Genomic DNA, 70,584 nt, shown 5'->3' with positions numbered 1-70,584 from the left:
ACAACACCATGGCTATTGCTGAGGCCTGGGCTCGCCTGGACCACAAGTTTGACCTGATGTATGCCAAGCGTGCCTTTGTCCACTGCTACGTGAGTGAGGGTATGGAGGAAGGAGAGTTTTCTGAGGCCCATGAGGACATGGCTGCCCTTGAGAAAGATTATGAAGTGGTTGGTGTGGATTCTGTTGAAGGAGAGGCTGAGGAAGAAGGAGAGGAATACTAAAATAAAAATGTCACAATGGTGCTGCTTTTATAGGGAAGCTTATTCTGTTTTAAGCATTGAAAAGTTGTGGTCTGTTCAGTTAATTTCTGTGTAGCAGTGTGTACTCTCATATACAATTACTGGCCTGTGCTTTAAAATATCATGCTTGGTTACAGACCCAACCTGTCCATTTCTCTGATGGGTTTGAATAAAGTATTCCCTGTCTTAAATGAGTTCAGACTTGTGTTTTCTATTTGAGTGTCTGAAAATTTGTATGTATTTAACACATTGAGTAGAAAGGATAACTGTTGACTGCAATATACATATATAATTAAGTGACTATTTTAAATTATCTTAGTATATTATAAAACATACATTATAAAATGTATACTTAAATATAATTAAATAATATCCATGCTATTCTTAAATTTTTACTCTATTCCAATAGTCAAAATGCTAGTACTTTTGCCCGGCCAGTGTGGCTCAGTGTTGAGCATCGACCCATGCACCAAGAAGTCGCCGGTTCAATTCCCAGTCAGGGCACATGCCCAGGTTGTGGGCCAAATCCCCAGTGGGGGGTATGCAAGAGGCAGCCAATTGATGTTCTCTCATTGATGTTTCTGTCTCTCTACCTCTCTCTTCCTCTCTAAAATCAATAAAGAAACAGAAAAAAAATTAAAAGAAAAATGCTGCTTTTTAGAATTGATATTTGCTACCCAGCCAGTGGTCTGACTGCTGAGTCTCATATAACTAACAAAATAGTGAGTATTCCAAATGCATCATTAGGACTTACAAGCTTATTTTCTTTTAATAATTTTTATTAAAATAGGTTTTTATTTTTTTTAAAACATGCTTTTATTGAATTTTTAGAGAGAGGGAAGAAGAGAGATAGAAACATCAATTGGCTGCCTCCTGCATATCCCCCACTGGAATTGAGCCCAAAACCCAGGCATGGGCCCTGACTGGGAATAGAACCAGGACCTCTCAGTCCATGGGACAATGCTCAATCCACTGAGCCACACCAGCCAGGCTTATAAGTTTATTTTTATACTTCCTCATCTTGGCATGTGTCTAGTGCCATCATGCTTCCTCTGCCCAGGTTTTCAAAAGGAGTCTGCTCTCTCCAAACAGTTGTCCTCTATGCTTGACCTAGTTTTTTACCTTTTTTCCAAACTTTTCAGCTGAATGTGACAATGTAAAATCTTGATAAATTTATTCACTCTAATGTGTTAATTATATATCTGAATTTTAACTATCCAAACATATTCTTACTTTACTATGGACCAGTTACTTCAAAGAACAAAACTCTAATAGTATAATTATAGGCATCAGCACTACCATGGTAAGAGAAAGAGTTTTGTACAAAAGGTTTCTTCAACAATAGAGTTGACCAAAGGCTAAGGATCCAAGGATAACAAATTGTCTTACACTATCCTGTTACCTTGTTCTGGTAAAATATCCAGTGGTAATGAAATGTGGGGGTTTTTTTTGTTTTGTTTCAGTATCAACAGCCCTTTCCTTTGACATTGCCAACTAAGGGATGTAATAGTAATGTAGTTACTGGAATCTGAGTTTAAGTTAATGGAAATACAGTCATACACCACATAACATTTCAGTGACAGACTGCATATAAGACAGTGGTCCCATACATAATGAGGCTGAAAAATTCCTGTCACCCAGAGATGTAGCCATTGTTAACGCCCTAGCATACCACATTACTCATGTTTGTAGTGATGCTGGTGTAAACCTACTGTACTGCCAACTATAAAAAGTATAGCACACACAATTGTGTACAGTCCACAGTACTTGATAATAAACAACCATGTTACTTACTACTTTATGTATTTACTATACCTTTTTTTTCATCCTCACCTGAGGATTTTTTAAAATTGATTTTAGAGAGAGAGGAAGGGGGGAGAGAGAGAAAAACCAATGTGTGAGAGAAACATGGATCAGTTGCCTTCCTGTACACGCCCCAACTAGGGATTGAACCTGAAATCGAGGTATGTACCCTGACAGGGAATCAAACCCACAATCTTTTGGGGTATGGGATGATGTTCCAACCAACTGAGCCACCTGGCCAGGGATATTTACTATACTTTTTATCCTGATTTTAGAGTACAATCTTTCTACTTAAAAAAAAAATTTTGTAAAACAGTATGTTGTGTTATGCATCATCCTATGACTAAAAGGACTGAACACAACATAAAGCTTCACATGTGTGTTTGCTGCATCTTTTTTTTTTTTTATCCTCACTTGAGGACATTTTTGCATTTATCTTCAGATAGAGTGGGAGGAAGAGAGAGAGAGAAACATCGATGTGAGAGACACATCAACTGGTTGCCACCCACACGACCTCAACCAGAGCCAGGGACAAACTGTAACTGAGGTATGTGCCTTTAGCGGGAACCGAACCTGGGACTCTCTAGTGCGCGGGCTGATCCAAACACTGAGCCAAACCGGTCAGAGTTATTGCATCTTTAAAAAAAAATTTTATTGATTGATTTTTAAAAAGAGAGAGAGAAACATAGATTTGTTGTTCCCTTATTTATGCATTGATTCTTGTATGTGTCCTAACTGGGGATTGAACCTGCAACCTTGGTGTATCAGGATGACATTCTAACCAACTGAGCTACTGGGGTCTCTTGGTTGATTAATTTTCGCTGGTGCTTTACTTAATCTCGTGTTGTGTTTTTTGTTTGTTGTTTTTTTTTTTAAATATATTTTTTTAGAGAGAGGATGGGAGAGAGAAATAAAAACATCAATGTGAGAGAGAAACATCAATCAGCTGCCTCCTGCATAATTGCCACTGAGGATCAAACCCGCAACCCAGGCATGTGCCCTGATCAGGAATCAAACCAGGACCTCTCAGTCCATAGGATGATGCTCAATCAGCTGAGCCATATCGAACTGGCTCTTGTGTTGTCTTCTACAGTAATATGGCTTATAGTCTAGGAGCAATCAGCTACACCATATAGCCTAGGTGAGTAGTAGGCTGTACCATCTGGGTTTGTGTAAGTGCATTCTATGATCCTCACACGTCAACACAATTGCCTATCGAAGCTTTACTCAGAACATATCCCCTTTGAGTGACTGAATGCAAAATAAAAAGCTGAGATCAACTGAAAGCCAATCTAATACTGCTTAGCAGTTTTCGTGTTTTTTTTTTTTTAATCCTCACCTGAGGATATGTTTTTATTGATTTTAGAAAGAGAGGAAGGAAGAAAGAAACATCGATGTGAAAGAGAAACATAGATCAGTTGCCTCCCATACACACCCCAACTGGGTATCGGACCCGAAACCTAGGTGTGTGTCCTGACTGCCAATTGAACCCACAACTTTTTTTAGTGTACAGAATGATGTTCCAACCAATTGAGCTACCTACCCAGCTGGGCTGCTCAGCAGTTTTAACTAGAAGCCAATGCAAATAGATCTGATGGACAAAAAAATAAAAATCCTCATTTAGATATAAAAACAATGTGGAAAGTAGATTAGATGTAAGTTCTTAATGAATATTCCCAGAAACTAGCAAAGTATAAAGGATATGGTAGGTATACAATAATTATTGGTTGAATGAGTCAAGTGTAGGATAAAAGAGATAGAAGTATAAAATCAAAGGAAAGAAAGCTCACCCAGCCAAAGTGGCTCAGTTGGTTGAGCATCATCCTGTGTACCGAAAGGTTGCTGGTTCAATTCCAGGTCAGGGCACATACCTGGGTTGTAGGTTCTGGCACATACAGAAAGCAACTGATTGATATTTCTCTCTCACATCAAAGTTTCTCTCTCTCTCTCCCTCCTCCCATCTCTAAAATCAATAAAAATATTTTTAAAAGGAAAAAAAGCTCTATTATCCTAATTTTAATTGAAAATACTATTATGAATTTGTTACATGTTTTCGATTACAAAAGAAAAAACTCCCACATTTTATAGCTTTGTCCACTGACAAGGCCTAGGACCACTGTAGCAATGAGTATCCCTAGCATTCAGTTGGTAATCTCTAAATACCATTTCCCACTAAAAGGAACCAGAGCATTTTAAGAGAAAAGACTGGTTCTAAGCTTGGAGCAGGAAATATACAAGTTCAGCCTCAAATATTTTCTCATTCCAGAAAGTAAGGAAAATATAAAAAACTACAATCATATCAACAGGAGTCAAGTTGAAGGGGCTCTTGTTGATGGTACAATGTGAGCATTGAAAACCAATAGTGTGACTTCCAGTCAAGATGGCGGCGTATGTAAATACGGTATCGCCTCCTCCCACAACCACATCAAAATTACAACTACAGAACAACCATCATTCAAAACCACCTAAAATCAAGCTGAATGCAAGTCCTACAACTACGAAATTAAAGCAGCAGCCACGTGGTGACTGGTAGGAGGGGCGGAGGTGCAACGGGCTGGTCCCACACCCACGTGTGGCGGAAAAAATCAGGAGGATACCTCAGCGGGGAAGGTCCTCCCTAAGGACTGAGGGATCCCCATCCCACAGCAGACGCCCCGCTCAGGGTTCCAGTGCCAGGAAGATAACTTCTGGCTGGAAAATCCAGTGGGAACTGAGGCTCAGGGAAGCTGACGCTGCTGGAGCCCCAGGCAGCTCCTTAAAGGGCCCGCACACAGACTCATCGGACTCACTCCCTCTAAGTTTGGAGGGGAGGCAGCTTGAGGGGCACCAGAGACATACAGAAAAGAACTGAGCTGTTCGGCACTGGAGCAAGGGCTGGAGAGGGGGCTTTCTCCAGGACAAACGTGCTGTCGTGCTGTCGTGCTGTCAGAGGCCTTTGTTCTTTTGGTGAGCCCTTCCCTGGGGCAGCAGACAGTCACCATATCTGGGACTCCAGCAACCTGGCTCACACTGGTTGCCCCGCCCTGGTGATTCCCTGAGGCCCTGCCCCATCCAACTTTCAGGCCCACCCAAGCTGTTGCCAGTTGCTTTACCATAGGATTGGCCTGTCTTGGATCCTGCTTCAGGTTTTCCTAAATTCTTTCAAACAAGCAGCATCTGGTCTCCGCTAGCCCTATACCTCTCATTAAGTAATACACAGAAACAAACACAGGGAGGCAGCCAAAATGAGGAGACAAAGAAACAGGTCCCAAATGAAAAAACAGAACAAAACCCTAAGAAAAGAACTAAGCGAAATGGAGATAAGCAACCTAACAGATGCTGAGTTCAAAATATTGCTTATAAGGATGCTCAATGAACTTACTGAGAATCTCAGCAAACCTAGTGAAGTCCTCAAGAGCATAAAAAAGGACCAGTCAGAAATGATGAATGCACAGTCAGAAATGAAGGAGGCATTAACTGAAATAAAGAATAATTTATACAGATTCAATAGTAGAGTATGTAAATCCAAGAAGCAAACCATTGATTTAGAATATAAGGAAGCAAAAAACGCCCAATCAGAACAGCAAAAAGAAAAAAGAACCCCAAAAAATGAGGATAGTGTAAGGAGCCTCTGGGACAACTTCAAGCGTGCCAACATTCACATCTTGGGGGTGCCAGAAGGAGAAGAGAGAGAACAAGAAATTGAAAACCTGTTTGAAACAATAATGGCAGAAAACTTTCCTAACTTGGTGAAGGAATCAGACATACAAGTCCAGGAAGCACAGAGAGTCCCAAACAAGATGAACCCTAAGAGGCCCACACCAAGACACATCATCATCAAAATGCAAAAGGTTCAAGACAAAGAGAGAATCTTAAAAGCAGCAAGAGAAAAGCAGTTAGTTACCTACAAGGGAGTTCCCATAAGGCTGTCAGCTGATTTCTCAAAAGAAACTTTGCAGGCCAGAAGGGAGTGGCAAGAAATATTCAGAGTGATGAAAAGCAAGAACCTACAACCAAAATTACTCTATCCTGCAAAGCTGTCATTTAGAATTGATGGCCATATAAAGAGTTTCCCAGACAAGAAAAAGTTAAAGGAGTTCATCACCACCAAACCATTATTATATGAAATGATGAAGGGTCTTTTTGAAGAAAAAGATAAAATATATGAACAAACAAAATGGCAATGAATACATATCTATCGACAATGGAATCTACAAACAAAATGAACAGGCAGAATAGAAACCTTCTCATAGATACAGAGAACATTTTGTTGGTTGCCAGATGGGAGGGGGATTGGGGAAATGAGTGAAAAAGGTGAAGGGATTAAGAAGTACAAATGCATTGCTAGACCGACAAACCTCAAAGGGAAAGGGGTTGGGAGGTAGGAAGAAATAAACCAAAGAACTTATATGCATAACCAGTGGACACAGACAACAGTGTGAAAAAAGGTGGGAGGGGGGTGGGAGTGGGGAGGAGGGGGGTCAATGGGGGAAAAATGAGGAACATCTGTAATACGTTCAACAAAGAAAAAGAAGGAAAAAAAAAAAGATAGGGAAAGCAACAGGAGAGGAAAGTTAGAGAAAAGAGGGCCTTGGAGACAGGTTCAGGGGGTTAGCCTGGGTGGAGCTGCTGCTGCTCACTGCTCCCCTGGTTGCAAGTATGGTGGAGTCTCTTAGAGTTTAGGAGAAAAACAGCAAAGATACAAGGCATGGGTGTGCTCTTGCAGGGTGTGCTGTGGCTCTTTTGTCTTGAGGCTTTTTATCTTTCTTTGGCCTGCTGGAATCCTAGGGGATACCTAAGGGGAGGGTCTTAACAGAATATTCATTAGCTTTTCAGATGTGTCCTTCAATATGTTTATTCATCAAAATGTGCGTATAGAGGGCTCAGGGGCTATTTTTTGGTTAGTTTCTTTTTAAAAAATGTCATCAAGAATTATTTTATGAGAGAGAAGAAGGGAGAGGGAAAGAAAGAGAAACATTGAAACAGTGATCAGTTGCCTCCCACATGCATCCTGACCAGGGATTGAACCTGCAAACTGGGCATGTGCCTTGACCAGGAATTGAACCAGTGCATGGGATGACACTCAACCAACTGAGCCACACTGGCCAAGGCTTAACTATTTTTTTCTTTTCTTTTTTCTTTTGGTTAATCCTTACTGGAGGATATTTTTTTCTACTGATTTTTTTTTTTTTTTTTTTTTTTTTTTAGAGAGAGTGGAAAGGAGGGAAGGGGAGAGAAAGAGAGATTGATGTGAGAGACACATTGATTGTTTGCCTCCCCCACACACCCCAACCTGAACTGGAGATTGAACCTGCAACCATTCAGTGTGGGCCGACACTCTAACCACTGATTCACACTGGCCAGGACTCTGTATTTACATTTCATGAAGAACTGCCATACTGTTTTCCATAGAGGCTACACTGTTTTACACTCCTGCCAACAGTGTACAAGGGTGCCAATTTCTCCATATCCTCAGCAACACTTGTTTTGTTTTGCTTTTTGCTAGTAGTCATTTTAATGTGTGAGGTAGTATCTCGAAGTTTTGATTTACATTCCCCTAATGAGTAGTGATGTCCAGTATCTTTTAATTTAATCCTCACCCAAAACTATTTTTCCAATCTTCAAATAGAATTAGAGGGAGGGAGAGGGGAGGGAGAGAGGAGAGAGAGAGAAACATCAAAGTGAGAGGGACTGGTTGCCTCCTGTACGACCCCAACCAGGGCTAAGGATGAACCACACTGATGAGGTACGTGCCCTTGACCAGAATTGAACCTGCGACCCACTGGTCCATGAGCCAACGCTCTAACTACTGAGCAAAACAGGCCAGGGTAATGTTCAGTATCTTTTAATGTGCTCTTTAAAATGTGCTTATACGGCCCTGGCTGGTTTTGCTCAGCGGTTATAGCGTCGACCCGTGGACCAGAGGGTCCCGAGTTCAGTTCCCGCTAAGGGCATGTACTTTGGTTGCAGTTTGTCCCCGGCCCCAGTTGGGGTCGTGTGGGTAGCAACCAGTCGATGTGTCTCTCTCACATCGATGTTTCTCTTTCTCTTCCTCCCTTTCTCCCTCCCGCTCTGTCTGAAGATAAATGCAAAAATGTCCTCGGGTGAGGAAGGAAGGAAGGGAGGGAGGGAAGGAGGGAGGGAGGGAGGGAGGGAGGGAGGGAGGGAGGGAGGGAGGAAGGAAGGAAGGAAGGAAGGAAGGAAGGAAGGAAGGAAGGAAGGAAGGAAGGAAGGAAGGAAGGAAGGAAGGAAATGTGCTTATTGGCCAAGTGAATAGCTTCTTTGGAAAAATGTCTCTTCTTTGCTCAATTTTTATTATAATTTTTTTAAATCAAAATAAAATTGACATATAACATTATATTAGTTTTAAGTGTGCAACATAATGATTCAATATTTGTACATATTACAAAATGATCACCTCAAGAAGTCTAGTTAACATCCATCACCATACACAGTTACAATTTCTTTTCTCATGATGAGAACTTTTAAGATTTACTTTACTGTCTTAGCAATTTTCAAATATGCAATACAGTATTACTAACTATATAGTCACCATGCTGTAGATTATATCCCCATGACTTATTTATTTTATAACTGAAAATTTGCACCTTTTGACTCCCTTCACTCATTTTGCCCACCCTGACCCCACTCCTGTCTCTGGCAACCACTAAACTACTATCTGTATCTATCATTTGCTTACTTTTTAAAAATTTTGTTTTCCTTTTTTATTTTAGAGAGAGAGAAAGTGAGAGGGGGAGAGAGAGAGAACATTGATTGGCCGCCTCCTGCATGCTCCCCACTGGGGATTTGGCGTCCAACCTGGGCATGTGTCCTGACCAGGAATCGAACTGGTGACCTTTTGGTACATGGGTCGATGCTGAGCATGATCATCACTTGCTGCACTATCATTTGCTTACTTTTAAATTGGGTTGTTGCCCTGGCCAGTTTGGCTTAGCAGTTAAAGCAAGGGCATCTGCCGTGGTTGCGGTTGTATCCCCAGCCCTGGTCAGGGTTGTGTGGGAGGCAACTAATCCATGTGTCTCTCTCACATCGATGTTTTTCTCTCTCTCTCTCTTTCTTTCTCCCTCCCTCCTTCCCTTCCTCCCACTCTATCTGAAGATAAATGGTAAAATATCTTCGGGTGAGGATAAAAAAACAAAACAAAAAAGAAACAACCAATGAATGCATAAACAAGTGGAACAACAAATTGATCTCTGTCTTTCTCAGTCTCTCTATCTCTCTCTTTCTTTCTCCCTCCTTCTCTTCCTCCCTCCCTCCGTTCCACTCTACCTAAACATCAATGGAAAAATATCCCTGGGTGAGGATTAACAACAAAAAAGAGCATATCACTAGCCTGAAAAAAGATAAAAATTTGAAGTACAATCTGAATGTGTATCACTTTTGCATCAACATAAAGTTGAAAAATCTAAGTTAGACTTCCAGTAAACATGGCGGTATAGATAAACATGGTATTCACCTCCTCTCACAACCACATCAAAATTCCAACTTAACGACAGAACAAGCATCATTCAAAACCACCTAAAGTGAAGATGAATGAAAGTCCTACAACTACAAAATTAAAGAAGCCACATCGAGACTGGTAGGAGGGGCAGAGGTGTAAATGGGCTGGTCCCACACTCATGTGTGGCAGATAAAAATCAGGAGAGATACCTTGGCTGTTAAGATCCTTCCTAAGGAGCAAGGAGTCCCCATCCCACACCAGGCCCCCCAGCTCAGGATTCCAGTGCCAGAAAGAGAAGTCCCCATAACTTCTGACTGTAAAATCAGTGGGAATTGAGGCTGAGGGAGGCTGAGACTTATGGAGTCCCAGGCCGTTCCTTTTTTTTTTTCTTAATAAGTTTTTATTGATTTTTTTTTTTAGAAAGGAAGGGAGAGACAGAAACATCGATGTGACAGAGATACATCAATCAGCTGCCTCCTGCACGCTTCCGACTAGGGATTGAGCCTGAAATCCAGGCACGTAACCTGATCGGGAATTGAGCCAGGACCTCTCAGTCCATGGGAGGACACTCAATCCACTGAGCCACACTGGCCGGGGCCCCAGGCATTTCCTCTTAAAGGACCCCGACACGAACTTATTTGGACTCTCCAGAGACATACGGGGAAGAACTGAGTTGTTCGGCATTGGGGCAATAGCTGGAGGGGCAGCTTTCTCCTGGATAGACGTGTTGGTGAAGGCCATTATTTCTTTGGTGAACCCTTCCCTTCCCCCATGGGGCAGGCAGATGGCCACCATATCTAAGATTCCAGAAATCTGGCTCACACTGTTTGTCCTGCCCTGGTGATTCCCTGAGGCCCTGCCCCCACCCAACTTTCAGGCTCACCCAAGCTGTTTCCAGTGGTTTTCCCATAGGACTGGTCTGTCTAGGCTCCTACTTCAGATTTTCCTAAATTCTCTCAAACAAACAGCATCTGGCCTCAGCGAGCCCTATACCTCTCACTAAGTGGCCCCAGGCCTGGCACTAGAAGCAGTTAGCCTTGGTTCACAGGTTGGCTTTGCCTGGGCACCGCCAAGCCCAGCACAAGAAGCAGCCATGGGCAGATTGCATTGTATTTTATGCCTGGTGGCCCCAGGTAGAAGAACACAGAGGCAGTGGCTGACCTTGCCCCAGAGCCAGCACACCCAGTGGACAGCTTCAGAACATGGCGAAGCACCACCACCCAACCACTGCCACAAGTGACAAACTCAAGGAGTGGACTCAGTGGGTATCAGAGCCCTGCTGAAGTAAGTCTTGCTCTGTGTGGTGGGCCCCTGCACAGCTGACCCTCCAAGGGAGTCAGAGGTCAGAGGTCACAGTCAGTCCTTGCAGCTGATCAGCTGTTGATGTGCCAACAGCAATCAAGAGTCAATTACAAGGGTATACAGTCCACACTAGGGGTGTACCTCGAAGGCCCAGTTGGGGTGATCAGGGAGGCTGTGCTCCTGGACCCTACAGGACACCTACAACAAGAGGCCATCCTACAAAGCCTAGGAGACATAGCAACTCTACCCAATACATAAAAGCAAACACAGGGAAGCAGCCAAAATGGGAAGACAAAGAAACATGTCCCAAATGAAGGTACAGAACAAAACTCCAGGAAGCCCTGGACAGTTTTGTTCAGTGGTTAGAGCACTGGCACGTGGACCAATGAGTCCCGGGTTCAATTCTGGTCAAAGGCACATACCTTGGTTGTGCTTCTTCCCTGGCCCTGGTTGGGGTCATGCGGGAGGAAACCAGTCCATGTGTCCCTCTTGGTATCCATTAGCAATTACTTCTCACTCACCCTTCCCCAAGCCCCTAGCAACCACTCATCTACTTTCTGTTTCTCTGGATTTTTCTATTTTGGACATTTCATGTAAATAGAATCATACAATATGTGGCTTCTTTTACTCAAGCATAATGTTTTCAAGGTTTATCCATGTTATAGCATGTGTTGGTACTTCATTTCTTTTTATTGCCAAATAATATTTCATTGTATGGATATACCACATTTTCTTTATCCATTCATCAGTTGGTGGACATTTGGATCATTTCCATTTTTTGGCTATTATGAATAATGCTGTTATGAACATTTATGTACAAGTTTTTGTGGGGCCATATGTTATTTTTCTTGACTATATCTAGAGTGGAATTTCTGGGTCATGTGGTGACTCTACATTTAACATTTTGAGGCACTGTTAAACTGTTTTCCAAAGTGAGTGCACCATATACAATCCCATATGTATGAATATTCCAGTTTTTCCACATCCTCACTTATCCTTGTTATTTTTTGTCTTTTCGTTGTTGTTAATCCTCACCCAAGGATATTTTTCCACTGATTCTTAGAGACAGTGGAAGGGAGGGAGAGAAGGAGGAAGGAAGGGAAGGAGAGAGAGACAGACAGAAATATATAGAGAGAAACATTGATGTGAGAGAGACACATTGATTGGTGGCCATCTGCCGTGCCTTGACTGGGGCCTGGGAATGAACCTGCAACACAGGTACATACCTTTGACCAGGAATGGAAACTGTGACCCTTTGGTGCATGGGCTGACACTGACCACTGAGTCACAACAGCCAGGGCATTTTTTATCTTTTTGATACTGACTGTGAGGTGATATCTATTCTGTGTGTGTGTGTGTGTGTGTGTGTGTGTGTGCGTGCGCGCGCGCGCGTGTGTGTTTAAGAGAGAGGAATAGCCCTGGCTGGTTTGGCTCAGCGGTTAGAGCATCGGCCCGTGGACCAGAGAGTCCCAGATTCGGTTCCCGCTAAGGGCACGTACCTCAGTTGCAGTTTGTCCCCGGCCCTGGTTGGGGTCATGTGGGTGGCGACCAGTCGATGTGTCTCTTTCACATTGATGTTCTCTCTCTCTCTCTTCCCCCCTCTTTCCTTCCCACTCTATCTAAAGATAAAATGCAAAAATGTCCTCGTGTGCAGATAAAAATATATATATATATATACATTTTCTAAATCTGTGCTCCTTTCCTATAGAATATAGTTCATTAGTCCATATACATAAATTCAGATCATGGTAAGTGTCTACTTAAAATCTCATTAATCCTCCTTAGTTTTTACTGGTACTCTATTTTTCATTACTTTTAAAATGCCTTGTCACCAGTTTTCATTTAACCTAAGAAAATTGAGCCTTCTTTTCTTCTTCTTCATATAGAAACTGTAAGTACTCAGATCTCTAGATGTGCACTATCCAATGGTAGCCACTACATGTGACTATTTAAATTTAAATTACCTAAAAATTACAAAAAATAAAATATTCTGTTCCTCAGTCAGACTAGGCACATTTCAATTATTAAATGGTCACAAGTAGATAGAGGTTAGCATATTGGACAGCACTAATCCAGATTTTAGTAGTATTTTCTAAAGTAGTATTATCAAAAGCATTTTATCTCTCCAGATATCTTAACTCTTTATTATTGCAGTAGTCCCCCCTTACTTGTGGGGGATAGCTTCCAAGACCCCAGTGGATGCCTGAAACTACAGATAATACCAAACCCTATATATATTATTTTCCCCCTATATCTATGATCAAGATTAATTTATAAATTAGGCACTAAGAGAGAAACATCGATGTGAGAGAGACACATCAACTAGTTGCCACCCATACAACCCCAACCGGGCTGGGGACAAACTGCAACCAAGGTACGTGCCCTTAGCGGGAACCAAACCCAGGTGTCTTTGGGTCTGCCGGCTGACGCTGTAACCGCTGAGCCAAACCGGCCAGGGCAAGCTACCCAACTCTTAAAAGAAGTGCCTGATGTGGTAGGCTCTCAAAAAATATTTATCTAATAAATTAAAAAAAATAAAGACATTGTTTTCTATATACAATGGACACTTTCCAATCTTCACCCTACTTTACCACTCTGCAGCATTTGACAGTGTAACACTTCTCCTTTTTGAAACTCTGTCTTTCCTTGGATTGTGAAACCCCAAGTTGTCCCTCTCTGACAGTTTCTTCTCAGACTCCTTTTGTAGGCTCCTTTTCTCTACTTTATTTTATTTTTATTTTTTTTATCCTCACTCGAGGACATTTTTCCATTTTCTGTTCAGACCGAGTGGGAGGGAGGGAGAGGAAGAGAGAAAGAGAGAGAAACATTGACGTGAAAGGGACACATCAAGTGGCTGCCACCCACACGACCAACCAGGGCCCTGGACAAACTGCAACCAAGGTACGCGCCCTTAGCGGGAACCGAACCCGGGCCTCTCTGGACTGCAGGCCAATGCTCTAACTGCTGAGCCAAATCGGCCAGGGCCTTTTTCTCTACTTTAAATTCAATCATTCTTCAGATTCTTTACCAAGGCCAGGTACTCTACTAAGGCCATCATTCTAAACTCTCATCATTCCCCCTCAGTAGTCTTATTTATCCTTATGGTTTAATTATCACCTTAAATCTCAAGGACTCTCAAATCCATATCTTTCTCCTCTCTCCAGATCTGCATATATAATTGACTAATGGACATCTCCAGATATGTACTACAGACACTTAAACTCAAAATGTGTCAAAAGTTAGCCCGGCCTGTGTGGCCCAATGGTTGAGCTTCAATTCATGCACCAAGAGGTCGCTGGTTTGATTCCCGATCAGGGCACATGCCCAGGTTGTGGGCCTAATCCCCAGTGAAGGGGGAGGGGGGCAGGTAGGAGGTGGAAATCAATGTTCTCTCTCATTGATATTTCTATCTCTCTCTCTCTCCCTTCCTCTCTCTCTAAAACATCAATAAAACATATTTAAAAAAGAAAAAGTTATCTTGGCAAAGAAGGGAAGAAGGTGGTTCTTGGTTGGAAGGGCACCCAAGATTGAATTACACAAAAACAGATATGGAGTTTGCATTTTAATTAAGAAAAAAAAATTATTTATTTTTTTAAATCCTCACCCAAGGATATTTTTCCATTTATCTTTAGATAAAGCGGGAGGGAGAGAAATATCAATGTGAGAGATACATCAATTGGTTGCCTCCTGCACAACCCTGAACCCCGACCAGGGCCGGGGACTAAAGCGTAACCAAGGTACGTGCCCTTGGCTGGAATTGAACTCTTTGGTCTGCTGGTGGATGCTCTAACCACTGAGCAAAACTGGCTAGGGCTAATTAAGGAAAACATTTGAACAAGTAAATAAATATATGAACAAGGTATGTCAGATGCTATGAAATAAGGTGATGACAAAAACAGACTACAAAATGGCATATATAAATTTATAACACTGTAATACATAAAAGTAAAAGGCCAAATGTTTGAGAATCATCAATGCTTGGGCCTGGCCAGTTTGATTCAGCAGTTGAGCATCAACCTATGCACCAAAGGTAGCCAGTTCAATTCTCAGCCAGGGCATATGCCCAGGTTGTGGGCCAAATCCCCAGTGGGGGCATGCAGGAGGCAGCCAGTCGATGTTTCCACCCTCTCACAGTAAAATCAATAAAGAAAAAAAAAAAAGAAAGAACTCATCAATGCTTGGTAAGTTGTTGCTATTTGTTATGTCTTTCCTTGTAGAGCTGGTTAAATGAACAAAATATTTTATGAACTTTTGTGTCTAAACTACAATATGAACTATCAACAAATGTTACTGACTACTTAAAACAGTAGCAAATGGTGATGATACTAAGTAACAAAGATGGGAGTGGTTCAAATAGCAACACAGTCTTCCTTACTACATCAAAGACTCGAAGTAAATAGTTATGGGCCCTAAAACAGTCCAACAAAATAAAGACCTATATAATCAGATAAAATGTTAAGACGCTGGATAATCCTGTGATTTTATTCCAACAATTTAACAGCTATTTAGTTTTTAAATACAAAGTGGAGTTTTCCGGCCGAGATCGCGACTGTCTCTGTGTTTTCTCCGGGGCCATTGTGCAGACGTTTGGTCGCTACTAGTGGTGGCCGTCTTGCTTTCTGGTAGAGGCATGCAGATGATGGTCACGGCCTCGGGGATTCAATGAACAGGGCTCTAGGGGGAGGCAGGGGAGCTGAGCCATGAATAGTACAGTAGTAGCAGCTGGACTGACCATTGCTGCCACAGAATTTGCAGGCCGTGATGTTTTGCAAGCCATGAAGTATATGGAGCCTCAAGTAAAACAAGTTTTTCAAAGTCTACCAAAATCTGCCTTCAGTGGTGGCTGTTAATAGAGGTGGGTTTGAAACCAAAATGACAAAATGGGAAGCAGCATTAATACTAGATGTAAGCCCTATTACCAATCAAGGAAAAATAAAAGATGTTCATCGAAGAAATTATGTTTTTACATCATCCAGACAAGGGAGGATCTCCTTATATAGCAGCCAAAATTAGTGAAGCTAAAGATTTACTAGAAGGTCAAGCTAAAAAATGAAGTAAATGTATGCTGAATTTTAAGTTCTTATTAGTTATGTATATGAGTATCACCTTTTATAATAAAATGTTCCAAAGTTACAAATTTTTTTTAAGTGAGCTTTTCTTTTTAATTTTTTTTTCTTTATTGATTTTAGAGAGAGAAAGGGAGAGAGAAAGAGATAGAAACATTGATGAGAGAGAACATAGAGTGGCTGCCTCCTGCGTGCCCTCCACTGGGGATTTGGCCCACAGCGTGGGCATGTGCCCTGACTAGGAATCAAATTGGCAACTTCTTGGTGCATGGGTCGATGCTCAACCACTGAGCCACACTGGACAGGCCCAAAGTTTTTAAAACTTGTAACTTAGCACAAACTAAGTCAAAGCCCTGGTATAACTTTCTTGTTTAGATTTGAGGATTTTAGCCTGGCTGGTGTCTCAGAATTCAAATTTCATACATTAAAAACTTGATTTAAAAAATGCAAACAGCCCTGGCCGGTTTGGCTCAGCGGTTGGAGCGTCGGCCTGCAGACCAGAGAGTCCTAGAATCGGTTCCCGCTAGAGGCAAGTGCGCAAAAAAATGCAAACAAAGTGTATGTATCCATGTATAATATAAACAAATAGTCCGGCCAATGTGGCTCAGTAGTTGAGTATCAACCCATGCAACAAGAGATCACCGGTTCAATTCCCAGTCAGGGCACATGCCCAGGTTGGGTCCGATCCCCAGTGTGAGGCATGCAGGAGGCAGCCAATCGATGTTCTCACTCATCGATGTTTCCATCTCTCTCTCCCCCTCTCTCTAAAATCAATAAAGAAAAAATATTTTAAAATAAATAAATAAAAATAAAAAACAAATAGACCCATGTAAGTTTGATATGGGTAAAAAAGAAAAATATGTCAGCCTTTCCTCTCAAGTACTAAAAAGGTAGCAAAATTAATTAACTTAGCATTATTCAGTATCTTTCTGGCATAAAGATACCAAACTAGGTTATATGTAAAGGTCCCTTTGGCTCTCTTATTTTCTGAAACATGAGGTATCATCAGGAACCTAAAAAAAAGGTCAAATACTTCCTTATTTACAACAGGGGAATTCACAGAAAACAAGGCTAGCAAAGCTAATAGTTTTAGGAAGGTATCTGGGGAGATACGTAGGCCCACAGGAGCAAATCCCTGCAATGAATGGCTCTAAGGTTCTGCAGAGAGCTAAAGAGGGAGGTGCCTGCTTTCAAATGGCTTTCATCCAGAGCAGACAGCAAAATGGAGTTCAGCTAGGTTGTTTCCTAACATTCATACTTCCAGTTAAGACAAGCTAATGACAATCATTCCTCAGAGATACTGTAAGTTTGGTTCTAGACCACTGCAATAAAGCTAGTTGTACTGTAATCTTTTCGCTGGTGGAAAGCCTTGCCTTCAATTTGTAAAAAAATGCAGTATCTGTGAAGCACACAATAAAGCAAAGCACAATAAAACGTATGCCTGTATTTTCCATCTCCTTTTAAGAATTAGTGGGACAAACAAATTTTCAAAGTAAGTATAAGTGAGACAACAGTGTAAATGTTTTATTTGTCTATATGAAGGGTGAGCTTTACCAAATCTGAATCAGGTAATAACTGAATATGAATTATGAATTTTTCTGTCTTATGTTTACCTTTTCTGTTACTAATACACTGTCACTGGCAGGATATTTTGAATAGTGTAGTAATAATAATAAGTTTCTGCTAGAACCATTTAAAAGCCACATTTTAACCCTAATTAACCTCCTTATGCATTTCCAAGGGTTAACAATGGTCTTGGAATATTCTCCTTAAAAGGGGGTGTCTACTCACTATAATCTGTGCCTCCCATCACTAAACTATAACCAACTAATCTATCTTGACACAACAGAACGCAGTTGTCTATTATATAAAGAGTTCTTATATCCTTCCGTGTCAATTTCGTCACTACTCAAGTTTGTCTTCACTTCATTCCAGCTACCAAAGTGTCTTTAAATCTCTCTTTGTAAAAGACCCCCTATGGCTACTCCATAAAGTTGCCGGTTGAGGTCCAAAAATGGGGTCCCTTTAAACAGTTTGGATGTTAAATGCATAGGTACTGCTCTTTGAATGACTGTTTATCTGTGTTTGTTTTGCTTCCAACGTTTGGTACCTTTAAAGAACAAGCCATTCCAGTAAACCAAATAGAACTGTTCTGTTTTCTAAACTTCGTGAACTACGTATTATCAGGGAAGTACAGCATGCACTGCCTTCAAAGGAACTGAGAAAAGAAAAAGACAAAACTCACTGACAAATTGTGGCAACATGAAAATAATCAGCTGAGCTATCCAGACCCGAACTTTCTGCATTTTCATAGTGCTTCCTCTTTAAAATTGTATAGCCTTCTTAAGTCTTAGCGTTCGTCCAAATTAAGGCAAGCTTCCTCTCGCATTGCCAGGATGGTTTGTTTCCGAATCCTGCACTGCCCGCCCTCCGCCCTCCGCCCAGGCCTCGGCAGCCATGCGCCGCAGACTGCAGCACCGGAGCTGGCGGCCCGCAGGCGCGGAGGACCCCGCCCTCCGGGCCCGCGCGGGGAGGGGGCTCCGGGTCCGGAGCCCGCCTCTGCGGCGGCGGAGCCCGGCACCGAGTGGGCGCGCCGGGCCAGGGGAGTGGCCCAAAGCTGTGGCACCGCCTGTGCTCGCCCGCCCCTTCCCGGACGGCTACTTAAGCGACTCCGGCACCTCCCCCGCCTCAGTGCGTTACTTACCTCGACTCTTAGCTTGTCGGGGACAGTAACCGGGACCCGCTGTCTACTCCTGTTGCCTACGCTTGCTAACCTGCAGCTATGGTGAGTGCGCCGCGTGCGGCGCTGCTCTTGCTGGGAAAAATGGGGAAAAACAAGCCGGGGACTGGCGGAGGGCCTTTAACTAGAAAGGGCTGAGGCCAGCACTGTCCATTTGGAGGGCAAAAAATGAGGAGAGCGCCAAAGGTGGCAATAGATCGACTCCGGTTTGTGGAGAAAAGCTGGGGCCCGAAAAGGGAGGTTCCGCCTTTTCTACTTGGACTCCGGAAGGGGATGGCGGTGCGCCTGCTCCCTCCACCGCGGTTAGGGCTCCTATTTAGACCTTGACCCCAGGGCGCGGCACCCCAAGACCCCACAGTCTTTTCCCGCGTGTTCCCATCCCCCTTTTCTTCCTTCTCCTTTAGCTGGCGCGCGCGCGCGCGCGCGCTCTCCCCCCGCCCTCACTTCCTCCTCGGCGCGAAAAGCGGAGGCGGGAAGGAACCCGACACAAAAGCGCACGCGCGACCGTTACCTTGCCGCCAGGGAGCGGCGGGAGACTGCCACTGCAGTGTACGCATGTGCGCTGCGGCGCTGCGGGTCTGTGGCTGAAGGGTGTGTCTCCTCTTAAACTGAATTTTTTGGGTTGGTTTGTTGTCGTTTTTTAAGAAAGCAATGAGATGAATATGCAGGAAGGCTCCTTGTCAGTGTGCTGCACTATGCCAGTATTAGGAAAATTACCGTCCAACAGCCCATCGAGGCCATCTGCCCCTCCGTGGCCTCTCTGCTACGCCTGGAATGCTTGTGGGAACAGGTGGTGGTGAGGGATTTTGAGGGAACGGAAATCCGATCTTAGTCCAGATTTGTGCTTCGGATAATCCCCTGATGTGCCCTGACAGATGTGTAGATGCTGGATTGAGCCCAACGCCTACCGGGTGCTGAGGATGGTTGGCCATGGCTGAGTTTCTGCCAACGTGGCTGCAGCTGTTCTGTTCTTTGACTCTGCAGCTGCGCGGCCCCGCTGCGCGCACACCCTAAATTGCTCATTCATCCTGCACCGCAGAGCCCTGCCCCTCAGGCCAGACATTTCCTCTGCACCGCTCTGGCCACGTGCTTCCTGTACTGGGAGCTGCCCGGAAATCTGGCCACCTAGTCTAAAATGGTATGCTGGGGCCTGAGTGCTGGACCAATGGCCTCCTTCCTATCTTGGTCCTTCAAAAAGAGGAAGCTGTGACTAAGGTCTTTTCTTGGTTTGGAAAGAGGCCTTGCCAATTTAGAGAGGGAAAGGAAATTCAAAAAAAGCAATGTAGATCAAAATATATAGTGGTTGTCCCCTAGAAAAAAAAAAGTTTTACACTAATTTGTTTTAGAAGAGGCCATTTGTAAGATTAAGATTCCATACATATATTGTTTTGCTTCACAGTCCTGATAGGTTAGTTTCATCCTGATTTTTTTCTTCTTTTCCACAGCGTGAGTGCATCTCCATCCATGTTGGCCAGGCTGGTGTCCAGATTGGCAATGCCTGCTGGGAGCTCTACTGCCTGGAACATGGCATCCAGCCCGATGGCCAGATGCCAAGTGACAAGACCATTGGAGGGGGAGATGACTCCTTTAACACCTTCTTCAGTGAGACAGGCGCTGGCAAGCATGTGCCCAGGGCAGTGTTTGTAGACCTAGAACCCACAGTCATTGGTGAGTTGACCTCAGTAACTGAGTAACATCCAAGGGGCTGTCTGGGATAGGAGGTGTGTCCTAGGGTCTTTGTTGAGGCCCTGGTGTTGAGAAGGCCTGTGCAGGTTAGTGATGGGTGGCTGCTTTGGTTCCCTTTTCCAGATGAAGTTCGCACTGGTACCTACCGCCAGCTCTTCCACCCTGAACAGCTGATCACAGGCAAGGAAGATGCTGCCAATAACTATGCCCGTGGGCACTACACCATTGGCAAGGAGATCATTGACCTTGTCCTAGATCGAATTCGGAAACTGGTAAGTACTAGGTTTAAATATGCATTTATGAGAACCATTGTCACCCTAATAAATAACATTTTTTCAAAAGATGATGAAATATACATGAGTTGAAATAATAGTGAATGAAACCATCAAAAAATAATAAAATATTTTAAATGGGTTCAGTGGGGGTGAGAGGGTCCAATGCAAATTTAGTGGAGAGATCAAACTATAGCATTCATTCTTCGGTGTGTGTCAAAATGTAGAAAACACTGCTTGCTGTGCTATTGGAATCCCCTAAGTTAGGGTACTATTTTGCCACTCCTCCTGCTTACATCAATCTGATATGTTCATGATTTAAAGAAATAGAAATTCTAAGACAAATGTATCTTGGCATGAAAGAATTGCATTTTCTTTTTTTTCTTCCTCTACAGGCTGACCAGTGCACAGGTCTTCAGGGCTTCTTGGTTTTCCACAGCTTTGGTGGGGGGACTGGTTCTGGGTTCACCTCCCTGCTGATGGAACGTCTCTCTGTCGATTATGGCAAGAAGTCCAAGCTGGAGTTCTCCATTTACCCAGCCCCCCAGGTTTCCACAGCTGTGGTTGAGCCCTACAACTCCATCCTCACCACCCACACCACCCTGGAGCACTCTGATTGTGCCTTCATGGTTGACAATGAGGCCATCTATGACATTTGCCGTAGAAACCTCGATATTGAGCGCCCAACCTACACTAACCTTAACCGCCTTATTAGCCAGATTGTGTCCTCCATCACTGCTTCCCTCAGGTTTGATGGAGCCCTGAATGTTGACCTGACCGAATTCCAGACCAACCTGGTGCCCTATCCCCGCATCCACTTCCCTCTGGCCACATATGCCCCTGTCATCTCTGCTGAGAAAGCCTACCATGAACAGCTTTCTGTAGCAGAGATCACCAATGCATGCTTTGAGCCAGCCAACCAGATGGTGAAATGTGATCCTCGCCATGGTAAATACATGGCTTGCTGCCTGTTGTACCGTGGTGACGTGGTCCCCAAAGATGTCAATGCTGCCATTGCCACCATCAAGACCAAGCGCAGCATCCAGTTTGTGGACTGGTGCCCCACTGGCTTCAAAGTTGGCATTAATTACCAGCCTCCCACTGTGGTGCCTGGTGGAGACCTGGCCAAAGTACAGCGAGCTGTGTGCATGCTGAGCAATACTACGGCTATTGCTGAGGCCTGGGCTCGCCTGGACCACAAGTTTGACCTGATGTATGCCAAGCGTGCCTTTGTCCACTGGTATGTGGGTGAGGGCATGGAGGAAGGAGAGTTTTCTGAGGCCCGTGAGGACATGGCTGCCCTTGAGAAGGATTATGAGGAGGTTGGTGTGGATTCTGTTGAAGGAGAGGGTGAGGAGGAAGGAGAGGAGTACTAATTATCATTCCTTCCAGCCCTATAACATGTCATACTCAGAACTTCAAGTTCAATAGCTGACAGGCGTTAAAGCTTTCTGGCTAGATTTTCTTTGCTTTTACCTGTGATCATGTCTGTCTTTTTCATGTATACCTATAAGATTTTCCCCTCATGTTTAAAAGTAAAGGCATTGAGAAAGAACGTTTGACTTCTGTCCTTTTTCCAAGTTGATTTCTCAGTACTTGGAGGGTAGGGATGGCAACAGGGTGATAAGAAACCCACTTCTGTTAAGCTACAGGAGGAGGGGCGGGCACACTGTTCTGGAAAAGCACAGCTTGATTCTGATGTACTGAAAGTCATTCTGCTAATCTATTGGGTTATTAATAAGTTAGGAATAACAAGTACAGGCATACTTTGTTTTATTGCACTTCAGATACATTTTGTTTTTACAAATTGAATGCAAGACCCTCCAGTAAAAAGACTACAATTAGGGTGATGCTTTATTGCAATCTGGAACCAAGCCCATAATATCTCTAAGGTATACTTGTAAGTCAACTTGAATCTTCTGCATACATGTTACTTAAAAAGTTATTTACATTTGTGGGAGAGCACTGCTTTACTACAGGGGTTGAAGTGGCAACATTTGTAAATGTTGAAAGCCTATGTTACCAAGTATGTAATTTGGCTGCATCTAGAGATAAGCAAATAGAGGATTTAACCTAGGAGAAAAATGTACGTTTAAAATATAAAAAGCATGGGGACAATTTGCTGAAGATGTTGCTGTCTTAACTGGTTTAAAGGGAAAGAAAAAATCCCAGGTTTTTTCCTAGCCCATAAATACTATATATAGGGTGGGGCAAAAGTAGATTTACAGTTCTTATGGAAAATAATACAAGAGCCCTGGTAGGTTTGACTCAGCGGTTCTGCCTGGAGACAGAGAATCTTGGGTTCGGTTCCCACTAAGGGCAAGTACCTCGGTTGCAGTTTGTCCTTGACCTGGTTGGGGTGTGGATGGCAGCCACTTGTGTCTCTCATGTCGATGTTTCTCCCTCCTGCTCTATCTGAAGATAAATGCAAAAATGTCCTCGGTGAGGAAAAAAAGTACAAGAATAAAGGAATAAGCCTTCGTGTACTCACAACTGTAAAACTACTTTTGTCCCACCCTGTATCTACAAAATCTTTCTTAGCTTCTGAAAGAAACAATCTGATTGGGCATAGACATTTGAGAAAGAAAGCTCTGGTGGGTGGCACTGCAGGGCTTTAAACTGGATTAATAACCAAATGGGAATTAAGGTTTTTGAGTTAATTCACAGATGGAAGACCATCTTGAGAGATGTTTGAAGACCCTCTGAGATGTTATGTTCTTTCTGCAAAACAAGGGACAGGTAGCTAGGCCAGAACCTGGGAAACAGCAAACCAATGCAGAGAAGAACTTGCTTTTCAGGCAAGCGATAGTGCAGAAGGTGCCACAATGCTTTCTCAGAGTTCTGAAGCACAAGGCAGGGACAGAATTAAGAAGCCAGTGTTTCAACTGTCATGTTTTATTTTGGGGTGGGGGACTATTGCCATATATACATATATGAAAATAAAGTATCTGTAGTAAGGCAAATGTTAAGATGACAAGCTTGGGTGGTAGGCACACAGCTGTATGTGATTTATTATCTGTTACTGCATAGCAGCATATTGCCCAAAAGCTTTGTGGCTTAAAACAATATATGTGTATTACCTCATGCAATTTCTAAGTGTCAGTAATATAGGAGCAGCTTGGCTGGATGGTCTGTCTTGGGGTTTCTCGTAGGGTTGCAGTCATCTGATGCTTGACGGGCTGGACAATTCACTTCCCAGGTGTTTCATTCACATGCCTGGCATGTTAGTGCTAGTTGTTGGCTGGTGGCCTTAGTTCACATTCACCTCTCCATAGGACTCCTTGAGTGTCCACAACATGACAGTAGGCTTCTTTTCTTCCAGAGTGAGTGATCCAAGAGAAGGCAAGTTAGAAACCATAATGTCTTCCTATTTTCTACAGTTCTAATTCAAACTTCAGGTTTTTTGTTTTTGTTTTTGTTAATCCTCACCAAAGGATATTTTTTCCACTGATATTTAGAGAGAATGGAAGGAAGGGAGGGAGAGAGGGAGGAAGAGGAGGAGAGAAAGAAACATCAATGTGAGAGAGATGCATTGATTGGTTGCCTTCTGCATAGCTCCAGTTAGGGATCAAACCTGCAACCAAGGTTATGTGCCTTTGACTGGAAATCAAATCTGCAACCCTTCGGTACACGGGCAGACACTCCAGCCACTGAGCCACACTGGCCAGTGTCGAACTTAAGCATTTTGTATTGCCTTTTAAGCTGCCCCTTAGAATGGATACCTACCTACACTCCTGACCCTATCCCCTTTATACCTTAATTATTTGGTTATTGATCCAACTTGCTGATAAAATTCAATATTAACCTCTGTTCCCAATCATATATCAAGATAATGACTAGCCCCATCTAGTAAGCTCAATTGGTTGGAGCATCATCCTGATACACCAAGGTTGTAGGTTCAATCCCAGTCAGGGCACATACAAGAGTCAACCAATGAACGCATAAATAAGGAACAAAAAATATCTCTCTCTTTCTCTCTCTCTCTCTCTTTCTTCCCCCACCTCTCTCCTTTCCTCTCTCTAAAATCAATAAACATTTTTAAAGGTAGTTAAAAAAAAGACGAGGACTAATAGTTGACTAGCAGTAATGAAAACCTTTGGTGACATGAAATACCAAGTGTGTGACATGGCAGGGATAGCTATAATGAAATGCAAAGGCACCCAGGAAATACTACCAAGCATTCTTTTAGGGGAGCACTAGGATCTTATTATCTACATCTCTGCCCCAGTGGCAAGTTCAGTGCCTGGTAATGCTTATGGCCCACAGAATGCTCCAAGGGAAGTAAAAATAATTATTATTTCCCTCTTAGGTCAGATTCTTTATCATTCTATTCAATATAAACATTTAACCCTAGAATTTTGTAAAACGTATTCACCCTCTTTCCAGGCCCAGGTCTCTTTAAGCACCTCCTGAGGTGAATCTCAGGGTGGAGAGGCCTAGGGAATAGCAAGAGACACTTGACCTCTTGTTCTGTCACTAGTCAGGCTCTCAACCTTCTGGCCCTATTCTCCCTGTTGCACTACAGATTTACATCCTGTCTTTCTAAGAAGAGGGCGCAAATAGGGCAATCAAGTCTGAGGGATTTTAAGCTTAGAGATAGATGTATGTCCAAGCTTGAGAGATGAGGAGCAGGCCACCCCATGCCAAGACATGACAGCTCTGCTCAGTGGGACCCCAGAGCCACTGCCAATGAAGAATGAAAGAAAAGAAAGAAATAGATGGCCCGGCCAGTGTGGTTCAGTGGTTGAGCATCAACCCATGTACCAAGAGGTGGCTGATTCGATTCCTGATCAGGGCACATGCCCAGGTTGAGGGCCCAATCCCCAGTGGGGGGCATGCAGGAGGCGGCCAATCGATGTTCTCTTTCATCGATGTTTCTCTCTCTCTCTTCCTCTCTCTCTAAAAATCAATAAAGAAAAATAAAAAACATTAAAAAGAAAGATACGTAAAAGCCTAAGGAGGGCTTACTTCAAGATGGCAATGATAATAATGATAACACTTTCAATTTACTAGCCACCAACTTTTTTGTTTTAATCCTCACCCAAGGTTATGTTTTTATTGATTTTAGAGAGAGAGGAAGGGAGAGAGAGAAACGTCGATGTGAGAAAGAAACACTGATCAGTCGCCTCCAGTTCATACCTGACCAGAGACTGAACCTGCAACCTTTCTGGTGTATGGGTCAATGCTCCAACCAACTGAGCCACCCAGTCAGACTCACCCACTTTTTTTTTTAAACACCAGAATGCTTAAATACCTTTGCAACCAGCATTCTTGGCCTCAGTTTTAAAAACATTTTATTGATTGATTGGTGTTTGAAAGAGAGACAGCACTTTGTTGTTCCACTTATATATGCATTCACTGGTTGATTCCTGTATGTGCCCTGACCAGAGATTGAACCCAAAACCCTGGTGTATTGGGATGATGCTCCAACCAGCTGAGCTACCTGGCCATGGCTTGGCGTTATTCTTTTTGCAGATGACATTTAATTGGGAAGTAAGAAAGGAAGTGATACCACAGCCCAGTTCCTGCCTTGTAGGATCAGGTGCCTTAAATATTGCCTGCCACAAGATCAGAGGCAATAGGTGTCTTTCAGCCCTATGAATGACCAGGACTGTAATTTAGGGACACACTCAGATTAAGAGGTTTGAGGGAGAGAATAAAGAGATGCCATTTTCCCCTCCCAATCCCATCAAATTCCTGGCAAATTCCTGAATGCCCTGCAGATGGCACCACTGACAAGGAGTTCTTGTCCAGAAGTGCTGAGCTCAGATTTGTGAACTCTGCCCTGGCTGTCACCTGGGTGCTGAGCCTAGAAGATATACACCAAACAGGAAGTGACTGACCTGGCATTCCTAGCATTCACATGCTTGTCACTTTTTATTCTGTCCATTCCTGGAGCCAGCTGGACTTCGTGCTAGGCCATTGTGATTCAGGCAGCCACAGGAAACCCCACACCCAAGGAGCTTTTGACCTCAGCTCCTGCCACTATGGTGCTTCCCAGGATGGGATGGGTATAAAAATATGGCCTTAGGGTCAACAAGGGGTAATGAAGGAGTGTGGATATCATCATGTAGATACTGATATTATTGTGTGGTGAGGGCCATGTTTTTCCTCTCCACTACCTGTCCATAAATGAATAAATTCCCTATCCTACCCATCCCTCAACTGACCAACCTGCTGAATGTTACTATGTCCAACTGTGATGAAATCAACCTCATCACCTTAATCCTGCCTAGCACCTTCAAACACTATTCTCTCTACCTATATGTAATACTTTTTCCCACCATAACTGATCCCACCCCCTTTGCCCAGTTAATTAATACTCCTCCTTCGATGATAAAAACCCAAGCGTCAACTCACCAAGGATTTGAAAACTAGCTCAAACTAGATCAGATTTTCTAAGCTTTTGATTTTTTTTTTTTTAATCCTTACCTGAAGATATTTTTCCATTGATTTTCAGATAGAGTGGGAGGGAGGGAGAGAAGGAGAGAGGGAAGCATGATGTGAGAGAGATACATCGATTGGTTGCCTCCTGCACGACTCCAACCAAGGTTGGGGATCAAACCACAACCGAGGTATGTGCCCTTGATCAGAATTAAACCCACAATTCTTTGGTCTGTGGGCCAATGCTCTAACCACTGAGCCAAACTAGCCAGGGCTCTAGTACATCTTTTTATAGAATCTTCTCTCTTTCTCTTAAACTATTTATTGTATTTTGGAATTGTATATTTATTTGGTTAATATATTTCCCCACCAGATTTTAAAAACTCTATGTCTATTATGCTTACCATTGTATCACCAGTACCTAGCTTGGTGCTTACTTAGTATGTGATTGACACTTAATATATATTCTAAGAATTAATTTTGGGCAAGAGCATAGATTTAAACTTTTAATTCTGAAAGACTGCCCCTCCACTACCTCCCCGTTCCCCTACTTTCCCAGTCCCAAAGGTCTAAGATGTCTCAGGAAGACACTACAGGGTAGACAGTGACATCAAATGGAGGCAGATGATAAAATTGCTCCTCTGTTTTAAAGATTCTTCTTAAATAAGAAGAAATCTCTCAGCCTCTCTCTGGCCCAACTCGAATATCTCATGACACTAATATATAGGAACTTCTGCTGGCTCACAATGACCAAATGAATGGGTGCCATGAGACAGGTGTGACCCAGCTGCCAGAACAGGCTGATGTCACCTTAGACATTCCTTCTATACAACAGTATACAAAGCTAGGTAGGTAAGTGTTCCTACCAAACTCTTCACTAACCACCCTACTAAGCAAACTGTTATCCAGTTCCATTCACCTTAAGAAGGATATGGACAGGCAAGATAATTTCCTCCAAGGGGTGAGTGGAGTGTGTAAGTAAAAGGTCCTGGGTATAGCAACTCAGAAAACTGAGGTTATTTAGATTAGCAAAGAGAAACCCAGTGAAGAACTCCTATCCAGAAATGACAGCCAACTCGTTTCTCAAAACACAAAGGGCACAGCAAAGGATGGAGAAGAGCATTGCAGCTCACTTTCTAATATTGATCTAGGACCCACAATGGACCACTATGGCATCCATGTTGGGAAAGGCAGACACGTAAAACTGAAGACTTCTAAGATTCCTCTCCATTCCCAGAGTCTAAGATTTCCAAATTTTCATGTTATCTCAAGACAAATTTTCTTTTTCTTTAAAAAATTTTTTTTCTTTATTTATTTTAGAGAGAGAGAACGTGAGAGGGAGAGAGAGACAGAAACATCAATGAGAGAGAACATTGATTGGCCACCTCCTGCATGCCTGCCACTGGGGATCAGGCCCACAACCTGGGCATGTGCCCTGACTGGGAATAGAACCACAACCTCTTGGTGCATGGGTCGATGCTCAACCACTGAGCCACACCAGCTGGGCCGAGGATATTTTTCTATTTATCATCAGATAGAGTGGGAGGGAGGGAGTGAGGAGGGAGAGAGAGAGAGAGAGAGAGAGAGAGAGAGAGAGATCTATGTGAAAGGCATACAATGACTGGTCACCTCCCACACAACCTGACTAGGGCCAGGGACGAACCGCAACTGAGGTACCAGGGCTGGGGACAAACTGGGGACGTGCCCTTGACCAGAATCAAATTTGCGATTCATTGGTCCATCGGCCAACACTCTAACCACTGAGCCAAACCAACCAGGGCTCTTTCTCTTCTTAAATGAACGTTAATCTCATGTTGGGGGCTGTACTTCATGACCCCATCTAAACCTAATTACCTCCCAAAGGCCCCACCTCGTATTAGTATTACCATCACATTTGGGGTTAGGGTTTTAACATATGAGTGTATGTGTGGGGGGCACAAACATTCAGTTCATAACACAGCCTGTAGTATTCTCACCTTAGAGTTGGATAGTTCTTTCTGAAGACCCAGGAAGTCCTGGGAATAAAACAACCCTAAAGCTACTAGTCTTACTTAGAGTGAGCAGGAATTTTTCCATATTTCTTATGTTTTCTGTGGGAAAATTGGACATGTAAGTAAGCAAAGAGAAAAGGATAATAACCCATAATCTGGATGGAAAGTTTCTGAAATCTTGTATTTAAAAAAGGGTAACTCTGCCCTGGCTGGTTAGAGCATTGGCCTGCAGACCAGGGAGTCCCGGTTCGGTTCCCACTAAGAGCATGTACCTCAGTTGCAGTTATTCCCCAGCCCCCGGTTGGGGTCGTGTGGGTGGCAACAACTCAATGTGTCTCTCTCACATCAATGTTTCTCTCTCTTCCTCCCTTTCTCCTTCCCACTCTGAGGATAAATGCAAAAATGTCCTTGGGTGAGGATTTAAAAAAAAGTTTTAAAAAGGGTAACTTTTCCTAATCCCTTCACCCCTCTCACCTCTGGTAGTGGGTGTCTCTGGGTCTTCTGTCTGCTCCTCTCAAGGTGCTATACAGCAATAAATCAACATTTGAAAGCCAAAAGTGGACTCATAGGAAGCAGCAGAACAGTGAACCTTTTAGATACAGTTGTAGGGCGCCAGGACTCTTCAAGTTTTAGCTTTCTATTACAATGAGTATCTAAGCAGTTTATTAATGAGAGGAATACAGAAGTGGGAAGATATACTGGGGAAAAGGGAAGCCTGAGTCAGATAGGCCAGGTTCAAATCCCAGCTCGACCACTTACTATTGTAGCTTCTTGCATAAATTACTTACTCTCTTTGAACTGATTCCTCATCTATTAAAAAAAAAAGTCTACTACCATATTTTCACACCTCTGAACCATTGTTTATGCTGAAATATCTATCCTAAAACCTCCAGTGTCATCTTTTTCTCACTCAAATTATTCACTCCTACATGTTTCCACAAAATTATTTTTATATAGTTGGTATATCTCTGCAGTCCTTGTAGGTAAAATTGCATTGCTAAGAAGTCTTCTAGATGCTTTCTCTTTGCATTTTGAGGACTTGGCAATTGCCTACAGTGAGTGTGCAATAAATGTTAACTTGAAACCTTAAAAAAGATAAAATTAAAAGTCTACTTTGTAAGGTCCTTGTGACATTGAATAAACTACTCTGTATAAAGTATCTATTAATATCTAGCATTTAGTGAAGACTCAATCTGGATTATTCCTTTCTCTATGTTGCTTAAATATGTTGAAATTTACTCCACAGTCAAGGTGGCCCCTTCACTAAGAAGAATGGGTAACTAATATCCTGGGCAGATCAAATCCATGAACACTGAGTGTTTAGTGTTAGAACTGCACTGGGTTAAGTACTGGGGTTGAAAGGAAAGAGATGAATTAGAAGCCAAATGCAGGGTTCTAGCCATCTAAGAGGAGAGAAAAGGACAAAAGACATAAATGGAGTAGAGTGAAACAGTGCAAAAGATTTAAATAATAGCTCAAGACAACGAATGTTATGAGACAGTATGTATATGCCTAATTGTTCATTTCCCACTGAACTATACAGTTGAATATTGCTTTGAGAATTTAGAAGAGGTGGAAATACTTTAGGAAATGATGGTAGAGAAAGACATTATTTGAATTGAGCCTTGGAAGTAGATTGGATTTGGACAGAGGGAGATTTAGTAAATTTAAAAAGAGGCTGTGTTGTACCTTTTTGCATAGTATTCTAAGTAGTAATTCAGTAAACAGAGAAGCTTCCTCCAATTCTAAACATTGGCATTGGAAAGAAAGCTACTATGCTTCCAGTGGATTTGTAAACAAGGGTTCAAAGACTGTAAGCAAATAAATTAGATTGCTGCTGGGCTCAAAATTCCTTTTTCTTTTTTTTTTTTTTTTTTTTATCCTCACCCGAGGATATTTTTCCATTTTTTTGTACAGATAGAGTGGGAGGGAGAGAGAGAGAGAGAGAAACATCGACGTGAAGGGACACATCGAGCGGCTGCCACCCGCACGACCAACCAGGGCCGGGGACAAACTGCAACCGAAGTACGTGCCCTTAGCGGGAACCGAACCCGGGTCTTCCGGACCGCAGGCCGACGCTCTAACCGCTGAGCCAAACTGGCCAGGGCCAAAATTCCTTTTTCTAGGAAGTCTTCTGTGTTCTGATCTTGAACTTGTCTTATACAATGCAGTTTCAAGTTCCTTTGTTTATAGGTATTTTGCTTTTTAAAGTTCAGTTCAGTTGCCCTGGCCAGATTTGCTCAATGGTTAGAGCGTTAGCCCATGGACCAGAGAGTTCAGTTCCTGCTAAGCGCATGTACCTTTGTTGCAGTTTGTACCCAGCCCCGGTTGGGGTCCTGCGGGTGACAGCCAATGTCTCTCACGTTGATGTTTCTCTCTCTCTCTCTTCCTCCTGCTCTATCTGAAGATAAATGCAAACATGTCCTTGGTGAGGATAAATAAATAAATAAATAAACATTTAAGTAACTAAAACAATGAAAAAAAATAAAGTTCAGTTCAGTTGTACACATCAGTATATTCTGGATGATGCTAAGTCTCTAAGTAGAAATCTAGCCCTGGCCAGTTTGGCTCAGCGGTTAAAGCGTCGGCCTGCGGTTCAGAGAGACCCGGGTTTGGTTCCTGCTAAGGACATGTACCTCGGTTGCAGTTTGTCCCTGGCCCTGGTTGGGTCGTGCGGGTGGCAGCCACTCAATGTGTCCCTTTCATGTCGATGTTTCTCTTTGTCTCTTTTTCCCTCCCACTCTATCTGAACAAGAAATGAAAAAATGTCCTTGGGTGAGGATTAAAAAAAAAAAGTAGAAATCTATGCTGACCAGTTGTAAGAATCAGATGTAACAGTCTGTGCCTCAAGTGATGTTACAGCATTTTGTGGCTTGCAAAGGAGCATTAACACTAGATTTATAGATTTGGAAGCAATCTAAAGGATCTCTAGTTTTGCTAGTGAGATCAAGTATAGCTCAGGATGACAATGCTAGAATTAATACCCAGCTCTTCTGATTATTAGCAATGTTTGGCATCTTTTCTCACTACATTTTTATTTATTTATTTATTTATTTATTTATTTATTTATTTATTTATCTTATTCATTTATTTATTTTTTTAATCCTCACCCGAGGATATTTTTCCATTTTTTGTACAGATAGAGTGGGAGGGAGAGAGAGGAAGGGAGAGAGAGAGAGAAACATCGACGTGAAGGGACACATCGAGTGGCTGCCACCCGCATGACCAACCAGGGCCGGGGACAAACTGCAACCGAAGTACGTGCCCTTAGCGGGAACCAAACCCGGGTCTCTCCGAACCGCAGGCCGACACTCTAACCGCTGAGCCAAACTGGCCAGGGCTTATTTATTTATTTATTTATTTATTTATTTATTTATTTTTGGTATGTGCCCCTAGCGGGAACCGAACCCGGGATTCTCTGGTCTGGGGCCGACATTCCAACCACTGAGCCAAACTGGCCAGGGCTCACTAAAGTTTTAAATATTTGAGTACTACATGTGTCGGGCACCAGGCTAAGACTAAGGAAATAACTGTGTTCAAGATGTGGGGGGATCCCTGGCCAGTTTGGCTCAGCGGTTAGAGCGTCGGCCTGTGGTCCAGAGAGACCAGGGTTCAGTTCCCGCTGAGGGTGCATTCCTCGGTTGCAGTTTGTCCCTGCCCTGGTTGTCGTGCGGGTGGCAGCCACTCGATGAGGCCCTTTCACGTCCATGTTTCTCTCTCTCTCTCTTCCCACCCCCCTCCCCACTCTATCTGAACAAAAAATGGAAAAATGTCCTTGGGTGAGGATAAAAAATAAAAATAAAAATAAGATGTGGGGGGGAAATGGGGTTCTACAGAAAGTAACCTCATAGGGTCATCTGTTCATAAATTCCTAACTAGGCAGGTCATGGTAGGTAGTCATGCCTCAAGCATGTTAACATTTTTTTTTTTTTCCGAGAGAGAGGCAGACAACATTAATTTGTTGTTCCACTTATTTATGCATTCATTGGTTGAGTCTTGTATGTGCCCTGACCAGGGATCGAACCCACAACCTTGGCATGTAGGAATGATGCTCTAATCAACTGAGCTACCTGGCCAGGGCAATAACTTTCGTAATAAATAGTTTATTTTTGCCTTAAGCAAGTCGCATTCATTGTTTTTGTGCATCTAGGTTAGCATACCTTTTTTTTTTTTTTTTTTCCAATTTTGAAAGGACGTTTATTAAAGCTGTGGACAGTGAAACAAGGAAGGGCTTAGGACAGAAGCAACAAGAGCAAGCCTAGGCAGGGCTGCTTTGGCTCTCTGAAAAGTCAGAGAAAAAGAAGCCTTGTAGACAGGTTCAGGGGGTTAGCCCAAGATGAGCTGCCACTCACTGTCCATTGCTCTCCTGATCACAAGTCTCATGGAGTCCCTTTAGCATTTAGGAGATGCATGCCTGCAGGGGAAGAGGGAGAAAGGAAAGGCAAGGGCTTGCACCCCAGAAGAGAGCACACTAAATTAACATACTTTTGAAATAAGTTTAACCATCCTCAAGAAAGCACATAATCTCATTAACTACCTGTAATCCAGTTCCGCTCTATTTCTTTCACCCTCATATAATCTTCCTTATGTTCCCTCCTTAATTTCAAATACATAGAAGAAACTGTGACATTGTTATCAGTTTAGGCTCAAATAAACTCTTACAAAATTTCTCTACATATTTGGATGTTCTTATGTTGACAAATACAAATATAATTTTTATTTTTTATTTTAGGAGCCTAAATGGGGGAGACATACAAAAAAATACAAATGAAGTTAAGGTAATTTGTAATAAATATGACAAACATAGGTTGCTTTAGATAAGATAGTGGGGGTTGAGGGAGACTCCTCTGAGAAGATAACATTTAAACTCAAACCTAAAGAAAATAGGAGCCAGCTAAAAGTGAATTGGGAAGGAGAAGAAGGGGAGAGCTCTTTCAGGCAGAAGAAACAGCAAGTGCAGAGTCCTGAGAAAGGGAAGAGTTTGGCAGAGTCCACCAGAAACTGACCAAAGGCCAAAATGAAATGGTGCCAGTTGAAGCAGTAGAGAAGGGATAGCTCACAGGTCACAAACTCAAATGTACAGCTGGGCTGACAATGTACAGTAAATGGAAAAACTGGTGATAGGAGCTGTGGAAGACTAGCACATCCTCCTCTATCTGTAGAGCCACAGGCCTTTATTGCCCAGCTCTGCCAGATCTTTTATTTAAGACAGATATCTGAATTTTTAAGGTGTCATTTTTCTGATTTTTAAATGTTTGTCCAAACTTGTTAAAAACACTGTGAGCCCAACAAAACACAGCATGTCTAATGTAGCCCAAAGGCCACCATTGTAGGCTTGCTTCAAAGCTGGTGAATTTTCAAGTGCAAATGGATCACTTTTGAATGATTTTGAGCTGAGACAAGATCTGATTTGTGTTTTAATAAGACCATTAAAGTACATAGGCTTGAATTAAGATCTGAGATGTGTTAAACTCCAGGACCACCTCTCCCTGAGAAGCTGTAAGTTCCTCCAGGGTAGGGCCTTGACCCATTCATGTTTGTTCCTATACAACACACTCAATAGACCCAAGCCACCTTCTGTTCTCTCCTTTCCTTGCAGCAGAGCCAAGAACCCAGCCAGCTACAGTCTGTCTCCTCTTTGTAACTAATTGTGTCTACTCTCTCCCGCTGTTGGAGTTCTGTTTACTTCAAGCTTGATTGCTAGAAGGGAAATCAGTTTTCTCATTATCTTGCTATCACCAAAGACAGGTCTATTACGTGTACATACCAATACATGCTTTTTATTTCTCAAGGTTCTATTGCAAATCACTGGAGAAACAGAACAGAGATCAAAATAACTTGGCCCAAGAAGTTACAAAGGTACAGAATTCAATTGTTAGTAACTGAAGGCAATCTAAGGTCTCTAGAATTGGGATCTTATTCTTCAATGGCAGGCTTTGCAAAACTCAACCCTTCTTTTTGAGTTTCTCTGCACTGCTTCCTGCAATTTATATATTATCCTCACCCGAGGGCGCTTTTGCATTCATCTTCAGACCCAGCGAGAGGGAGGAAAGGAGAGAGAGAAACATTGATGTGAGAGAGACACATAGTTTGGCCACCACCCACACAACCCAGGGGACAAACCACAACTGAGGTACTTGCCCTTAGCGGGAACCCAACCCAGGTCTCTCTGGACCGCAGGCAGAAGCTCTAACTGCTGAGCCAAACCAGCCAGGGTTGCTTCTTTCAATTTAGAGGAAAGATTTAACTTCGTTAAGGTGGGACTTTTCAAATAGTCTTTCTACCAAGATCTCAGGAAGGTAACTTGCGTTCCTTAATTATGTGACCTTGGGTACATGACAACCTCTCACCTTTTTCTAATCTCTAAAATGCTAATCATTACATATTCCTCTCAAGGGTTGTGATATGAAAATGAAATCAAGCCCTGGCTGGTTTGGCTCAGCGGTTAGAGCATAGGCCAGAGGGCCAGAGACTCCCGTGTTCGGCTCCCACTAAGGACACGTAGCTCGGTTGCAGTTTGTCTCTGGCCTGGGTTGGGGTTGTGTGGGTGGCAGCCAGTCGCTGTGTCTCTCTCACATTGATGTTTCTCTCTCTCTCTCTTCCTCCCTCTCTCTCTCTCCTCCTCTATCTGAAGATAAATTAAAAAATGTCCTCGGGTGAGGATAAAAAAATAAAATAAAATGAGATCAAGTCTGTAAAGTGAGTGAAACATAGGTTAGCTAATGTTTGATTCAGCCCCACTCAAGAATGTTCCCTTATGGGCATTTTCTCACAAAGTTTCAGAAGAATATTTCTGTAGTTCACTACTTCGCTTTGTTTTTTTGTTTTTGTTTGTTGTTGCTGTTGTTTTTTAGTATTTGCTGTGGCATACACTTGGCCATCCTAAAAGTGACTGAGTGAAAACTGGCCGTGAAGGGGGCCCCACTCCAACATCCTTTCAGAAAATGGGCCTTGGGTTCCTGAGCAGCGGTACCTTTCATAACCGCCATGGGCCTCTCAAACTAAAATTTTAGTAGCTACTAAAATGTAGGAATCCTCTCCTCTCAACCGCGGCAGGTGAGGGAGTCGGTTGGTTAGTTTCAGAAAGAGCAAAGATTGACCTCAAAGATACCGCCTCCTTTCACGGGGAAAGCCTATCAGCGTTCCTTTAACGAGGAGCGGCAGCTCTAGAAGCCAATGAGTTCAGCTCTCTGAAAGGGATTCGCCCATCCCTTATGTCGTCAGTTGGTCGCCAGTAAAATAGAATGAAGACAGACGCTTCCTCGTAGCGAGCCAGGGGGCGGGTGTTTACGTTGAAATTTGACCGAGGCCCGACCTTAAAGGGGAGGGTACAGAGAGGGCGCAGGGACCCTTTAAAGTGAGGCGCGCTTGTGCCTGCACCTTTAAGGGCGGGGCGTCGGGAGGACTGAATCTGGACTTCAGATTACCCCGAGTTTCCGTCGCAGGCTGCGAGGAACGGCTCCTCGGCTGGGTCCGGGTGCTTGGCGGCGGCGGCTTTATCCCCGCTTGTCCTGCCCGGGCCCGGAGACACCCCCGCCCCAGTCATGCTGAGCAAAGTATGGAAGCAGCTGACTACGAAGTGCTATCCGTGCGGGAGCAGCTATTCCACGAGAGGGTCCGCGAATGCATTGTGAGTGCGGGACCCGGGCAGGAAGGTTAGGACCAAAGGGGGTAGAAGCACGGGTGTCGCGGGAGAAGGAGAGGTTCGGGTCAGAGTACGACCACCTGGGCGTAGAGCGCCGTCAGACCCTGCCTGGACCAAGGGCGAACAACGAAGGGCCCCGGCCCGAAACAAGGACCGGTTCCCCAGCTGGTGAACCACTAGGTCGGATCCTCTGGGTAGCTACGCGATAAACAAAGCCGGTCGGTTTCCGTTCCTCTCCTCCACACGCCCTCCCCCGCCCTCCCTTCTGTCCCCCACCTCTACTGTTGTTCTGTGCTTGGGTCCCCCTGTGTCTGAGAGTCTGGCGAGTCTGCTCATCTTAGTCCGAGAGGGATGGATTTGATTAGGGGAGGGCTTATTTGCATTTACCTCCGCAGACCCAACTGATGTTTGTCGAACAGGGACTTTGGTGGGTCTCCCACTTTGGAAGAAGGGACTCTTGCTGGGGTGTATCTACAGGGTAGAGATGGAGAACAGCTAAGGTTCCCCCACCCCCTGACAGATGTTTGTTAGTATCCCTGCAAGTGGATGTTTCTAGCTAGATATTCAAACATGTAAGGATTTCCTCTGTGAGTGGTTCCCCTCAGTGCTCTAGAGGGCACCTGGCTGCCTTTCTTACTCCCTCACTGCCACCTAGAGCATCAGCTGAACCTGCCACAGCAATGGATTCCTCACTGCTGGGGGGTGGGGATGGGGAGCACCCAGAGGTGCTTAGGAAGTCGAATCTTCCTTGGGCCTGCTTTGAACTCTCATCTCTCTCCTTTCTCCTGAGTCTTCTTCCTCAGAAATCCCCAGGGTAGCCCTCTTCCATATACTAAATGGAAAGGAAAATAAAAAGGTTTGAAAAAATAGAAGTGTTAGTGAGTGGGCTCATCATTCATTTTTCTTATGCTGGGTTCTAGTCTGCCCTGGGCAGCCTCAGATTGGAGGAGGGATAAAGTGAGCCATGACTTAACTGAGTCTGTCCTTATCTGTGAGGAATGAAAAGTAGGAAGTGTATCAGTCCATGTGTAGAATGCCAGATCTGCTTTCAGGAAGCTTTCCTTGTACGTCTCTTAGTGGATAGTCCCACATGGTGGGATTGGGCATATTGTTGAGGATCACCTAGGCCTTGAGACAGTGTATGGCCAGAGGTCCACATTCCTAGAGAACCAGGAGGGATGAGACCTTGGAGAAAGAAGCAGCCTCCTAGATGTCTTCCCCCATTTTTTAGTTCCATTAGCTGAGGACACCAGTGCTGGCCAAGGGCAGCCTGAAGGCCTCTGATAGTTCTTCCACCTGGCTCCCATGCCCTGCTCTACAGAGTGACAGTCTCTGCTGGAACTGCGTGGAACTCTGGCCTGACCTTTTGAGCCCTCCCACCTTCCTGGCTATTACGCAAGCCCAGGGCAGAGCACTAGGCTGTAAAATTTCTGTAGTTCCAATCTGAGTGGCTCATTCTCCTCTGCTTTCCTAATGTCAAAAGATACAACTTCGTCCTGGGCCCATGCTCTCCTAGGGTCTCTATGACTTCTTCCTTCCTTGTATGGATAGCTGTATGCAGATTTCCTGTGGGGTTAGCTCATTTGGGGGACTGGAGGACCCACAAGACTGATCCTGCCTTCTTGGACTACTTCAAACACAATAATGTCTCTTCTCAAGACTCCCTGATTAAGGAGTCAAACTGAGCAGTGCCTCTTCCCTTAAGCAATAGCAACTTATTCGGGGTAGGGTAGAGATATATGCATGTGCAGAGTAATCTGGCTAAGTCCTGCCTTAACTGTCAATTGGAGGTCCAGTCACCCAGAGGCATGGGACAGACCCTGAGAGGCCGGCCCTAGAGTTAGGAAGTCACTTGAGGTAGGGACTAGGGATCAACCTTTAAAGGGGCTGCCTTTAAAGGGGCTGATGCTGACTCTAGGAACTTTGTAGATATTAGGCCCCAACTATGTCTTACTTTTAGGGGCAGAGAATTAAGTGAAGCTATGGTTTGGCCCAGAGCAGACCTGATCTTTCATAGTCCCCGAATAAACACAGTAGAAGTTCTGACTTGATCTAGAGACATGATTCCTACTTATTCTCTCCCGGAGCTTGGGTCAAAATGGTAGTGGGTGAGAAGGTGAAAGGGAAGGAGATTGAAGTGCCAGGACAATGCAGACATTCCCTTCTTCCCCTCGAACTTGCTTCCCCCTCCAATAATGTGCTAGGAGTAAACTCCCTCTGGTTCTATGGCCCATTTCAGGTGTGTGTACATGAGCATCTAGTTTTCTCTGCCCATTTACCAACTAGTGTTTGGCTGTTGCTATTTTCTGCAAGGAAAACCTGGACATGGTGCTATTTCCCCAGGTGCATGGGACAGCCCCTGTCTGCTGCTTCTTAGAGACTCCTGAGGCCCTGACTAGAAGGAAGTACCAGGGAGAAAGATGGAACCCCTGGAAGTAGGGAGACTTGTTTGGGAGAAATGACCCCATGTAATTAACAGAGAGGTCACTGGGGCTGTGGAATGTGCTTGGGATTAGAGTTTCTCATCCTAGCTCATGCTCTACCACAGATCTCAGCACTTCTTTTTGCGACACTCTACATCCTCTGCCACATCACCCTGACCCACTTCAAGAAGCCTGCTGAGTTCACCACAGGTACCTGTGATTTCCCTCCCTTCTGCCTGCCCTCTGCCAGTGTTCTGTTGCCATGGGGCCAGCCTCAGGAGAATGGGCCTATGGTGCCTGCTGGGAAAGGAGAGGTGGCTGTTCTGGAGACTTGGCCTCTTCTGCCTCCCTGCTTCCATAGGTAGAGACAGTGTGATGTAGTGGAAAGTCTAGATAGACGTGTCCACAACTGATAAAGCCACTGGGCAAGTCCTGTAACTTTTCTGGCCCCCAGTTTCATTCTCTACAAAATGGGCCTAACAGTCTCAACCCAATCCATTGTTAGTATATGGACCAAATGAGATGGTTAATATAAAAGCCCTCTGTAAACCTCAAGTGGGCAACTGCAAAATGAATGCTATCATGAGCACAAGCTCTGTAACCTCTCCTAGTACTCCCACACCTAGGACCAGAGACCTCCATGACCACTGGAACCCTGAAGACCTGATGATGGTCTTTCTTTCTTTTTTAATCCTCACCTGAGGATTTTTTTTTTCCATTTTTTGTTCAGATAGAGTGGGAGGGGGAGAGAGAGAGAGAGAGAGAGGGAAACATTGATGTGAGAGAGACACATCGAGTGGCTGCCACCCACATGACCCAACCAGGGCCGGGGACAAACTGCAACCGAAGCACATGCTCTTAGTAGGAACCGAACCTGGGTCTCTCTGAACCACAGGCTGATGCTCTAACCACTGAGCAAAACAGGCCAGGGTGATATTTTTCCATTTCTGTTCAGATAGAGTGGGAGGGAGGGAGAGAAACATCGATGCAAGAGAGACACATCGACTGGTTGCCTCCCACATGACCCTAACCAGGGCCAGGGACAAACCGTAACTGCGGTTCATGCCCTTGACTGGACTCAAACCCACAACTCATTGGTCCACGGGTCTATGCTCTAACTGCTGAGCCAAACCAGCCATAGCTGGTGGCCTTTCTCTTTATAGAGAGCCTAAGTGTGCTCAGATTGGAGCTGTCTTTCTTGTAGGCATTTTTGTCTGGGGGGCGGGGGCATACTTGCCCCAGTTCTTAGCCCCAGCCTGTCCATATTATCCTGTCCTAGCCCTAGCCTTTCCTTCCCTCCAGATGGCTTTACATGAGCTCCCACCCAAGAAGACAGCTACTCCTCAGTGTAATCCTCCTGGGGACTTTCTCTGTGAATATCCTCTTCCCCCACTCCCTACTGTACCCAGCCACTGATGTAACCAACTTCACAGACCAGTTGTTTATCATATTTTGAGCTTACAAAGAGGAACCTGTGATGGGACACATCATGGGGAGGGAAGGAAATGAGAGAGTTTCTAGCCTGTACCTTCTCCACCTGGGACCACTGCCACCTTGGCCAGAGAACAGGTTGTGGGGTTCATAGCATAAGCTCTCCCAGAGCCTCCTGTCCAGCTCTGCCTCTGTAGACAGGGGCCCTTCTTTCAGTGGGCGGGGAGGGGAAGGCACATTGCAACACAGATGGTTCCAGAGCTGCTCACTGATGTTCTGCTTTTTCCCCATGCCTCTATCTCATGTAGTGGATGATGAAGATGCCACAGTCAACAAGATTGCGTAAGTGTCGCTGCCTGAGCACCTGGCACCACTAGCCTTTAGAAGCTGAGATCTAGTGAGGTCCTGGAGCTGGTGGAGAGAGTAGGATGTCACAAAGTGAAGAGAGAGTTTCTGCTTCCACACCATTTCTGGCTTCTTCCGGCTTTACCCCACCCTGGGGACGCTTGGAAAAGCTGCTCTTCCTGTCTCCCTGGTTAGTCCAGGAGCTTCTAGGATCCTCACAGCCAGGAACTATCAGCTGGGACCTGAGTCACTGGAAATGGCTTCATCTTGGCTTCACCTCCCAGCAGTCATTAGGAACGGGGCAGGGTAGGATGCAGACTAATGAAAACAACAGAGGATGAGGAAGGTAGAAACTCCAAAGGGGAGGCATGTTTGACTCTAAGGGTGGCCCTTATTCCAGACTGCTGTCATTCACCAGCAAGTATAGAGGAAAATTTTGAGATGACCCAGAGGGGTAAACAGATTATAAGAAGGCAACCCTCCCGCCTCGGTGGACCAAATAAACAAAAATGTCCCTTCTTTTCAACTGATCCAGCTCAGGACACAGACCTTGGCTATGAAGTTGGGTTTTGGCTCCCTTTTCCCCCTTTGTCCTAATGCTTTGTGCAGGGCATACCCGTATGGGGTGACCCTGCTCTTACGTGGGCTGAAGAAGGCAAGCTCAGAAATCCACATCTCTGAGCAGAGAATCCAGGCCTCTTAGGTTGGCATCATACCTGGTGCACCCTACAGGCACGTGTGGGAGGATCACATTCCTAGGGACAGTCTGGGCAAGTGACATGGCAGGTGACCAGGTTCCCATAAATGCCTGAGATGCGCCCATCCCATGTGCCAAGGCTTCCCTGAAGGTAAGGGCTAGGGCTGGGGGGCAGTGGGTAAAGCCCCAGCTGATGGCTCCTCCCTAGGTCTGTCACTACAGTCGGTTCCAGGAGAAAGCACAGGTGCCCGCAGGGACCAGTGGGGCTTCTTGGGCCCAGGGAAGTGAGTGTCTAAGCTAAGTGAGGATACTCCTTCTCTGCTCAGGCTCGAACTCTGTACCTTTACCCTGGCGGTTGCCCTGGGTGCTGTCCTGCTCCTGCCCTTCTCCATCATCAGCAATGAAGTGTTGCTCTCACTGCCTCGGAACTATTACATCCAGTGGCTCAACGGCTCCCTCATCCATGGTGCGTGGCTCCCGGTTGTAGCTTGGGGTGGCAATTGGGAGCAGATACAGCCAGCCTTGGACTCATCAGTCCATCCCCGGCTCCTTGATCACATGATCAGTCCCCAGTGTGTCGGGCCCCCCTTACCACCTCTGCCTTTCTTTTTTTTACTCTAGGCCTCTGGAACCTTGTTTTTCTCTTCTCCAACCTATCCCTCATCTTCCTCATGCCCTTTGCATACTTCTTCACTGAGTCTGAGGGCTTCGCCGGCTCCAGAAAGGTGAGTGAGGGATGTATCAATCAATCTAGGTGGAAAATAGAATTCCACTCAGATGTTTTGACTAAAGAGATTATTTTAAAGATTTTCTGCCTTTTATTTATTTATTTATTTTTAAATCCTCACCCAAGGACATTTTTCCATATTTTTTGTTCAGATAGAGTGAGAAGGAGAGAGAGAGAAACATCGACGTGAAAGGGACACATCGAGTGGTTGCCACCCGCACAACCCAACCAAGGTCCGGGACAAACTGCAACTGAGGTATGTGCCCTTAGTGGGAACCGAACCCTGGTCTCTCTGGACCTCAGCCCGACGCTCTAACTGCTGAGCCAAACCAGCCAGGGCGACTAAAGAAATTTTTTAAAAATATTTTTTTATTTATTTTTTTAGAGAGAGAGGAAGGGAGAGAGAGAGAGATAGAAACAATGTGAGAGAGATACGTCGATCGGCTGCCTCCTGCACACCCTCTACTGGGGATTGAGCCCCAAACCCCGGACATGTGCCCTGACTGGGAATCAAACTGGGATTTCTCAGTCCATGGGACAATGCTCAATCCACTGAGCCACACCGGCTGGGCTCGACTAAGAATATTTTAATGAAGAGACTTTTTTTTTTTTTTTTATCCTCACCGGAGGACATTTTTCCATTTTTTGTTCAGATAGAGTGGGAGGGAAAGAGAGGGAGAGAGAGAGAGAGAAACATCGACGTGAAAGGGACACATCGAGTGGCTGCCACCCGCACAACCCAACCAGGGCCAGGGACAAACTGCAACCGAGGTACGTGCCCTTAGCGGGAACCGAACCTGGGTCTCTCCGGACCGCAGGCCAACGCTCTAACCGCTGAGCCAAACCGGCCAGGGCTGAAGAGACTATTTATAGAGGTATAGTCAGTTGAGACCAACCAGGAGTTTGAGGTGCTAGTAACAGCAGGAAGTCATTACCACCCTAGGCTTGTGGGAGGAGAGGGAAAAAATAGCTTCTGGAACCCAATGATAGTTGAAGCTTGGGAGGTGCAACCACCAGCAGAGGAGCTGCTGGTCCTTTCCATTGGGCAAGCTGAACAGGATACCCAAGGGCAAAGGGCTTGTGTGATGCAGACCTCAGTGGTCAGCCTCCTAGGGCAAGACAAGGATGGGAAAGGAGCGGGGGACAGGGTTTACAAATGAAGAATATTCAGGATAGGGAATAGCCCCAGACTTCAGGGTAGGAAGACAGTGATTTAGCAGAATAAGATGGAAACACTGTCCCCTTTCTTCCAAATCCACTCCTCTGGTTTCCCTGGCCAGGCTGCCATCCCCAATGTTTCCTTCCTTCTCCACACTGCCCTAACATTGGAATTTCTCTCCACCCCCATACCTATTGCCTTCTTCCGTAGGGTGTCCTGGGTCGAGTCTACGAGACGGTGGTAATGTTGATGCTCCTCACTCTGCTGGTGCTGGGCATGGTGTGGGTGGCATCAGCCATTGTGGATAACAACAAGGCCAGCAGGGAGTCACTTTATGGTGAGAGGGCCAGCTTCCTTCCTACCCTCCAGGCTGAGTGGCTCTTCAGTTGGCAGATGTTCCTTTGCCTGGATCAATTTTATCCCTCTGAGGTGGAGAAGGTTGGGATCATCTCAACCGTTAGACTGAAATTTCAAAATGATGAAATTCAGGCCAAATCCAACCTTCAGAAATGTTCCATTGGGCCCATGCAATGATTTAAAAATGTATATACAAGTCAGTTGCTGTATACATGTTAAAGTTTGGAGGTTTTACATTAATATCCAGATCTCTGGCTTTGCTTGACAAGGTTGAGGATCAGGCCACACTAGTCCCTGGTGACTGGGGCCAAATAGTGGTTGTGCCCTTTAGGTAGGGCTTAAGATCACCAGTTTTCTATAGTCCCTGCCATCCCCTCTTCTGCTGACAAGGGCCAGCTTTCCTGATTTGCATTACTTGCCTAACCCCTGTAGGTTTTGTGCTGTCTCTGAGACCTGTCAGTCCCAGTCCCAGTAAGCAAGAAAGAGATGGGCTGACTGTGTCTCTTTTTTTTACCCTTAGACTTCTGGGAGTACTACCTCCCCTACCTCTACTCCTGCATTTCCTTCCTTGGGGTCCTGCTGCTCCTGGGTGAGTGCTCATAGTCTGGGAGAGAATGGGTAAGGTCCTTGGGCCAGAGCCACCAGGGGAGAAGGAGAGGGAATGGAGAGGTGGGTAGGGGAAATGATGGAGGGAAAGGTCTGGCAGGTGACTGGCTTCTGTCTCCACAGTGTGTACTCCGCTAGGTCTTGCCCGCATGTTCTCGGTTACTGGGAAGCTACTGGTCAAGCCCCGGGTATGTAGTGCTCCTTGCCTTTTGATCCTGTGGGGTGAGCTTCCTGACAAGCTGGAGTCAAACAATGAAGCAACCCTGTGGTTGTGTGGTGCACACCTTGCAGAGGGCCACAGCCTTTGTTAGCTCCCATATCCTTCACTCACATCATCTGGAGCTGGTTACTAGACATACAAAGCAGAATACAAGGCAGTTAAGGGGGATTGATAAAGTTGCTGACCACAGGGTTGTAAATGAGGGGTAGGGGAAGGAATGGGACTATAAAGCCCTGGGATGAACAGGGTACTCCTCTGTCCTTTAGGGTTGGGAAGCCACTGACTATTAGTCCTTGCTTTTTTCCTGACCCCAGCTGCTAGAAGACCTGGAGGAGCAGCTGTACTGCTCAGCCTTTGAGGAAGCAGCTTTGACTCGAAGGATTTGCAGTGAGTTGTAATTCTTCTCAGGTAGGATGGTGGGTATGGCTTGAGCAGGGACAGCACCATCTTCTCTGCCCTCAGATCCCACCTCCTGCTGGCTACCTTTGGACATGGAGCTGCTGCACAGACAGGTCCTGGCTTTGCAGACACAGAGGGTCCTGCTGGGTATGTGAGTTGGTAGGAATGGGAATACCTGGCTTTCCCCAAGGAGAGTAGCTCCTTGTTCCAAGCCCTTGCTAATTGCTTCCCATCCCTGCACAGAGAAGCGGCGGAAGGCTTCAGCCTGGCAGCGGAACCTGGGCTATCCCCTGGCCATGCTATGCTTGCTGTTATTGACGGTGGGTCTACCAGCCTTGGTGGAGATGGGGAGGAGTAGGCCCTTGAGTAGTAGGCCTTCTCAGGAAAGAGGGAGGAGATGCAGGGACCTGGTTATCCTCAATAAGAGTAGTTGCCTCTCACTGAGTGCTTTGTGTCCTGCTCTGTGCTGAGCACATCAATCCCCATTTTGTAAATGAAGAAATAGAGAAGTTAAAGAGTTTTCCCAAGGCTACACAGGGCTACCCAGGTTTCCTCTGGGGTGCAAATAAGGGTCGAAATAGCCCAACTTGCCACAACCTGGACTTGGGAATAAGTCTTATCAGTCTGGAGGAAGAGGTCCATTTTTCTATCTGGCTTTTTTTGCAATCCTTCCACCTGGAGAAGATGCATCTTATAATACCTTCAGAGGTGCTCTGTTGCTAGCACAAGCCTTGAGAAGGTCCCATATGGCTACTTGGAAATTGAAAATATTCAACCAAAGTATCTGCTTTTTTATTTATTTACTTAGTTATTTTTGCTAATCCTCACCTGGGGATATTTTTCCATTGATTTTTAGATAGCGTGGGAGGGAGGGAGGGAGGGAGGGAGGGAGGGAGGGAGGGAAGAAGGGGGAGAGAGAGAGAGAGAGAGAGAGAGAGAGAGAGAAACATCGATGTGAGAGACACATCGATTGGCTGCCTCCCGCATGGATTAAACCTGCAACCCAGTCCTGGCTGGTTTGGCTTAGAGGTTAGAGCATCGGCCTGCGGTTCAGAGAGACCCGGGTTCGGTTCCCGCTAAGGGCACGTACCTCGGTTGCAGTTTATCCCCGGCCCTGGTTGGTTGTGCGGGTAGCAGCCTTTCACGTCGATGTTTCTCTCTCTCCCTCCCACTCTCTCTGAACAAAAAGTGGAATAATGTCCTCGGGTAAGGATTAAAATACATTAATTAATTAATTTAAATGAATAAATAAACAAACAAACCTGCGACCCAGTACTGCTCTTGACCGGAAATCAAACCCATGACCCTTTGGCCCATGACACTCTAACTGCTGAGCCAAACTGGCCAGGGCTGATTTTTTTTTTTAATAAAATTTTTAAATTGATTTTAGAGAGAGAAAGAAACATCAATTTGTTCTACTTATTTGTGCATTTATTGGTTAATTCTTATATGTGCCCTGACCAGGGACCAAGCCCATGATCTTGGCATATTGGGATGAGCTACCCAGCCAGGGCAGAGTGTCTGCTCTTAACTTTCAACTCTGGGTATAGCTGTGGGCTGGGGCAGGAATGGGATCTGTGACCTTGCCTCACACAGGGCCTATCCGTGCTCACTGTGGCCATCCACATCCTGGAGCTGCTCATTGATGAAGCTGCCATGCCCCGGGGCATGCAGGTACTGGGCTGCCCTCTCACCATATCTTTTGGGGAGGGCCTAAGAAAGACTGGTGTGAGGGGGCAGAAACTGAGGTCAGAGGGAAGGCTGGGTACTGGGTGGTGCTGATGGTGGAGAGTGCTCCACTGTGATACTGCTCCATCTCTCAGGGTACCTCCCTGGGCCAGGTCTCCTTCTCCAAGCTGGGCTCCTTTGGTGCCGTCATTCAGGTTGTACTCATCTTGTATCCTTCTGGAAACCCACTATTGCTTCTGTCCACTGAATATGTCTCCTTTGGGGATCTGGGAAAACCTGTGGTAGGACTGATGGGAATGGGGAAAGTCTTCACCAACCTGATTCAGAAATAAGGAAAAGACTTGATTTTGAAAGGAGGGCTTGGGTCTATTCCCTTTGAGATGAGGCACTAATCTCTGGGAGCCAGCCAGTTCTTTCCTAACTCCAGTGCCAGTTACCTGATGGTGTCCTCGGTCATGGGATTCTACAGTTCTCCACTCTTCCGGGGCCTGCGGCCCAGATGGCATGACACAGCCATGACACAGGTAGTTGGGTAGGAGTACAGAACATATCCCAGGGGCATGCATGGGGATTAGGTACTGGCAGCCTAACTTCCCCTTTCCTTACTCCTACTCAGATAATTGGGAACTGTGTCTGCCTCCTGGTCCTAAGCTCAGCACTTCCTGTCTTCTCTCGAACTCTGGGTAAGTAGCAAAAGGAGATAAGGGGATTGGCTCTTTTGAGTACATACTGGTGCTAAGCAGGCACTTCATGTACATGTTATCCCTAATTCCTACAACATATTCATGAGAGCCCTGGCCAGTTTGGCTCAGCGGTAGAGCGTCGGCCTGCGGTCTGGAGAGACCCGGGTTCAGTTCCCATTAAGGGCATGTACCTCGGTTGCAGTTTGTCCCTGGCCCTGGTTGGGTCGTCCCTTTCACGTCGATGTTTCTCTCTCTCTCTCCTCCCTCCCCACTCTATCTGAACAAAAAATGGAAAAATATCCTCGGATGAGGATAAAAAAAAAAAAAAAAAACTTATGAGAAGGTATTAACCCCATGATACAGATCGAGAAACAGGCTCTATGAAAATCTTATGCTGAGTTTCAGAGTAGTGTTGCTTCGGAGCTCATACTTTTTCTATTTGCTACATATCCTTCCCCATTTAATTCTGGTTTTTTGGTGGAGTAGTACCACTTTTCTGTAAATCTTCCTTTGGGCTGGATCATCTAATAAACATTCTCATTTTATTTTTTTATTATTGATTTGAGAGAGAGGAAGGGAGAGAGAGGAAACACAACAACATTGATTTGTTGTTCCACTTATTTATGCATTTATTGGTTGATTCTAGTATGTACCCTGACCAGAATTGAACCTGCAATCTTGCAGAATTGGGATGACGCTCTAACCAACTGAGCTACTTGGGCAGGGCTAAAAATTCTCATTTTAAAGATGAGACACAGAGAAGCGAATTGATTTATCCAGTTATACAGCTACTTTGAGGCAAGACCAAGTAGAACTCTTGTCTCCAAAATCCTAGTCCAGTGCTTTTTGCACACACCAGGGCATCAAGTAATACACTCAATCCTTCTCCCATCTTTAGAGCTATGATCTAGAATTACCTGCTAAAAATGTTTTAAAATGTAACTAGTTCACTCCGGGGTAGTATGAGAGTTTCATAGGTACATTCCCACTACATCATTGTCCATATGTCATACATGATTTAGTGTTTAAATTAGTTCTATTTGGGCTCTCTCTCTCTCTCTTTTTTTATTTGTTAATCCTCACCCAAGGATATTTTTCCATTGATTTTAGATAGAGTAAAAGGGAGGGAGAGAGGGAGAGACAGACAGACAGACAGACAGAAATATCAATGTGAAAGAGACACAGTGATTGTTTGCCTCCCACATAACTCTGACCAAGGCCAGGGATTGAACCTGCAACTCAGGTACATGCCCCTGACCAGAAATCAAACCTATGACCTTTGGACTGTGGGCTGGTGCCCTAACCATTGAGCAAAACTGGCCAGGGCCACGCTCTCTTGAGCATGCCCATGACCTCTTTCCTCAGGTGTGTACTTTTGCTTTCTTTCTTTCTCCTAAGCTTCAAGGGCCCCTGTGAGACTTGCATTCAGGAGAGCAGTGGGCAGTAGCAGCTTGTCCCAGGCTAATCCTCTGTGTAGGGGGTCTCCAAAGACCCTTCTTTTGCCTGTGTAACTTCCTTTCCTAAGTCACACAGCCAAGTGTGGCTCATTTCTTTTACTTTGACCTCCTTTCCTGAGTCTAGGCAGTGCAGTCTAGGCACACTACTGTTGCTGTGATCTTGCCTCTTCTATCTTAAGCCTTTCCTTTGTTTCACTGTCCCCAGCTTTCTGTTTACATTATATAATGATGTTTTGTTTTATTTTATTTATTGACATTATTGGGGTTAATAAAATTATATAGATTTCAGGTGTATAATTCTATAATACATCATCTGTATATTGTATTGTGTGTTCACCATCCCAAGTCAAGTCTCCTTCCATCACCATTTATCCCCCCATAAGCTCTTCTACCTCCCCCCAACCCCAAACTGTTCCCAGCTTTAATAAATGTACTCTCAAAATCAAAAATCAAAAAAAATAAATCAGTTCTATTTGGTTCTTAAGTCCATAGTCTTTCCCCTATACCATTTATACTTAAACCATGAAAATTTAGTAGTACACTAGGCTTGTAGGTCCATCAGTTAGTTTACTTTAGGTTGGATCCAGGTAGGAATTTTTTTTTTTTTAAGTGGAGGAGGGCCCCAGAAATCTTATTTGTGATTATATTATATTATTATTAAGGGCTCAGTAAGTGTTAAAATATGCCTGGCACATATATTGCTTTATGTGTATTGTCTCATTTAATTCTTACAGTCTCATTATTTCTTCTACTTTATAGTTAAGTAAACTAAGGCACAGATGTTTAAAGAATTTTCCCCAGATCAACTCAATTGGTTGAGGTGTTGTTTGGATATGAACCAAAGCAGTCTGACCAGAGTCAGAACTCTTAGCCTGCACTCAACTCTACCTGCTGAAAAAATACTTGATGACTAGCTTACAGGTTCCTGACTCAGGAACAACTGGAGGACCCAGGGAACTCCTTGGGACACATGGAGACAGAGGGGATCCCATCAGAGAACATGCCAAATTCTGAAAGGGAAGTTGGAACAAGCCTAGCTGCTGACACTTTCTTCACAGCCCTGAACTACTCCTGAGACAGAGCTTGGGAGGTAGAAATAATTGATAGGAGAGGCCAACCTATCAGTTGCAATGTTGAGATGTGGCCACCAGGAGGCAGCAGAAAGCTGGGCTCTGAGCCAGGGAGGGGCTGGGATGCCCACCTCCCGTCCTGGTCTTTGTACTTCAGGACTCACTCACTTTGACCTGCTGGGTGATTTTGGACGGTTCAACTGGCTGGGCAATTTCTACATTGTATTCCTCTATAATGCAACCTTTGCGGGCCTCACCACTCTCGGTCTGGTGAAGACCTTCACTGCAGCTGTGCGGGCAGAGCTGATCCGGGCTTTTGGTAAGAGGGAATGGGGGCTCTGGCTGGTGGGGTAGAGCCCTCTGGAACAATGGTCATCCCAGCAGGGGAGATGGCAGGCTTTCTGCTTTATTTGTAACCTTCAGTCATCTATTTTGTGGGTTGGTTATCTTATCCAGAGGTCTGGACATATGTCCTACTTTTGACTGGCCACTTTCTCTCTTTTTCAGGGCTGGACAGACTGCCATTGCCTGTCTCTGGTTTCCCTAGGGCATCTAGGAAGACCTAGCATCAGTGACCTCCAGTTGGGGGTAGGAAGGAATAAACTGGACACTGCCATCTGCTACCCAGGCCTGGAGCAACACCAGGAGTGGGTAGTCATTAGGACCTGGAATCTGGGAGGGGTGGATGGCAGAGGGGAGCTGAGCCATCTGCACTGTTGCATAATCTGAGCCAGAGTTTGGGACCAGGCCCCCTGCTTTTCCAGATTTAACTGTGGGCCTTAGCATGGGGTGGGACTGAGTGACTGGGTCTGGCTCCTGGTCCCAAATCCGTTTACACATCAATCTGCCTCTCTGCTATTCCGGGCATGCCCGTAGCCATGTTTACATGATTTGATGTGCAATAGGGTGGGGTGGGGACAAGAAAGGGACTGAGACTTGGGAGGCAGATTGTCTCCCTTTGCCTCTGGCCCAGAAGAACCTAAGCACTGTGCTACCTTGGAGGGGCTTTGGACCACCAGAGAGGTGAGGGCATGGGAAAGAAGAGACCACAACCATCAGCAATAAAGTTTATCTCAAGGTTTGCTTTGGTTTTTTAAAGGGCTTGTCTCTGTGTCTATTTGAATATTCTTGCTCCCCCAAGTCCTGTATCTATCAACTGAGAGAAACAGAAGGGTCCTATCCACCATCCTTTCCCTTCCCCTCCATCTGCATTCTTAGTGTCCTTTGGGGACTTAGGTCTGGTGTTAGGCCACACAATAGGCAGTTAGAAACTCCTTTCCCTTAATCTTGCCTAAAGCTGCCTGACCCCTGACTTTTCCTTGTACCCATGGCCTTGTTTTTGTGCCTTGGTAATTGAGGATAAGGTAGGCATGGGTGTAGGAATAGGATAACCTCCTCCTGTACACACACACACACACACACACACACACCCTCAGCCCTGTCCTTCCTGATTTGATTATTGGCTGTGGAGTAAAAGAAGTGGGTGACTAGCAAGGGTTTGTGATTTAGCTATCTTTCCAGAGACTATCAGTGCCTTAAATACTATGTAAGCCTCTTGCTATATTAGGGCTTGGGACAAAGTTTCTGCTCAGGGTTATGCAGATTATGCATTATACAACTTTTAGGGACACCATTCACCTCAGAGTCTTATGTATACTTACTATGACAATTTCCTTGCAAATGGCAGGTGTATTGAAGAAGGGGTGCTTTTCTCTTTTTTTTTTCATTTATCTTTAGATAGGGAGGAAGAGAGAGAGGGGAATATTGATGTGAGAGAGACACATCGACTGGTCGCCACCCACACGACCTCAACCAGGGCTGGGGACAAACTGCAACTGAGGTACATGCCCTTAGCGGGAATCGAACCCAAGACTCTGCTCCGCGGGCTGATGCTCTAACTGCTGAGCCAAACTGGCCAGGGCATGGGGTGCTTTTTTTTCTAATGTACACAAAGGTGCTGTGAATGCTAGCTCTGGAGCTGCATGAGAGGTAAATATGGAATACCAACAAAAAAATTTAGGTGCTATGAATATGAATATTTGCCAAGTACGCTACTATAGGCCAGGCACTTAATGGGGTTACATGATAAATAAGTTTGTGCGTAATTGCTTTGTCTAGTAAGGACGACATAATCCTAACACCGAACCACAATGGATGGCAGTTAATTACTGGTTCTCAAGGAAACAGGTGAGCAGTGTCAGGACCAACATCAGAGAAGGCTTCTTAGAGAATGTGATTTCTAAAGGATAGAAGATTGGTGGGTGAAGTATAGCAAGCTCAAAGCCTCTGAGATAAACCTGAGTGTCTGGAAGCAGAGCCCCAGGGGGATCCAGAGAGGGAAAAGACTAGAGAGATGGCTAGATGAAAGGTAAAAGAGAGCAATCATTAACCTGTTAGAGACGTAAGTATCCACTGCCCTCCAGCAACTTCCAATTGACAAGTTATTCATTTAAAAAGAAGTTGGGTGTCTGGTAAGGACAAAAGGGGCCAGATTTTGAATTCCTAAACCAGATTATGGGAAGCTCTGTTTCTGATTCTGGGGGAACCTTCCAGCAGAAGGTTGCCAAGCTACTAGGAAAAATAGTCCCCTGGTACTCACCCCTTCCAGTCCTTGTTACTGCTGAAGAAGAGAGAAGAAATGGCAGAGGTTTGGGGAGGACCACAGACAGACAAGGGAGGCTCTGGCTGTATGCCCAAAGAGCTTGGCTGACCTTGGCAGAAACTGGAAGATGGTAGAAGAGGACATGGCCTGCCAAGGTAGACTTTGGGAGAGTAAAGATCCAATTCAAATGTCAGAGGAGGGTGGTTTGGTGCCAAGCTTAGACGGGGAGGTAGAAGGATGCTTATCCAGACAGTCAAGGACTGTAAAGCTACTAGGATTTCCCAGGCAGGTAACTGTCTGGGTTCCAGGATGGGACACACTTCAGTCTCAGACTGGACCAGTGGTGACAGGCTAGAGCCCCCGCCCTGGTGGAAGGGGGCAGGCCGGTCCTGGGCGGGGGGGGCGGGGCCAGGGGCCACTTAAGGCGGAGCCCGGGCATTGTGGCAGCACCGGAGCCTGGCGACAGAGCCAGGCTGAGCTGGCACTCACCCACAACCCCCCTTCCCTGCTATGATGACCCGTCAGTAGCAGGTTACAGAACCCCCGGGGGCATGTAGGCAGAGCTAGCGGCAGCCAGGTGCATAGAGCCACAAGAGCTCTAGGGCACTCTGGGGGCAGTTCTGCCTGCTGCACTCTGGTGCCCGGGGAATGCCCAGCTGCCGGGTGAGCTGGTAAGGACAAGAACGTTCCCTTTTGGCCCCAGCCCGCTGCATCCATGGCGCTGCTGGCCAGTCTGGTGCTCCTGTGCTGCTTGGCACTCCTGGCGCTGCCAGCCCAGAGCTGCGGGCCCGGCCGTGGGCCGGTTGGCCGGCGCCGCTATGTGCGCAAGCAGCTTGTGCCGCTGCTCTACAAGCAATTTGTGCCCAGCGTGCCTGAACGGACCCTGGGTGCCAGTGGGCCAGCCGAGGGGAGGGTTGCAAGGGGCTCCGAGCGCTTCCGTGACCTGGTGCCCAACTACAACCCTGACATTATCTTCAAAGATGAGGAGAACAGTGGCGCAGACCGCCTGATGACCGAGGTAAGGTGGGCCTCTCCTCACCTGCGCCAGGGCACTGCCAACTTCTCTACTTTCCTATAGGAGCCCAGGAGGGTGAGCTGGGCTTCATCTATAGAGACCTTAATCTCAAAGACACCCCCCTCCCCAAATAAAATCTCTGCTGGCTAGATTGAGTGATTAGGAGAGATCCGAACGAACGGGAGAGGGCTGGGATGGGGAGAGGGAGGAGGGACTAGTGAGAGTGAAGCTGGGAGAGACATCGAGGGCGAGGGCGAGGGCGGGGAAAGGGGGATGGCGGCAGGCGAGACGGGAAATGGCTGAGGCGTGGACCGGGGGTCAGCTACCGAGCCAGGCAGGAAGGGCTGGGGTGAGCTGGGGGCCAGGAGCTGGCCAGGCAGCAGACAGAAAGCTATGCCCTTAGCCTGGCTTCTGACCTGATTGTGGAAAAGCTCTGTGAGCCAAAGAGGCTGAAGGGGGCTGGGAGAGGGTGGCCAAGAGTCAGGTCACTGGGCCATCTACCTGAGGAGGGGCTGAGCAGGAATTATCTCTGGCATGGGGGAGGCATCCTAGAACCAGAGCAAATTTATTCTAGATTCTAAACGACTGTCTTGGGGCGAAAAGCAATCCTTAATGGGAAGAACAGATGGGCCCACCTGAGAATCAAAGTGTTCCTGTGTCCCTCAAGCTCAGTTTAGTTTACGGGCTTTTGCTGGAATTAAAAAATTAAAATAAATTCAACTATCACAAATTGAGCATCTGCTGCAGACCAGAACCTAACCAACCTAGGGAGAGGTGAGCAATACCTTGGAAGAGAAGGACCACCTCTGGCCAGATCTCAAATGTCAGAACTGGAAGGAAACGTGGAGGTCACATTCTTCCACCATCACCCCCAACCCTCATTTTTACAGTGAGAGCTAGGCCCCAGGAGGAAAAGCGATTTAATCAAAGTTTTAAAACTAATTAGTGGCAGGGCTGGGACTAGAATTCAGGACTCCTGATTCTAAGTCCTATACACTTTCCATTACACCACCTAATTGTGTATGGAGTCGGGAGGTGGGGGAGAGGAAGGGGTACGGATTTCCTCCGATTAATTGCCACAGTTTTCCAGGTTACTTTGTTAGGAAAACCTGTCTAGGGAAAAAAGAATTCCTTCTTGCTCCTGCCCTGAAGCCTTCCTCCTACCCAGAGATTGGGAAGGGGACCTCCTCAGTCTTGAAATGTTGTGGTCCTTTCCTCTGGCTGCCACCTGCAGCAGAGGGGGCAAAACAAGGGACAGGAGGTGCTCTGACAGGCTTGGGAACCCTTTCGGTCCTGCTTATCTCCCACACCCTGGCTGCAAAAAGCCTCCATTGAGTTGGCTCTGCACTGGGCTGCTGCCCCCGCAGGTCAAGGCCTCAAGGCCTCCTTATGGGACAAAACGACACTAAGTTGGAAGGAGTTACCACTTTTTTTGTCCCCCCCCCCTCCTCTCCAACCCTGCGGAGGTGTAGAATACTCGGCAAGAAAGACAGGGGGAAAGTGCCCCCCCACCTCCCGCAGTTAGGCAGTTAGGAGAAAACCAAGTCCAAGGTGAGAGGTCGGAGAAGAAGAAAAGGAAGCTGTCCTCTTTGTGCCTCCTCCCGCCGTGTCCGTGCTATGGTGCGCGCCAAGGTCTCCGGCTCCCAGAATGGAGCGGCCAAGATAACCGTAGTCTCACTCCCCCGCGTGCAGGCTTCCAGCCGCTGCTGCTTTTCCTCCTCTCCACTCCCACCCTGCAGGGGGCCCCCCAGATCCGCACAAGGGCAGCTCCAGCTAGTCTCAGGTGCTACCCCTACGCCTCTCTGGGCTGCCTCTGGACCAGAGATGGAGAGATGGCAGCTCTCAGGGCTGGCAGAGGCTAAGCTGGAATGGGGAAGGCTGGCCGCGCTGGGGGAGGGGACCGGCCGGTCGGAGCAGGGATGGGGGGCGCGGCTTTCTGCCCTTTCCTCTCCCTGAGCCGGGGCGGCTGAAAAGCGCCTTTGTGGATGGAGCTGCTGAGTCCGCTTCTCCCTGCAAGTCCCCGGCCCGGGATTCTCGCTTGGTTAAGTCATCCCGGAGAATGGCCATTGTACTTCGTGCAGCCCCCGCCACCCCAACCCTTTTTCCAGCAGCCTTGATCTTTCACAGCTCCTGCTAGGGCACCTCTGTGGGGGGCACTCACACTATGAAGGGGTTAATGCTAGGGGCTGAAAGGAGGAGGAGGAAGGAAGGAAGGAAGCGATGCCCGGTGCCAGGGAAGGCAACTAAACAAAAGATGAATCAGGCGGAGGGAGGGCAGCCGGGGCTTGCGGCGGGGGGCCAAGCTCAAACAGGGACTCCTCTCCCGGAGCCAGGCTACTCAACCCCTCCCTAACCACGCTTCCACCTCTCAACCCTTGATCTCTCTCAGGTTGAGCTGAGGCCCCAGAACGAGTAAGGGTGAGAAGGCGGCATTAAAAATAGGGAAAGAACTGGGTATAGGCGCGCTCCCCCATCTCAACCTCAGACGTGACCGCACAGTTCTCCAACGATGCTTTGGAAAGGGAGTGCAGATTGGCGACTACACCTATGCAGATTCTCAGGGAACTCAAAAGCTGGGAGGGAGTGGAGTGGGACTGGAAGCAGAAGAATCGACCCACCCATTCAGGCCCCTTTACCCCCATGGTGGTGGCAGTGGTAGTGAGGAGACTGACTCCTTTATTCCCCAACAGCGTTGTAAGGAGCGGGTGAATGCACTGGCCATTGCTGTGATGAACATGTGGCCTGGGGTGCGCCTACGGGTAACCGAGGGCTGGGACGAGGACGGCCACCATGCTCAGGACTCACTCCACTACGAAGGCCGTGCCTTGGACATCACTACATCAGACCGAGACCGCAATAAGTACGGGTTGCTGGCTCGCTTGGCAGTGGAAGCCGGCTTCGACTGGGTCTACTACGAGTCCCGCAACCACGTCCACGTGTCGGTCAAAGCTGGTAAGGTAGGGGGTGGGTGGTGAGGTCTACCCAAAGGTGCTCTCTCCTAGAGACAGGCTGCACAGCTCTGTTGTGACTCTAGGGGACCAAGGTGGGCATTAGCGTTATAAACCACCCTTCCATTTCTGCCCAGGTTTCGGCCAGATCTCTGGGAAATTGCAGTTGTCCTGGGACTCCTGAGATCTGCGCTGGGCTTGGCCCACATTCCCCCCCCCCCCTTATTGAATTTAGAGAGAAAGGAAGGAAGGGATGAGGGAGAGAGAGAGAAACATCATCGATTGGCCGCCTCCTTATGCCTCCCCCACTGGGGATTTGGCCCACAGCCTGAGTATCTGCCCTGACTGGGAATCGAACTGGCGACCTCTTGGTGCATGGGTCGACGCTCAACCACTGAGCCACACCGGTGGGCTTGACCTACAGCTTTAAGAATCTGTACTAACATTCTGGAACCACTGGTCTTCATCTAATTCTCTTTATGCTTGTTCCCTGCAGATAACTCGCTGGCAATCCGAGCAGGCGGCTGCTTTCCGGGAAATGCCACTGTACGCCTGCGGAGTGGCGAGCGGAAAGGGCTGCGGGAATTGCATCGTGGGGACTGGGTCCTGGCGGCAGACTCCGCAGGCCGGGTGGTGCCCACGCCGGTGCTGCTCTTCCTGGACCGAGACTTGCAGCGCCGGGCCTCTTTCGTGGCCGTGGAGACTGAGCGGCCCCCCCGCAAACTATTGCTCACACCCTGGCACCTGGTGTTCGCCGCTCGAGGGCCAGCGCCCGCACCGGGCGACTTCACACCGGTGTTCGCACGCCGGCTGCGTGCAGGGGACTCAGTGCTGGCGCCCGGCGGGGACGCGCTGCGCCCAGCGCGCGTGGCCCGTGTGGCTCGAGAGGAAGCCGTGGGCGTGTTTGCGCCATTAACAGCGCATGGGACGCTGCTGGTCAATGATGTCCTGGCCTCGTGCTACGCGGTTCTGGAGAGTCACCAGTGGGCTCACCGCGCCTTTGCTCCTTTGCGCCTGCTGCACGCGCTGGGGGCGCTGCTTCCTGGAGGGGCAGTGCAGCCCACAGGCATGCATTGGTACTCCAGGTTCCTCTATCGGCTGGCCGAGGAGCTGCTAGGCTGAGAGATCTAGGCACAGCAACCTCGAGGCGAGGCGCCCGCCTAAAGGAGGGCGTAGGGGCAGAGATCTAGGGATGTGGGCAGAGGATGATGTTGATTGGGAGGGAGGGAGGGAGGAATAGGGGGAAAAGGCGACACGGGACTGCCTAGTTTAGGGGCAACCTCCAACCGAAGAGGTGGTTCCAGGTCCTAGATAGGTGGGGTTGATAGTGGGTACTCCTTGACAAAGACTATTTCGCCTCTTCTTACCCAGTGCCTCAGCCCTACCCGATTATTTTATTTTATTTTATATTTATAAATTATAATATAATGATCTGCTTGCCCAGCCTGGCAAGATGAAGGCCTGGGCACAGCGTTAACACTGACTTATACAGCCAGCCAATCTGATGTCTGACATTTTCACACAGGTGGGCTAATAAAGGGAAAGCTTTCAGGAGATTATTGGAAAATATCTCTATTTCAAGGGTGATTCACCTCCAGAGTGAGGAGAAAGGGGCACACCCAGAGTCAATTCCTTTCATGGATTCTCCCTCCTTCCCCAGCAGGTCTTCCTGCCCTGCTTCCACCCCTCAGAAGGGGCCCTCCTAATCCATCAGCAAGAGATCAAAAAAGTCATGCTCTTTTCTAGGCTGCTGGTCCCTTCTCCCATTCAGAGAGGACAGCATTCTGCTGGTAGGGTTGCATACTGGCTGTTGCAGAGGCCAGAGTTGTCCAAGGAGCGAGTGGGCCTGAGTAGGTCCTTTCTCTGTTCATAGGGGCCCCCATGGGGCTAAGGCCATTGTGGGTACTGATACTTAAAGAATTCTGGCCCCCCTATTGTTAGCCTGTAGTCCTGGTCCCTCTCTCAAAGCCATGCATCAGCCTAGCCCCCTCCTACTCTGGTGTGGGGTCTGGATGGAACCCAAGTTTTTTCAGGGAATGTTATTGGACCAACTGGTGACCCATGGGAATTCCTAGCTAAGTCATAACTGATAGTCCCCACACACTCTTTCTTGGTCAAGACAAAGAATCTTGACAGAAGAAGGCTGGAACCTATTTCTTATGAAGGGCTGCTGCGAGGGTGAGGGTGGAGACCCATTTCAACTCTGGTGTATGGGGGTAAATAGGCACCCCAAACAAGGGCATATGAGTATTACAGCCCTAGTGCCCTTCCTGCTCGCCTCTCCTGGTTGTTCCTACTAGCTCTCTCCACCGTTTCTGTCTCTCCCCTCTCCCATTATTGCTGGCTCTGCTTCCTTGGCCTGAGTGTTTCTGGAACCCTTGGCTTCCAACACAACAGATACCTGGAATCCATGCAGCAGGTGCCTCTGAGTTAGCAATGGAAGCTCTGAGAAAGTTGGACTGCACTGGAAGGGGGCTGTCTAGGGCCTGGTCAGGGGTGGGTGGTACCATCAGGAGCCTGCCCTTCTCTGTAGCAGCTGTGTCCTCCCAGAAGCTAGGTCCCTGCTGTACATCGCCCTCTGGTGGTCTTCAGGATCAGTTCTCTTCTAGACCCAAGAAAAGAGAACTAGATACAGTTGACCCTTGAGCCAAGCTGGCATTAGGAGGTCCGACCTCCAATGCAGTCAGGAAATTACCACTGTACCACTGGAATGGGTTGACTGGACCTGCACAAAGGAGCCTTTCTGCAGAAGACAAGAGATAGTACCTGAGACTTGGGGCTTGTTAAGCTGCTGGGGCTGAGCCACAGGTGTCAGGGGCTGGGGAGGAGCACACCTGCCTTTCTTTGAGAATGCCCTTCCAAACTATGGCATTAATGCATCTCTCATGCTTGATTTGGCTCTGCGGCTTCTGGAAACTGGAGTAGAGTTGTAGCCCATAGTAGTCCAGATTTCCATGAGCATCCAAGTTGCCCCTTCATCTCCTTCACCCTTGTGACCCTTGAGTCAATGTCTGGAGTTGAAAGCATACTTAGGTTTGCAGGTACTTGATAAAGGCAACATTTGGAAGCTGGCTATTTACCGTTAGTGCCCTTCCACCCACGTTCCCTCAATCCACACCAGGTGCCTATTGCCACCTCAGAAATGCACTTCAACCTTTCTTACTTTAAAAAAAAATAATAATAATGTTTTTTTAAATTGATTTTTTACAGAGAGTGAGGAAGGGAGGAGAGAAATTTTGATGTCCAAGAGAAACATGGATCGGCTGCCTCTAGCATGCCCCTTACTGGGGATTGAACCTGGACCTCTCAGTCCATGGGACAACGCTAAATCCACTGAGCCACACCAGCTTCGCCCTACTTTGTTTTTAAAGCTGCCCTTGTTGCCCTCCATCAGATCCTGATGCCCTCCAGTCATGTCACTTCAGGTGATAACTAATCTGATAAACTAAGTAGTCTTCTGTGATGGGCTCCTTGTTTTTACTACCCTTCACAAGTAATGCATATATCTTAACTGCCTGCCAAAAACAAGCTCTTAAAGCATAAAACCATAATGGTGTTGATTCCTAGCACCTTAAGAAGTTGGGCAGGGAGATATTTAGGGACAAGGTTTCCCTTAAACTACATCCTGTCAGTCCAGGCCTGAGGTTCATCTTTCTCACACATATACACACATTATTCCACCCCTCATTATTCTTGTCCTCTGCAGACCCTCCAGCTTCCTTAAAAAAAAAAAAGTCCATCACCTGACTGCAAGCAGCAAAGTGTACCATCTCCAGGAAGCTGGCCCAGAGGGCATATTCACTTGGCCACACAACACCTCCAATTGCAATACCTTTTTTCATCAACAATATAGGCAAAGAGGATTGGGGAAAGGGCATGGCTTGGAAGTAAGGCCAACTGGGAGACAAGGATACATCCCTGACAAAACTGTTGACAAGATCAGTGTATGTGCTTAGTGTGGAGCAGGCACTCAGTGAATGTTTTCTGTGCTCTGCATCATATTTCACTCCCTTTGCTGCTTCTGATGCCTCTCTTCTCTGATGCCTCTCTGCTTCTCTCCTTACCATTCCTCTAGAAGCATTATCAATGGTTCCCAAACTTTGGGGGGTGTTGCCCCTATAATTATTTTATTGCGTAATACTCCTTTCTTCAGAAGATGCTGTGTGACACATTTGGGTTTGTTTTAAATAGAATTTTTTTTAATCCTCACACAGGACATTTTTCCATTTTTTTGTTCAGATAGAGTGGAAGGGAGAGAGAGGAAGAGGGAGAGAGAGAGAAACATCGACGTGAAAGGGACACATCGAGTGGCTGCCACCCGCACGACCCAACCAGGGCCGGGGACAAACTGCAACATAGGTATGTGCCCTTAGCGGGAACCGAACCCGGGTCTCTTGGGACCGCAGGCTGATTCAGCTCCAACCGCTGAGCCAAACCGGCCAGGGCAGTTTTAGAACTAAAGTATAAGTAAAAGTACTCTTGTTTTGAGAATTTATGGAACATTTTGTGATAATCCTGGCAAGACCTCTGCATACTGGGAAACCAGAGTTGAGAACCACTGCCTCAAGGTCCAGGTGACATTTTTATTGCTCTAAATCCAGACTTTCCCTTTCTGTCTTTAGGCAGGATTTACTGAACATCTGCAGTGTAGCACTGTATAAGACACTGAAAAACACACAAAAAATTAGGAAACAGCTTCTTCCCCTGGAGGAGTAGACCTAAAGGTATAAGATAGTTAACTACCACAGCAACATTGTTAGTTAATCAGGGCGAGTTGAATGGGCAGTAAATGTCATGTTAGTACAGAGAAGGCCTTGTGGAGAAATAGGACGTTGAAGCATGTGTAGGTGGAGGAGACCAGAAAGGGCATTTCAGGCAGAAGTAACAAAACGAGCAAGGACTTGGAATCTGGGATGAAGATGTGCAAGGAGATGGGAAAGTGTAACTATATGTAGCTAATGTTTCCTGGTAATTTATGACATGCCAGGCCCTGTTCTGGCTCTTTATATGCATTTTCATTTAATCCTCACAATAATAACTCTATGAGATTGTATTACATATAAGGAAACTGAGGCAAAGAGAGGTTTAAGTCACTTGCCCAAGTTACTGCAGCCAATAATTGGTGGAACAGGAATGAGAATAACAAGAAATAAGACTGCCTTGATGGATGGGGCCACATCCTTTGGGACTTAAACTGTTTTTTACTCTTTCCCATTTCCGTCCTTGAGTCACTAATAAGCTCTAGCTTTCTCACAGTTATCTCTCTCTCATTTTCATTGGCTGTTCTTTCTATTGTCTGTATAGCTGGCTTCCCTAACTAAAGCTACCTATCCACCACTTAAAGAAATATATACAGCCCTGGCCGGTTTGGCTCAGCGGTTAGATTGTCGGCCTGCGGTCCGGAGAGACCCAGGTTCAGTTCCCACTAAGGGTGCGTGCCTCGGTTGCAGTTTGAAATATATACATAGGTACAGGTTTCTGGTTGGAATGCATGCAAGCTGGTATACCAACACAGAAGGCATAAGAAGACTCTCAGCTCTTTCTGAATTAAAAAAGAGGTGACTTGAGTTTTGTTATGGACTAAATGTTTGTATCCTCTTACCCCAAATTATGTTGAAGCTCTAAGGCCTATGTGGTTGTATTTGGTAATGGGGCCTCTAAGGAAGTAATTAAGGTCAAATGAGGTTGTAACAGTGGGGGCCCTGATCTGATAGGATTAATGTCCTTAAAAGAGCTTTTGTCCTGGCCAGTTTGGCTCAGTGGTTAGAGTGTCAGCCTTCGGTCCAAGGAGATCCGGGTTCGGTTCTCGCTAGGGGCATGTGCCTCGATTGCAGTTTGTCCCTGGCCCTGGTTGGGTCGTGTGGGTGGCAGCCACTCGATGTGTCCCTTTCACATCGATGTTTCTCTCTCTCTCTCTCTCCCTCCCACTCTATCTGAACAAGGGTGGAGGAATGTACTCGGGTGAGGATTAAAAAAAAAAGAAGAGCTTGCTTTTTCTTCGCATGCACTGAGGAAAGGCCATGCCAGGATAATAGTGAGAAGGCGGCTGTCTGTAGGCCAGGAAGAGAGCTCTCACCAGAAACCAAATTGGCTGGTACCTTAATCTTGGACTTTCCTAGCCTCCAAAACTGAGAAAATTAATGTTTGATGTCTAAGCCACCCAGTCTATGGTATTTTGTTATGGTAGCCCTAGCAGACTAATCATACAAATGTCCAGAACTGTTTGAAGCCAGGAGAGATCAGTGCTAAGACAGGGTTTTAACTTAGTGAAAATAATAAACTCTGTTTGAATAATGAGCGTTTGTGACCTAAAACCTCCTTGACATATTTATTCCTGACTGTGCTTTTGTGGTCCCTGCTATATTAGGGGAAGCTTTCTTCTTTGGCTGGGAGACTGAGGAAGCGGGTCTATGGGAAAAAGGCTATGCTGGTCAGGGTATTTCTCTGTGGGGGATTTTGTGGCTAATTAGCACATTCAAACCCTCCTTTCCCTATTATTGTCTCTAAATACGACTTGGTATACATATATGTGTACAAATAAACCTCTCTCATGAGAAAGGGGGCTATCTTCAATGAGGTTTTACTGAGTTCCTGCAATGTACCAAACAGTGCCCTGAGCCATGGGAATAAGACAATAAAGTCAAGCATGGCTCTTATAGTTCATCTCGTAAGACAGGCATAGGTGGTTAGAAAGTTGCTGAGTGTGATGGGAGAGATGAGAAGCAACATTTAAGCTGAGACCTGAAATATGTGTAAGCATTGTTCAAGCAGAGGGAACAGTATGTGCAAAGGCCTGGAGTTGGGGAGCAAGAGTAAGATGAACCTGAGGAGCATCGACAAGTTCAGTATAACAAGAGAGAGATGTGATGCATTTCAAAGGTTTTCAATTTTGCCCTAAAGATGAAAAGCAATTGTAGGAGTTGAAGCAGGTGAGGAGGGGAAAAAAAAAAAAATCAAACTTGCACTTTAAAAAGGAGATTGGCAATTGGGCAGGCTTTTTTTTAAGTTGGTCCTGATCTGAGCATGTGAGTGTTGCTAGTTCTGATCACAAGTAGGAAATGCCTATCCCTGCACAGAATGTGTTATGGGAGCAGATGGTGGGGAGCAGTGTAGGGATATTGGAGCAGGACAGGAGAGGATAGGAACAGAATGAAGGTGATACCTCCAACCCTGGCTTTGCTTCTCTCTGAAACCTAAACCCAAACTGTCTCTCAACTTTTCTCTTTGGGACCACATAACCTAAGAATACCGTTCTCTCATTTCAAACTACATAGTGTCCAAACAGAAGTCCTTGGAACTGGGAACTCTTTTTTTATTTTTTATTCTTTTTTGCTTTCCAGCGATTCTTTCAGCAGAATCTTGGCTTAGTTTGGAGCTGATGGCCCTAAACTGAGACAGAGCTGCCACCCTGAGAGCTAGGTCTGGGCTGAACATTGCAGCTGCCCAGGGAACAGCTGGTTAAGCCCCCAGCAGCTGCAGCAGCTGGGATTCCACCCAACATTTGAGCTGAGATTAATCCCATTTCCTCCACACACATCCCTTCCTTGTTCTAGTCCCTGGTTAGTCTATAGTATCTCATAGAATATTTGAGACTAGATATTATGAATCTCTCCCTGAACTAGGCTGAAGCCAAAGTCACCCACCTTCCTTTTCTCTTAAAGGCAGCTGGCTCAAAGCACCTCAGGGCCACCACAAGAAGGAGGGTGTGGATGTCTTTCCCATACATGCCTCCTTTCTCTCATTCTCTCTATCCTTTGATAAACTGGCTAGGATAGATTATTCTTTGAAATGTCTGATTGTCAATAACCATTAGAATTGTCTAAAGATGAAAGGACTTCTTTGGTGGGGTGAGGAGGTGGATTTCTTTTATCTTTGAAAGACTCTATACCAAGGCCTAGAAACTTGGTGGGAGTGTTGCAGGAGGATCAAGCATCATACTAGTGGTTGTCACTTTTAAACTGTGATTGCTTCTCACTAAACTGTGATTTGACAGTTAAGAACAATGGGACTATATATTTTATTTGGTGCTTCTGCACCAGCTGTGTGACCTTGAGGAAATCACTTTGTAAGAGATGCCAGAGGCTACAATGAGGTGCTTTTAAGAGGCTGGAAATAAGGAGGTGCTCTGAGAATCAAACAAGGCAAGGCAAAATTAATATACAAAGGTACAAGGCAATTCCTCCCAGATCCAGAAACTTGAATCCCTCCCTTCAAGAAATATTTATTAAGCCCTGACAAGTACTAATAGGCATTGTACGATGCTAAGGATTTTTGATATTTTTCTAGAGAAACAGGCAGTCATTTAAATGAATTAAATTATTGGGTTTTAGCTTGGAGGCCTAGCCTGATCAATTTCAGGTTTTATTTTATTTTTATTTTTTGGATTTTTATTTATTTATTTTCAGAGAGAGAATGAGGAAGGGAGAGAGAGAGACAGAAAAGCATTGATTTATTGTTTCACTTATGTTTTTTTTTCCTTTTATTGGTTTTTAGAGAGAGAGGAAGTGAGAAGGAGAGATAAAAACATCAATGAGAGAGAACATCGATTAGCTGCCTCCTGCATGCCCCCCACTGGGGATCGGGCCCATAACCAGGGCACGTGTCCTGACCAGGAATTGAACTGGCAACCTCTTGGTGCATGAGTTGACGCTCAACCACTGAGCCACACCGGCCAGACTGTTGTTCCACTTATTTATGCATTCATTGGTTGATTTTTGTATGTGTTCTGTCTGGAGATCAAACCTGAAACCATGGCATGGCATATTGGGATGATGCTCTAACCAACTGAGCTACCTGGCCAGGGCTCAATTTTGGGTTCTATTGATTTTCTTCTTCTTTTTTTTTTTGATACGTGCTCCTAGAGGGAACCGCAGCCGAGACTCTCTGGTCCACAGGTCAACGCTCCAACCGCTGAGCCAAACCGGCCAGGGCTCAATTTTGGGTTTTAAAAAGATTCAACTGCTGAGTGGAGAATGGATTAGAAGGGAGTTAGTGGGTCCAAGGAGGAGAGCAGGCAAAGAGGATAATGCAGTAGTGCAGATAAGAGATAATGTTGGCTGCTGTAAAGAGGTGGTGGTGGAGATGGAAAGAAAGGACAGTTTTGGGCCCAGGACAGGTGGTTTAGTTAGTTGGAGCATTGTCCCATACACCAAAAGTTTGTGGGTTCGATTACCTAGGTTGCATGTTTGATCCCTGGTTGGGGTATGTGCTGGAGGCAGCCAATCGATGTTTCTCACATCAATGTTTCTCTCTCTCTCTCCCTTCCTCTTTCTCTAAAAATAATAAAACAACAACAACAAAAATAACACATATCCTCAGGTGAGAATTATAAGGGAAAAAAGAAAGGACAATTTCAGGAAATATTTATATTTGTGGGATTGATAGAATACGGTGGTTGATTGAAGGAAGGAAGGAGGAAGTAAAAAGTAGAAGGAGAAAAAGATTTCTTTCAGCTTTATCTACTTGATATCAATATATCTAAAATGAAAGACTAATTGATCAGCCAATATTAATCTATTAATTCCAAGTGGGATGTGGCAAGTGGGCAATGCAGTCGATCAGAATTGTTACTGTGTGCCCAGAATTATCTTGGGGCAGGAGATGCCCAAAGTGGTCACTGGTGGGACGGGGGTGGTTCTTCAGGCCTCTGTATGACCTAGCTGAAATACCCCACAGAGAGAGTCCTCTCCTTGTATCCTGAATTTATGCTCCTTAGGCAATAATCTGGTACCTCACTGGAAAAGGAAATGCCCTAGACAGAGGATGCAGGCATCCTGGGTGCTGGAAGAGAAAACAATGGATAGATACATTGGCAGGGTGGGGCCCAGATCAGGTGCTCATGAATTATGGCGAGGCTTCCCTAGCACATGAGCATTTGGAGATTTTATGAACCAGTCCAGTTCCCAAACTGGCTACACAGAGGGTCTTCCCAAGATCATCATTCTCAGTGGTGTCCAGGGAAGGGGCCAGACCATCTGCCTTCCTCTGAGTATATCTCTCAGGCCAAACTGTGAATTCACTTTTTAAAATTATTTATTTATTTATTTATTTATTTATTTATTTATTTATTTATTTATGTTGATTGTTACCCGAGGATATTTTTCCATTTATTTTTAGATAGAGTGGAAAAGAGGGAGGAAGAGAAAAAAAGAGAGAGAGAAACATTAATGTGAGAGAGACACATCCATCGGCTTTCTCCCGCATGACACTGACCATGGACGGGCATCAAACCTGCAACCCAGGTATGGGCCCTTAACTGAGAATTGAACCCTCGACCCTTCATTTTGTGGGCCAATGCTCTAACTCCTGAGCCAAACCGGCCAGGGCTGTGAATGCACATTTAAACTAATAGTGATAATTATTATGATGGCTTCAATTTAATGAGTACTGTTTCTTAATAGAGTGATAAGGATATCACATACATGATCTCATTTACTTTTTACAACAGTGATGCAAAATAAGTACTTGATTCCAGAAGGATTTAAGCAGGTCACAGGGGGAATAGGGGCCTGGGTTCCGTGGCCATGCAATCAGAAATAGTGCCTCAAACTACAGAACCAAGACATTCAGGGCACTCTGGCAACTGCCACTAAACACTAGATGCTGCAGGCCCTGGCTGGGTAGCTCAGTTGGCTAGAATGTTGTCCCAATACACCAAGGTTGTGGGTTCATTCCCTGGTCAGGGCACATACAAGAATCAACCAATGAATGCACAAAGAAGTGGAACAACAAATCAATGTTCTTCTCTTTCTCTAAAATCAATTAATTAAAAAAAAAAAACAAAAAACTATAGCCTGGCTGGTGGGGCTCAGTGGTTGATCATCAACCCATGCACCAAGAGGTCACTGGTTCAATTCCCAGTCTGGGCACATGCCCAGGTTGTGGGCCAAATCCCCAGTGGGGGGCATGCAGGAGGCAGCCAATTGAAGTTCTCTCTCATAGATGTTTCTATCTCTCTCTCCCTCTTCCTTCCTCTCTCTCTAAAATCAATTAAAAAATAGAAATAAGTAAATATATAAAACAATTTTCTGGGAGCATTTCATCTTATTTTGTTTCAGTTGTTTGAGGCAGCAATATATGATGCTGTCACTAGAAATTTTATTCCAAACCCATTTACCTAATGTTAAGATAATTTTCTTCCTTTACTTGATCCTATATTGGCGATATTTATATATCTATGATCTTTAAAAAGTAACCATGTAGCCCTGGCCAGTTTGGCTCAGCGGTTAGAGCGTCAGCCTGCAATCCAGAGAGACCCGGGTTTGGTTCCTGCTAAAGGGCATGTACCTCGGTTGCAGTTTGTCCCCGGCCCTGGCTGGGTCATGCGGGTGGCAACCACTGGATGTGTCCCTTTCACATCAATGTTTCTCTCTCTCTCTCTCTCCCTCCCACTCTATCTGAACAAAAAATGGAAAAATGTCCTCGGGTGAGGGTAAAAAAAAAAAAAGTAACCGTGTAGGCATTACTTTTTCAGGTGATTGATATTTAATAAACAAACACATTGGTCCTGAGATAGTAGTGTGGTTCACTAAACATTTATTCCTAATTTCCTTTACTAGAGAGGATAGGAAATAAAATGCTAAAATTTCCAGGCTTTCTTGAAGCTAGAGATGACCACATGACATAGTTTTTTTTAAGTTCTTATTTTATATTTTTATTATTTTAATTTCTATTTATTGATTTTAGAGAAAGAGAAGATGGGATGGAGAGAGAGAGAGAGAGAGAGAGAGAGAGAGAGAGAGAGATATCTGCCACTCCTCCCATTTATGCATTCATTGCTTGACTCTTGTATGTGCCCTGACTGGGGATCGAACCTGCAACCTTGGCGTATCAGGACAATGCTCTCACAAACTGAGCTACCTGGCCAGAGCATAGATGTAGCTGCAAATCTGCTGCAAGATCTTATCTTCCTGTATACACATTTTAAAAGCCACAAAAGGAAAAAGCCCTTTTTCTTAGCCCTTTTGCTTTCTTTCTGATTGAAAATAAGAGCATTTGAGGATGGTTTAATAAAGAGACTATTTACAAAAGACTATTTACAAAGATGTGGGCAGGGGTAGGAAAACCACAAGTGGTAGAACAGTACCTCAGGATTAGTATCAGAGAGGCTATTACCATGGTAGGCTTGAGGGGTAAGAAGAGGGAATTACTAGAAATGGAACAAAAGAGCTGTGTGTGTGGAGGGGGCATGCCTTGAGAGGTGCTGTGACCTTTAGTGGGGGACACAGACAGTACCTTCTCTCCTTTGAAAAAAATTTTTTTCTTGCCTGGCCGGTGTGGCTCAGTGGTTGAGCGTTGACCCATGCACCAAGAGGTCCCTGGTTCGATTTCCGGTCAGGGTACATGCCCAGGTTGTGGGCCTGATCCCCACAACCCCGGTGGGGGGCATGCAGGAGGCAGCCAATTGATGTTCTCTCTCATTGATGTTTCTATCTCTATCTCTTCTCTCCTTTCCTTTCTCTCTCTAAAATCAATAAAGAAAAAAATTAAAAAAAAATTTTTTTTATTGATTTTAGAGAGGGAAAGAGAGGAAGGGAGAGGGAGAGAGAAATAGAAACATTGATGAGAGAGAACATCAACTGGCTGCCTCCTGCATGCCCCCCACTGGGGACTGGGCCCACAACCTGAGCATGTGCCCTCACTAGTAGTTGAACTGGAAACCTCTTGGTACATGGGTCAACGCTCAACCACTGAGCTACACCGGCTGGGCCTACATTTTCTTTAAATCCTTACCCAAGTATATTTTTTCTATGGATTTTAAAGAGAGAGTAGAAGGGAGAGTGGGAAGAGGAGGGAGAGAGTGAGAGGGAGAGGGAGAGGGGGAGAGAAAGAGAGAGAGAGAGAGAGAAACATCTATGTGAGAGAAACACATCAATTAGTTTTATCTCACAAGCACCCCCTCCAGGGCCAGGGATTGAACCTGCAATTCAGGTATGAGCTCTTGACTGGGAATTGAACCTGAGACCCTTCAGTGTGCAGGCTGGCATCTAATCACTGAGCAAAACTGCCAGGGCCTTCCCCAATTTAACCTTTCGTGAGTGCTCACCTTTGGCTGAACCTCACTAGGATTTAGGAAGCAAGGTCTGCCTCTTGGACACAAATCTGGGTGGAATAGAATAGAAAGAAAAACAGTATATAAGGCATCTCTTACTTATTGTTATATCCTTAGTATGCACCTGGTAGTAAGAGTGCCTAGCACACAGTGGGAGATAAATAAATTTTTACTGAATTTGTTCTATCTTACAGTGCTTAAGAGCCAATCTGGAATCACCACCAACCTCTTTTGGGCCCAATTACCCAACATAAATTGCTGATCTTCAAGGAACTTCTTTTACCCAGTAGAAAAGCTATTTGGGTCCCTTTCTGAATAGGAAATGGCTCTTTGAAACAGCTTTCAGAGATCTGTACTTTTTTTTTTTTTTTTCTCCAAAAAAAAGGTACATGCCCTTAACTGGAAATTGAACCCATAACCTTTTGGTTCACAGGCCAATGCTTTAACCACCAAGCCAAACTGGCCAGGGTTCAGGGCATGGACTTTGTAAAGCATTAGATGGTTCGATCCCAGGTTTCAGCACCAAAAAATAAATACATAAGCCCTGGCCGGTTTGGCTCAGCGGTTAGAGCGTCGGCCTGCGGTCCTGAGAGACCCGGGTTCGGTTCCCGCTAAGGGCACGTACCTTGGTTGCAGTTTGTCCCCGGCCCTGGTCGGTTGTGTGGGTGGCAACCACTCGATGTGTCCCTTCACATCGATGTTTCTCTCTCTCTGTTCCTCTCTCTCCCTCCCACTCTACCTGAACAAAAAATGGAAAAATGTCCTCGGGTGAGGATAAAAAAAAAAATAAATAAATAAATAAATAAATACATAAAATAAAAATAAAGCATTAGATGGTTCCATACTTTTGTAAAGCCAGTCCTCTCGTATAATTTAACTCCTAAACACCCACTTCACCAGGGCTTTCCAGAAAAAATAACTTCTGTGTGCAATCGGTATAACTAAGTCTCAGTTTCCACATCTGTAAAATAATAGTTATCCATCATTCAAATCTCAGGTACAAATGTCACCTTCTCAGGCTTTCTAGGATATCACATAAAAAGAGAGGGGTACCACATCCCAAATTACTCTCTGGCCAATTAATATTTTTTTTTTTTCTCCCATTGTTATTATAACTTTAAAAATTTTTTTTTTTT

General features: G+C 45.6%; 3 protein-coding genes and 1 pseudogene across 4 annotated transcripts in view; all 4 read left to right on the top strand.

Annotated features, from left to right (window-relative positions):
• Nucleotides 1-22,123, top strand: part of LOC118623659 (tubulin alpha-1B chain) — a 25,906-nt gene extending 3,783 nt beyond the window's left edge. Inside the window, exons 1-4 of one of the 2 annotated variants that reach the window (XM_036251472.1) lie at nucleotides 18,486-18,636; nucleotides 20,037-20,259; nucleotides 20,401-20,549; nucleotides 20,945-22,122. In XM_036251472.1, the coding sequence (XP_036107365.1) occupies nucleotides 18,634-18,636; nucleotides 20,037-20,259; nucleotides 20,401-20,549; nucleotides 20,945-21,925 (1,356 nt within the window). In that variant the 5' untranslated portion in view covers nucleotides 18,486-18,633 and the 3' untranslated portion in view covers nucleotides 21,926-22,122. Of the gene's footprint in view, nucleotides 1-18,485; nucleotides 18,637-20,036; nucleotides 20,260-20,400; nucleotides 20,550-20,944 lie in introns of those variants that run through there. The other variant, XM_036251471.1, reaches the window with a different exon arrangement.
• On the top strand, nucleotides 15,486-15,838 carry LOC118623661 (annotated as a pseudogene).
• Nucleotides 22,124-36,188: 14,065 nt separating the features above from the next.
• On the top strand, nucleotides 36,189-51,452 carry LMBR1L (limb development membrane protein 1 like). Its single transcript, XM_036251773.1, has 17 exons — nucleotides 36,189-36,554; nucleotides 39,118-39,202; nucleotides 40,732-40,765; nucleotides 41,792-41,931; nucleotides 42,087-42,190; nucleotides 43,562-43,688; nucleotides 44,229-44,297; nucleotides 44,438-44,502; nucleotides 44,849-44,921; nucleotides 44,997-45,080; nucleotides 45,177-45,253; nucleotides 46,530-46,607; nucleotides 46,757-46,830; nucleotides 47,056-47,146; nucleotides 47,239-47,305; nucleotides 49,990-50,151; nucleotides 50,340-51,452. Exons 1-17 carry the CDS (start codon nucleotides 36,483-36,485, stop codon nucleotides 50,396-50,398), a joined length of 1,461 nt encoding a protein of 486 aa, XP_036107666.1. The 5' UTR covers nucleotides 36,189-36,482; the 3' UTR covers nucleotides 50,399-51,452.
• A 1,407-nt stretch (nucleotides 51,453-52,859) lies between these two features.
• On the top strand, nucleotides 52,860-57,964 carry DHH (desert hedgehog signaling molecule). Its single transcript, XM_036252729.1, has 3 exons — nucleotides 52,860-53,452; nucleotides 56,140-56,401; nucleotides 56,894-57,964. The coding sequence occupies exons 1-3, from the start codon at nucleotides 53,150-53,152 to the stop codon at nucleotides 57,517-57,519; spliced, it is 1,191 nt and encodes a 396-aa protein (XP_036108622.1). The 5' UTR covers nucleotides 52,860-53,149; the 3' UTR covers nucleotides 57,520-57,964.
• The last annotated feature ends 12,620 nt before the right edge of the window (nucleotides 57,965-70,584 follow it).

This window comes from Molossus molossus, unplaced genomic scaffold (genome assembly GCF_014108415.1).
Source record: "Molossus molossus isolate mMolMol1 unplaced genomic scaffold, mMolMol1.p scaffold_m16_p_10, whole genome shotgun sequence".
Lineage (NCBI taxonomy): Eukaryota > Metazoa > Chordata > Mammalia > Chiroptera > Molossidae > Molossus > Molossus molossus.
Note: the sequence above shows the minus strand (reverse complement) of the source record. Positions and strands in the feature narration are given on the sequence as shown.

Bases quoted from the DNA above. Each gene is read 5' to 3' on its own strand.
- LMBR1L (XM_036251773.1), top strand. From the start codon at position 36,483: ATGGAAGCAGCTGACTACGAAGTGCTATCCGTGCGGGAGCAGCTATTC. The intron at 42,191-43,561 runs GTGAGTGAGGGA...CTTCTTCCGTAG, and splicing joins GCTTCGCCGGCTCCAGAAAG to GGTGTCCTGGGTCGAGTCTA. The intron at 44,922-44,996 runs GTGAGTTGTAAT...CTCTGCCCTCAG, and splicing joins TTTGACTCGAAGGATTTGCA to ATCCCACCTCCTGCTGGCTA.
- DHH (XM_036252729.1), top strand. From the start codon at position 53,150: ATGGCGCTGCTGGCCAGTCTGGTGCTCCTGTGCTGCTTGGCACTCCTG. The intron at 53,453-56,139 runs GTAAGGTGGGCC...ATTCCCCAACAG, and splicing joins CAGACCGCCTGATGACCGAG to CGTTGTAAGGAGCGGGTGAA. The intron at 56,402-56,893 runs GTAAGGTAGGGG...TGTTCCCTGCAG, and splicing joins CCACGTGTCGGTCAAAGCTG to ATAACTCGCTGGCAATCCGA.